The sequence below is a fragment of the Tauraco erythrolophus genome, chromosome 2 (assembly GCF_009769465.1).
Source record: "Tauraco erythrolophus isolate bTauEry1 chromosome 2, bTauEry1.pri, whole genome shotgun sequence".
Taxonomy (NCBI): Eukaryota; Metazoa; Chordata; class Aves; order Musophagiformes; family Musophagidae; genus Tauraco; species Tauraco erythrolophus.
In genome coordinates this window covers 127,062,734-127,134,822 of record NC_141466.1, presented here as the reverse complement: position 1 = coordinate 127,134,822, position 72,089 = coordinate 127,062,734, and the positions used below count along the sequence as shown (strand labels likewise).

At 45.7% G+C, this 72,089-nt stretch overlaps 1 protein-coding gene across 1 annotated transcript; it reads left to right on the top strand.

Moving 5' to 3' along the window:
- Positions 1-58,152: 58,152 nt before the first annotated feature.
- Positions 58,153-71,853, top strand: LOC147529323 (uncharacterized). The gene is made up of 3 exons (XM_086631120.1): positions 58,153-58,549; positions 70,828-70,947; positions 71,750-71,853. The coding sequence occupies exons 1-3, from the start codon at positions 58,153-58,155 to the stop codon at positions 71,851-71,853; spliced, it is 621 nt and encodes a 206-aa protein (XP_086487246.1).
- Positions 71,854-72,089: the final 236 nt, after the last annotated feature.

The following is a 72,089-nucleotide window of genomic DNA, read 5'->3' as shown; positions in this document are numbered from 1 at the left end:
TTCTAACCTAAACAATTCTATAATTATATTTTATACTTAAATATGTCTGAGTGGATATTTATTAACAGTCAGCTCTGAAGCTTCTAGTTAAAGATGGACTGTAATTTTAAACTACTGGTTTAGACAGCCTAGCTTATCTAACCTGCAATTTATACTGCACGTGAGGAAAAGATCTCATACACTTTGTGTGAGATGATTCGAACGAGATATAAGCAGACTCCTGAATTCATAACCAGGAAGGCTGTTCTTAAAAAAAAAAGAAAAAAAAAAAAAAAGGAGGGGAAAAGAATAGTAAAGAAATCCTATTTACAAGCTTTTATTATGGCAAAATACTGCCCAGTGTTTAAAATGGGGCATGTCTTCACCATGTGAAACTTGAACATGAGGGCTTAACAACATTCAGCTCAAGAAACCCATGAGATCTACCTCTCTTACTCAGTTTTAAAAAGTTTAGTCAATATTCCTAATGTAGGTTATACTGGAAAGGGAATACTGTAATTCTTTCTCAAGAGGTTTGAAAAACGGAGACCTACAGTGGCTTAATTAAGGTTAAATAATCAAGTTCAAGTTCTTATAATTAAATTTAATCACCTATCAGAGTTAATAAGCCAAAAATAATAAAACATATGAGAAGGATGAGAAAGCCAGTCCGAAAGGTCCCAGAGTCAAAAATATGCTTATTAAAGTACTGAAGTCTGCCATATGCGCCAGTAGGAAAACAGACTAGTGGAAGGCCCATGTCCATCCAAGCAAAAGGCTACCTGGAAAAGTCCAAGAAAATCAAGGGAGCAGAAGTTCAAGCTTCAAAGATTTTCCAAGCAGAAAAAAGTCTTAACTTCAGAAATTTTTATTTTTTAATTAGTTTCATGCAGATTGAAGAGTAAAGGCTGAAAATAAGATTCATGCAGGAAGGAAGAGAACGTTTAAGAAGCCAAGGATACAACATGATGCACACATAACAAAAGGCAAAAAAAAAAGAGATGATAAAGACTTTGCTGGAGAATCTTTTCAGTAGTCTTCCTCTTAAATGACATTCAGACAAGTCACACACATCTCTGATGACGACTGCAATGACAGGTCATTATAAGGAGGTTGGTCAAAATGTATTAGAGAAGCACATGGAAGGAAGCACTACTCCTAGCTCAAAGATCCCAAAAGATACGAGAGGCTAAAAATAACAGAGGAGATGAAGAAGAATCAAGGCACTTGAGAGTTTCACTTGCTGCTTTTTTTGCTGATGTTATATGCCATTTCTTTTAGGATATTTTAATTCTTCATAAGAAAAGCAGTGATTTAAATTGCCAGAAAATATCGTGTTTACGGTGGGCTCAGAGCTATGCCCTAGAAATTAGGAACAAAAAGTTTTAGTCCCACTTAATAGAGGTTAATTGGCATTCTTTTCTGTACCATCATCACTATTATACACTGATATTAGACAATCTTTGTCATGTCAAACACTGATTTGAAACAGAAGCAGAGCTTATTCCCATCAAAACCACAGGATACGGTTATAAATTTCAGATTAAAACTTCAAAAAGAAAAACAGCTTTTTGAGATTAGTGGATAACCATTTTCAACTCCACCTTCCGGTCTCAAATGCAATCGGTTTTTGAGTAGAAATGGATTTAGCATCCTCAGCAGCCCGCAGCACAGCCTCCTCCAACAAATACCTGGTAATGCCTCAAGTCTCTACGCAGGAGGGCTGGATGCAGCCCGGAGCCCGAATCAAAGCCGGCGCAGCGGGGCGAACCCCCCCGTACCTGCACGCGAGCCAGCAGCGACGGCGGCTGCCGGGACGGCTGTTCCCGATCCCCTTCTTGCCATCACGGATGTAATCTCCCACCCATCTGGTCCCCCCCCTCCCTCCCCACGGGGTTACGGCAGTGGAGCCGCTTTCCTCTCTGCGGGCGGCTGACTGACAGATGCGCAGCGGGGGGAAACTGAGCCTCTTCCTATGATTATCTTTTGCTCCCCAAGAAGGATTTAGTTTACTGCGGATGCTGCTGAGAGATTCCAGTTTACACAAGCCTTTTGCTCATGAGATACAACCCGGCGGGTGTGTTTTTGTTTTACTCAGGTCAGGCGAGACCGCGGGGAGTCGTTCGCATGTCCAGGGAAAAGGCGCAAAGCCTGAACGAGCTCATGGGTTTAGGATCTCAGAAAGGTCTAGTTCAGCTGCCAGGGTACTCCAGACTCACCTGCCTGTCCCCCAGGATGAGACTCCACAGGAGTTTTTTTCCTATCACTGTATTCTCATGCTCAAGAATAAAAATAACAAATCTTCCTCTGCCGTAAGAGTGGCTCGAAATACACAGTATTGCCCAGCCCACGCCACTGTATACAGATATATACGGACATAAACACGTGTGTATGCACATAAGTGCACAGACATGTATGTATACACACACACGCACGACTATACACAGCTTTAATCGGGTTTCTTGTGCCTGAACCTGCGGGCTCAGCTTCATTCAACATTTCCTCTGATGTGCCAGAAGTGTGGGCAAGTTATTGTGAAAACCAGAGTCTGAGCTTCTCCATCACCGCGTTCCAAGACACAGAGTTTTGGGAGGAAAAAATAATAAAAAAAAAAATATCACTGTGACCCTCACGATCTCTCTGTATGCTTCCAACACAAAAATCAAAATGCCAGTTTTGCTCTGTTTCTTCCAAACGTTGCCAATTTCTGTCACACTGCAGACAGCCTGTTTGCTGTCGTGATGTCTCCCCTACTACCTGCAGCTTGCTAATCGCAGCCGTACGGCCTCTCGCATGGCCACGCTCCACGGAAGCAGAACGGGTGAGCACCTTGAGCCCCGAGGCTGCCAAAGCACCTCTGCAGCAGGACCCACGCTGGGGCCAGCCCTGCCAGGGCTCTGCAAAATAAGCAGTTCCCACGGCTGGCGTGTGGTTGGGCGTCTGTAAGCCTCTCCTGCAGACTTTGTGTCTGATCAGCCATGAGCTGACATGGAAGTGCTTTTCTTCACTGTCACTGCTTTATCTAGCTCCAAAAAAAAAAAAAAATCTTGCAGCCTTACTACCATCAACACCTTCAGCTGATAAATTTGGCTGATCTGGGCCCATGGGTTCAAAAGTTCTCGAAGGGAGGGATGAAGATATAAACGGAGCATGAGCACATAAGCCTCCTTAGGAAGCCGGGCTAAAAAGAGATTTGACTTTCTAAAGTGCCATGATACAGTCTACTAAGATGGTTTCAGGACACGAACGCAGGGCAGTAACGGGATCACTGCTTCCACTCCAGCAGCAAGGCATAAACTCTTTGCATTACGTGTCCTGCAGACAGCCTTCACGGGAACACAAATATTGTACAATGTAACCTGTGGGGAAAGGCGTCAGCCTGGGCCGGTGGGGATGTCAACAACTTATCGTCTCCAAATCAAGCAGGTTTAAAGCTGGCCAATGGTGGAAATCGTCTTCTAAAAAAATTTGAAAGGTGACTCTGTAGCCAAGAAGGTCCTACGGGTCAAGAGAAGACTCAAAAAAACTCCCTCAACATGTTTGAGATACTGAGCTCCCAAATATCTCCAGTAAAGAGAAAGGTGCTCTGATACCCTGTCAGCATTTTCCACCCGCGCAGCATTGTAGAGGTATTGATTTAGCAGCACCAGGGAGGTTTCAAAACACAGCATGATGCAGACAAGCTCTGGGACACCCATGTACTGACGTGCATCATTTACCCCAGTCCACGTGGGCCGCGGAGTCCCTTCCACCAGACTCAGTATGAGGCGCACTGCGAGGGCTCGCTATCTCTCCAACAGCTCTGGGTCTTCTCGGCTTCAGCAGGGGACCATGAGAAGGCTCTCCGCTCTCTTCTTCCTCACAGCACGGAGGGAAGGAAACGAGAGCAATGAAATTAAACAAAGGTAAACGGAGGATCCTGCTGGGCGGAAGGCTGCTCCTGCTGGAGATCAAAGCTGCAACCTGGGAGATATATCCCAGAGGCAGCACCTGATGAACCTTGGTGGGTCTTTGCTCAAAGCCTTCAATGATTTTCCAGTCACTTTAAACAGGCAATAACCCCAAATTTCCACTGGGAGGATGGGGACTGCTGCACTATGCTTGGCGATGCCAACACCCAGCCCCCACCTGTACTCAACAACCATCCATGCCAGCCCTGGGATGTAGCAGCGTTGGCATGCCATCTCCATCCCCCTTCTGCTCTTACTTTGACTATAAAACCAAGTTTGCACTCCCTGCTGCTATTTTTATACCGTGTTATGATTCCTTCCCATCCAGTTATTCACGTAATTACAGCCACCCCAAGATTATGTTAATGGTTTAAGTATCACGTTTAAACACAGAGATAACAAACTCACACTGGAAGCCGGGCGCTGAGTGTTGTCTGTTTTCCCTAAATTAAGGAACAATTCTCTACAATTACAATGTCCCTATTCCTGCTGTAATTAACGCAGTGAAGTCAAAACCAATTAATAAGGATGGTGTTAAAAAGGTCTAATTTGTTTAAATAGGACAGTCTATTAGCGAACAAGTTATATATTGCCCCTAGGAAACAAGACAACACAACTGCGTAACAGAGAAAGTTGATATAGAAGCAGTTACGGAAGACTTCAATCCTTACCAGTCCCAGTATCAACTCCCACACAGGGACTGGGGATAGGTCTGTACACTCACAAATAACGTTGCACTCCAGCTTAAAATGGAGTTAAGATTTAATTCTATCCTTAAATCTTGGTTTCTACCCACCTCCCTTGCACTTCCATGGAAAGAGAAACTGTTTCTTGTGAAATATTGACAGAATCAACGCATATTCTGCAAAAAGTTTCTGTTTCGGATATTTCCTCTGGGGAAAAAAACCCAAACCCAAACCGAAAACGTTCAGTTGGGGAAAGCCTGCTAGATGCCAGGGAAAGTGGCTGCTGCTCACGAGCACTACGTGTCTGCGGGCTGCCAAGGAAGAGATGGCTTTGGAAAAAAACATCATTTTCAGAAGTTTCCAGTTTTGGGGAAAACTGGACTCAAAGCAAGTCCTTCTTCCTTGCAGGTTCATATTTAAAACGGAGATAATGCTTCCAGCACCTCCCATTAAGGAAAGCATAAGATCATCCCAATGGAATTGATTTTTTATTAGCCAAGTCAGTGAAGCCGTAATTATTATAGCCCTCCTGGGCTGATAGCTACCAGCCATTTATAGGGCAGCAGGGAGATAAATACAGCATTTACACGTACATATAATCATTTTATTTCTGTATTAAATATTCATTCCAAAGGGCTTCCCAACATGCACAGGATTTACAGAAGCACTGTGCAGCGACCACTGCGCAGCGCCCGCTTCGCCGCTGGCTCGGGCGCTCCCGGTCGCTGCGATGTCTGCAGAGCAGGCTGCTTGCAAACACGTGCGGCATTTGGCTTCATACTCTGCCTGCTCCTTGCTTGGCTCCAAAAATTATTTATTTTTATTATTATAATCCTATTTTTCTTCTTCTATCTGCACAGCATACGCATCGGTGCTACTATTTTGCATTTCTCTATCCTAAATATCTGACGGTTTTAAAGTTATTCTGGCTGTTTCTCAGCTTGTGGCACTCATTTCCATGTTTTTTGGCTGATGCCTTTCCAAGACCTCTCGGGACCCGTGACAGATGCCTAAAGAACTACTGCCACTCACTTTCATGACTGCATTTGTGCTCTTATGGGGAATCCAGGCTATGGCATCACATCCACATCAGCAGGGAACATCCTTTAATTCCTCAAAAGCCAGTGGATGCCACCAGATGTCCTATAATGAGATATTATCTTAGAAATCACATTTCACCCCAAAATTGCTCTGATCTTTTTTTCTTTAGCAGAAGCACAAACTTGAACTTGCAGCTGTACCTTACACAATTACTTTGGCCCAAATTAACTAAACGAGAATTATACAAAACTTCAAGAACAAATACCAATTTGGAGAACACTGCTAAGCCAAAGAGGGGCATTATTATTATAATAACAAGCTTCTCCAAAGCACAGGAGTCCACGCAACTCTCGTCCCAGCATTTTGCAGCAGCTGGTTTTGCAGGGATAAAAATGGCCTCGTGGGCAGTTCCATCTGCTGGCCCACCAGAAATGGGAACATTGGGGAAAAAAAAACACCACACAAACCCTCATAAACTCCCCAAATCTATGTTTTACTCCAGAGATGACACATTCACCCTCCCAGCTAGCTTCTAAGTCACTCAGTCTCCCAGATTTATGTGAAATGGTACTTAAAAATACTTCTTACCATGAGCTGGAGGGGGACAGGGGACAAGACAGCAAGTGAAAAAAAGAGCATCTGCTCTGAGACTACGGAAAAGCTCAAAGTTTACTGCAAAGGGCTGTAAAGAAACATAACCAGGCTATATAGCAGAAAATCCTGACAGCCTGAGAACAGTATTTTACACACAAAGCCTCCTTCTGCGAAGCCCAGCACAGGACGTGCAGCAGGTTAACACAAATGCCCAAGCCCCTGGTTAGGAAGTGGCTTCAGATGAATTCAAGCAACATCCATTACTTCGTTTTGTACCAATGACTGACAAAGCCCATGACAACACCTGTCTCCTACTTTTATGAGACCCATGGGACTGAAGTACCCCACAATCTTCGGGCATGGTGCCCTTTGATGTACAAACGCACAACAAGCACTTTTTTCCCCTGCTGAAAACAGGAAAATAACCACAAATGAGATTTTGAAAGAAAGAAGTGTTGTTTCTGGGATGTAGTGAAATTAAAACGAACGAACAAAAACAACTCCCAAAACCCCACATACGTTTGTCAGCTCCCTGGAAACGGCGCTTTTGCCTTCAATGGTTTTGGGGCAAGGTGCAGCCTGCGCAAACTAAAGTTTCTGCAAACTGGCTAAAAGCAAGTTTCCAGCACTGTTTGGGTGGAAGATGCTGAGCTCTGTCCTCCAGGGTTGCGGCTTGGCTGCGAAGCACAAAAACACGCACGTGTAACTCCTCGTATGTTAAGATAAGCAAATACCTATTTGCAGTTACTGCCAAAACCACTGAAGATGACACGGCACTGAGCGCAAAATCCCTCATCAGATCCTGGAACAGCTCAGGTCGTTGGGTTTTCTATAGCTGCTGCCCTTTTCCAATGAAAGTATAAACTCTTCCTTAATTGAATTTGACAATTGAAAAGTAAAGAGGTTTAAAATAACAAATGGTTCCCCAGCTTTCCCTGCAGCAAGGTTAGAGACACTTAATTGAACTTTAGCTTAGCTGCCAAACCATAAAACCAGCAAATAAGAAAGCGTTGGGAATACCTGCGTTTTTATTAAGTTAGTAACTCATCTTTCTCCAGGAGCAGCACCGCACTGTCAAATTTTTTTCTTCTTTTAATTGCTAAAAATGAAATGAAAAGAGAAAACCATTGGGCATCACAAGGAGGTACCTACAGAACTGGCCACAGCAGCCGATAACAAAACGTCTCTATAAAAATATTCAGGAGACCAGAGCACAACCTCCCTACATTACAGGGAATATTCCACTTAAGTCATGACTATATAAAATAAAAATGCAACACGTGCAAGCTGGGAGGCAATTTCACCCCCCATACATCGCGGTCGATGAGACGGATCCTGGAATAGCTTTGGGGTCAACCTTGGGAAGAGAACGTTGAAAAACTGGAAAGGATAAGGGACAAATCCATAAATACTGGATAGGAGAAAAATGTCTTATAATGAGAAACTTGCAGCTCAATCCGTTCAGCTTGTCTAAAGAAGACTGAGAGGTAACTTGATTATAGCGTAAAACCCCCTTCACAAAGGAAAATACAGTGCAAAGAAAGGGCTTTGTTATCTCTGTGATAAGGAATAAAAGGAATCACTGGCTGGAAGCTGAAGGCAAGGAAGAGCCAACAAGGAAAGTATTTTTATACTATGAATCATTAAACTCTCGAACAGGCTCTCAAATAGAGCAGCAAACGTTTAATTTCTTGGAGATGCCATGTGAAGCCTGGACATCCTCCTGCACAGGAAAATGTAGTCAGACACAGCGCACCCCGTGCCGGGATGAGCAGGTGGAAACAGCGGCTCACGAAATGCCGGAGGAAGGCCAAAGATGATTCAACAGTCCCTTTTGGATTGACTTTGTGAATCCATGTGAAGTGACGAACCCAGCATCTCACGTGGATAGGGAGCAGCACAATAGGTACTGCCTTTAAAAACAGAATAAATCTTCCTTTCAAAAGTCAGTTTCCAAGAAATTTGGGAAAATGGGTAGCATCGTTGTGTTCTGATTTCGTTTGAGGCTTTCAACATAGTTGAAATTGTAACAGATAACAAAGAAATACATGATCTTAATCATCTTAATGTAGCATCAACCACCGCTGGAGAGGTCCAGGGCACTGCTTTCAGTTCGACCGGACTCCCGGCAGCCTTCAACGTCCCTTTGGGCAGGCACGAGGCAGAGCCAGATGCACCCTCCCAAACCTCTTCTTGCTGCTGTTGGGAACCAGCTCACGCCTTGTTGGCTCAGTTGGGATTTTGTCAAGGCAATGTTATGGACATTTGGTCGCAGCAACTTCCCTTCTTTGCTTTCCCACTTGCAAAGTAATTACCGAGGGATATTAAAACACATGAGGTAAAAAGCATTTGCACTACCTTTTTCCTCCTCCAAGAATCAGCCGATGTTTTCCCACACAGCATCAAGAAGAGCAACTCTTATGCTACTTATTAATGTTTAAACATGTTTATTTCAAGCGATAGCAGTGCTCTTTGATAAGTAACGATCCAGGTAAAATAAAAATAGCTAACAAAGGAAAACAAGACTGTTTGGCTGCTCTTCTGTCGAGCTCGTCTCAGAAGTCCAAAAATTAAAGGCGAACTGAGCTGGAAAATCTCAGTGAAGCATGAGAAGTAACAGTTATGAGTTAAGAAGCCCTTGGAGCTAGATCCTCCCCTCCACCTCGGTACACATGTTGCTTGGCAATCTGGCCAGCAGGTTTGCCACCAACGGTTGAACCCTCGGGCACAGATCCGGGAAGCCTTTCTTGAGAACGGCAGGGCTACGCTTCGCACTCGATTTCAGCAGCACAGCACCACGATCTGTGTTTAGAGATTCACTTTAAGAGCTCATCTTGCAAAATACTTGCTCATTATCACTAACTAACCGATGATTAAATAATCACATACTTTAATCTCAGATACTAGACAGTTTCCTTTGCCTGGTCTCTGAATTAAAGGGAGAAATTTTCTCATGGTGGGCAGCAGCTCCACGAGGAACAAGAAATCACATCAGTCTTCTGGTAAGCTCTCACAATGCACTGAAATCTGTTTCTATCCTTCTCCAGTAAATCTCAACTTTAAAAGGTAGGTGGCTATCAGGTAACAGTAAAACAGTTTACCCACTGTAGTTCATCCAAATTTTATGACAGAGATACAGAGCACTTTGCGGAGGTGGCTTAAAGCTATGGAGGCTTGCACTGAACTCCTGCAATGTTTGCAATGATTCAAAATGATTTAATGACACATCTGCTTTGGGTTTATATTTTTCCGAGCAGTGGGATGTTGCAGAAGTGAGTATATCAGCTTCCTCTTCTATTCTGAGCCCTGCTTCGCAATTTCTATGCCGAGGGCACACTCTATCCTACAGAGGCATGGGAGGGATGGATGGATGCTCTCCAACTTGCTCACCGCTCAGTGCGACGGGTTTTGTGGAAACTCTAGCAACACAAACAACATGTACTGCTGATGATAACCAGTAAAGAGGCAAAAAAAAAAAAAATATATAAAGGCGGGGATTTCCAGAAAGCCCTACAGGAATCAGATCAACCTGAACTGAATTTCAATAGGAGCTGAAAAGTCTCAGCCTGAAGATCGTGCTGTGTCTGCCAGCGCCATGCCAGTTTCCTTTGAGCTGTGAAACAGGGGCCTGATCCCTCTCCCAGCAAAGGCAGGGATTCCAGCAGTGGGGCAACAGTTTAGGAACAGGATTACATGAAGATTTTGTCTGCAGCTACTAACTCCGGTACAAGTGACCCAGGAAGGTTTTGTGGAGCACCTGGTCTTCTCCCCTGGCTATACAGGGAACCCACGTCCTAACACAGCCCCTCTGGCACATGTTTAAGCTTGGTGCCCAAAGAAGGCAGCGGTAGCCCAATCGAACTACTGCAGAGGTCTGTGCTCTGCCTAAGGCTCATTTAAGCCCCACTAAAGCCCTCAAACAAGGCTTGAAATACTGTTGCTGCAGTGCATAGGATTAATGCTGGTCCTTCTGCAGAGGGGTGAATGTCATTTGCAGAACTGTGCTAATTCCTGATTTGAATTTAGATGATGTTTTAAAATGAGAAACAAGCTCAGAACATCCACTGGGAATCTGTGACTTGGATAAACCCTAATAAGTCACTAAATACGAGTTACTATTCGAAAAGTGCTCAGACTGCAGTGCTAGCTGTACGATAATAATAATAATAATAACAATAATAATTAAAAAAGGAAGATCACTTCTAGAGAATAATGGCTTCAAACTGCGTATTATGGGCACAGTTGATGTATTCAGAACGGTACGACAGCATTAATGAGTTCGAGATCAGCAAGCTCAATCTACAAAATATTCTCTCCCCAATAAAGAGAGGAGGAACAGGAAAGGAGGAGGCTCTAGCCAGGGCTTTCCCCAAAAAAGGCATTTTTCTCAAAGGAAAGCAGCAAGAATTGGGAGAGGGAAGTCCCTGAGGCGGATCAGATCAGGAAAATAGGGGCAATGAGACAGGAAAATTCTGCGGCTATTCCAGCCAAACTCTCCCAGTGCTGATAGCTGGTGTTGCGTGCCCTGAGCAATTCCTCCTGCAGTCAATGGGTGGTAACAAAGCTCAGGAGACAGGAGACACCCCAGAATTTTGGCATACCTAACTTAGCAGCATCTTCACATCAACCCATTCTGCAGGATGTGCAGCATCTTCACATCAACCCATTCTCCAGCCTCAAATAAGTGGTAGCTGGAGCAGTGACTCCAACAAATAAATATTCATTCATGACGAGCAGCCAACAGGAGCATCCCACCATGGCTCCTGGCTGCCCCATCAACACCACCCCAGGGTGCTCCAGCAGCACCATCAGTGCCATGAGTCTCTTTCACAGGGCCTAGTACGTTATGGCTTATTTTTAAATTTAGATGCTACTAGATATTTATACTGAAAGAGAAAAATAAAAAACACAAGGGAAACCAGCTGATCCCATGCCATCTTACGCTGAAATATTTATCCTAAAATAACATGAAACCTTCATATTCATACTTGATTTCCCCTCCACCAGTAATTCTAAGATGGTGAATCTCTGACAGATCTCCCCAAATCGATGGTATGTTAAAATAAAAGGCAGTCTTACATTTATGTAAAAGGTGGTGGTGGGAAAACTTCCCATAAGTGGAAAGGAAGTTTGGCATCTTAAACCGAATTAGCACACAGCCCACATCTTTACATCGCTCAAAGCATGAGAAAGGCTTTCGAGAGAGAAAGCGGCAGCTGCACCAAAAAATTAAATTTAAAATACATTTACTTTCAAAGTGGGCGAAAAACGTCTAACTCCTAATCCTTCATATTGTGGACTTGAGTAAAATGGATGTTCTTTGCTTTTTAGAAGTCATGCAATTTAATGCGATGCTTCCCAGCAGGCTGCATCTGGTTTAAATGTTCGCATTCAAAATGTGAAACCACTCTCTCCTCCCCCTTAATTTTATCTAGAATTATGAATACTCCATTTGCTTAAACATATCCTGAACAGATGAGCCTCAGAAAACCACAAACTTAATCTGGGACAATCTTCTGCATCCTTCGGGACACAAAACGTTTGGGAAATGCTGCGGAGGGACTCGGTAGCCACGGTCCACCCAGGAATCAGTGGTGTAAGGAGGGAGAGGAGCTTGCAGGTAGAATTTAGGGCTGATGTGCAACTTGGGCTGTTTTCTCTGTTTCTGGCTGAAACATCACAGTAAAGTCTTCTGAAATGCTCAAAACATGGATGAGCAAACAGTTCTGGGAGAGGTTCAGAGCAATGGGGACTCCAGCAGACTCCTGGAGCAGGTCAAGCCTTGCCAAGGAAGGGTAGCGTCCCATAATCAAACCAGGGTCAAGCTTCTGGCTTGGAAAATTCAAATGATTATAAGGAAGTGTTAAGAGCAGGTATGAGAGAAAGCCAAAAAGCACATCTCAGGGTAACACTTCCTCTAGGAGTGAATGCCATAACATTCTCTAATTTCAGAGAAGGTCAGAAATTGGTAACATTTGTAAAAATAGACAAACAGCCCTTAGCAAATCCCACTGAAGGGGGAGAGGGGGAGGTGTATATAAAAAAAACAGTAAAGCAGACAAAGGTCAAATAGATTAATATTTTTAGATGAATGGTAGACCACCCAAAACCCAAATGATGAGCAGGAATGTTAAAAAGTGACTTATTGCTACAACAGGCTATGGATAATCAGTACTGCACAATTTTCCGGGAAAAAAATTAACAACAGAGTGAAGATTATACAGGAATGACAGAGCAAGGACAGTGCTGGATGTCAAAGAGAGCTCCCAGGTACCCAGGTAAGCGAGCTAATGGTATCAGTGTAACCCCAGTGAGTTGCAATGTCACGTCCGATTCCAGGCAGCACGGCAGAGACGCGTCAGCATGGCCGCCTGGGCAGCGGCTGCGATCCGATCCTCCGGCTCTTCCGCAATTCCTTCACAGGCAATAGGAACGGAAAATCCCAATTAATTCCATGTTGACTGGGCAATCATCTTGATGGCCTGTGGCTGTAGAGGCTGAACTTTCTGACATCAGAAGTGACTGCTTCTCGGTCAAAAATACTTTTTAAATGTCGATTTAGATTCAACACTGGGAAACACAAAGCCACTCACAGGGCAGGGACAGCAACCTCCACTTTGCAGGCACAGCAACAGGCTCTCAACTCACTTTAAGATCAGGAAAGAAATCTAGAAAGCCTTATGAATAGTTCCCTATAAACATCAACTTGATTTTCTGCAGTCATTCAGATGCAAATACAAAGTCAAGAACTGTTACAAGATGGAGAGGGGGAACAAAACCAGCAAATAACCTGCTGAGTCAGCACATGTTGAAGAACCAGCTCTGCCAATGGGTCAGGCTCTGGCTGCGCCTGCCTGGGGCTTTGCTGCAGCTCGTTTAGCTTTACCAGCAATTTTTCCATTGACCAGGTGGCTTATCTTTGTACATAACTGCTTGTACAGAGAGTAGTAACAGGCAGGCAGTCTGCAGAGAATGAAATATTGATGATTACAGCGTGATCAGGCGGTACAGAGGAATAGCGGCACGGTATGATACAGCAGGGGACTCCCAAACGGGCACAGGATGCCACACAGAGGGGTGCGGGCGTAGGAAGGCAGGAAAGGGGGCACAGGATGGCACTGGACCCATCCACAGGCAACACAGCATAGGCCCCGTAAACATCTCACTGACAAAGAAGTGCAGATCTCGACAAAATCAGTTTTAGCGGTAGCACAGAGAATAAGGAACAAGTATCTGACGTGTTTAAGATGCTCCACATACAGTAAATATGGATATAACATGCAGTGATGCAGACTCTAAGAAAGAGTATATAAAAGCATGCTGGAAAACATACATATATTTATCCCAGGTGGATCCTAGAGCCCAGTGGAAGATACCATCAACCTCCACCTCCTGCTTCTCCCAGCAAGGAAAAAATAAATGCCACAATCAGCATCATGCTCCTGGAGGCAGTGTGGGACACCCATGACTCACTGCCTTTTTTTGTTTGGCTAGTTTTAATATTAAGAGCAGTCAGGACTAGGAGCAGAAATGCTTTATAGAGAAGAGGCATTTTGAATTCACAGAAGGGTCGGTAAGGCTAAAGGTCCCTACAAGACCGCAATTTCCACCTGCAAAATTGGTTTGGTTGATTTTGAGTTGAACCTCTGCTTCTGCTGGTTGCATTTCGATTTCTGTGCAGGCTTTGACATACAGTACAGAAAGCCAAACACGCCTGCGGGGAAGCCAAGAAAGAAGGAAAAAATAAAAAAACACCAAACCTCCAAACCTTACCCCAGGCCCACTCCACTGTTCCCAGAGGGAAGCAGAAGGGTAAGAAGAGAAAAGCATAGATGTTAGGAAATCAGAGGGCTGGAGCACCTCTCCTATGAAGACATGCTGAGAGAATTCAGTGTGGAGAAGAGAAGGCTCCAGAGAGACCTTCTAGCGGCCTTCCAGTACCTAAAGGGGCTACAAGAAAGCTGGAGAGGGACTTTTGACAAGGGCATGTAGTGATAGGACAAGGGGCAATGGCTTTAAATTGAAAGAGGGAAGATTTAGATTAGATATAAGGAAGAAATTCTTCGCTCTGAGGGTGGTGAAACACTGGCACAGGTTGCCCAGAGAAGCTGTGGATGCCCCATCCCTGGAAGTGTTCAAGGCCATGTTGGATGAAGCTTTGAGCAACCTGGTCTAGTGGAAGGTGTCCCTGCCCATGGCAGAGGGGGTTGGAACTAAATGATCATTAAGGTCTCTTCCAACCCAAACCATTCTATGAGTCTAAGATTCTGTGAAATACGTGTTTAGCAACATTTAACTTATTATCAAGACTTCTTCTGTAGCGGGATTTTTTTATTTTCCTTTTCTTTTTCTGTAACAAGTAGAGTTGGACTAATAATAACCATTTCATTAGAGGGTTAAGATTTCAATTACACTAACAATATATTCTTGGCTTTGCAAATAACACGCATTTCCTTTTGCTCATAAAGGATTTCAAGTGCAACGCCGCACTAGTTACAGTGACTTGCAAAACTTAAAATGAAAATTTAAACTCTGAGAATTGGTTTCAGTGTTGGTTATTTTTGGCAGATTCCCTCCCCTCCTTTCTCAGTTTTTGGATCAGGATACATCAAACACTTCCACGCCAATAAACCAAGATACCTGCAAATGGACCCCCCTCTCTGGTGACAAAGCCCATCGACATTTAGATTCCTCCAGAACCTCACACTTGATGGCCTCAAGGATGATGGCCAGAGCAGAACAACAAGTCAAGAGATTTCCTTATTTTCTAAGCAGGACACAAACTTCATTCCCTGTGCCTCACTTTCACTGGCCACAGAAGAGGCTAAAAACAGCACTGAGTTCAAGAAGAGCTTCAGAGACAAAAGAGAAAATAATTTCTTAATGCCTAAACCATCACTGTGACAACACAGAGAGCCATCAGGGATGAGAAGCAGGCTGCCAGCGTACTGAGAATGAAGTTGTCTTGCAGGAGGATATCTGCAATAGCACTCAAGGACTGGAGCTGGGAGATTAGTTAGCTATTTTATATAAGAAAGACTGCTTGAATAATCAGTTTTTCTGATGTTGCCACGTCTTTTCATTTGTTAGTGTGGAGCATAATTGCTTCTCGTAAAGCTGAATGACTTTAAATTAGATGGAAAGATGGCCATTGCAAAGATAATTTTGAACATTCCCATTCAAAGTTGTAGGTTTATAAATATGAGTTGAAATGAGACGGAATAATTAATCTGGCAGCAGTCATTTAATTTGCCCCCTTCCTTTTGTCTCTTCTTTGCTACACGCTTTTGAACTACACCAGTTTGTACATCCACGGGAATCGAAAAGCAGGAAAATAAATACATTTATCTAGATCAACCCCCTTGCCGCGCCTGGAAGCCTTCGATACAGTCAGCACCCGTGATTAAGCCCAGATTACATCAAAACAAATTTGCCATGTCACTCCTAATACTTCTATTTGGCACTGACCCACATTATTTTTGTTTGGTTTTATCCTCTCTCCAAACACAGACCAACATCAAAGACTCACCCTGGCTGGAGGGGCCGCCGTGCCCCCCGTTCGCAGCAGGATCAGGGCAGGTTGCCTGGGGCTTTGTCCGGCCGTGGTTTGAAAACCTCCAAGAGGAGAGACAGGATCAGTTGATCCCCCAAGTGCCAACTTTCTACGTGCAAGAGCTATTCATAGTAGTCCTGAAAATCATGACTTGATTCCTGCAGCAATTAAAATGACTATTTCTCACCAGCCAATTCAGCTGAGCTTTGCCATCGTGCGTTTTTCCCCTCTCTCTGTTTTACCTATCTTTCCAAAATTCCTCGCTCTCCTATTTCTTTTCTCCCTACCAAAGGGCTTCCCATATTCCTGAAGGCACCTACCACCCTGACTGCAGGAATTTTGCAGTTCGTATTTACACACCGGAGTACTCGGCGGTGCCTTTTATCTGGAATTGCAAAGCCGCTCTCGTTTCAGCTCAGAGCTCCTGCAGAGCCCACGGGGCGAGCCCTGCCAGCCGGGAGCGGGGAGAAAGCGCTGCCAGATAAAGGATGGAGGAAGCAAAGAGCAGAAGAGTCTCCCGCACGCTGCCTTTGATCGGCAAACAACTTCCAGTCACTTGAAGAAAACTTAAGGGGGGTTCGGGGTTGTTTCTTCTTCCTCGAGTGTGCTCTGCTCTGCTTTCAGCCCGCGGATGATGGGAGCGCTGCCGATGAAGATGACGCACTGGCGAGAGGAGATTTTAGTAACTGGGGCGGAGGAGAAGAGGCAGCAAGTGGTGAGAGGAGGAGGAAAAGAAGCCTATATAAAGCAGCAAAATTCAGAAACAGTCAATGCTTTCTTAGAAAAGAGAAACATAAGAGGGAGAGAGCAAAGTTCGGGGAATTTTGGAACTGCCAGATACAATGTAAAAGTGAGCTGAGACCCAGCCATGTCTTGCAACGACACTCATCTCATGGATCAAACTCCAAACCACGGTATGTCCATCCCACCACCATTCTCAAGTGCACGAGATTTTCAGGCCCTGATCCCACATCACTGCAAAAAGCAAGAGTCCAGTGACCTCCTCTGAGGTCTGAAATTCAAGAAAAGCATTTGTATAATTATTGCACCGAAACCAAAGCTTTACTGGGCAGAGGCACTGGTGTCGTAAAACCACGTAACACGAGGTGCCTCCTCCATCCCCAGCAAACGGATAAGCCCCACTACAGCTTCTGCTTTTCAAACTGCACCAAAGGAACTAAAGCCTCTCCAGATCTTCCAGCACAGCCTCCAAAAATGTGAAATTAGGGAAGGATTGAACCATGGGAGCTGATGGACCCGGAAGCCCCCCTGGCTGTGTGTCTCATCCCACAAGACCCCCCCACTGCTCTGCGGGTCTGGGGACTCCTGCCTTGCTCAGCCAAGTGCTGGAAGTTCCCACCAGTGGGTACAGAAAGATAATAACTGAAGAAACAACTGCTGCACCATGCTCAATCTTGTGTATGAAATAGCATACATAATCAGAGCTGCCTGTATATGCAAAGGCTCAAAATTAAGTCAGCAACTTCTACTGTTACTTCTTGATTTTGGCAGGTCTTGCTTTCCCACTTGGCATCCTTACGATGCCTTTGGTAAAGATTAAGATAACAGTCTTGATCATCAAGCAATTGTTTTTTGTAAACACACATGTGCGTGCATCAGATAAATCATCCGGTACCTGCTGTACATTTCATCTCTCCGTGACTGCGCAAAGCATTTCCCCCAGTCTTGCAGAGCTCTCAAGCCCTGCACTTCGACCTCCGTCCCACCCGCCCGTAGAGCCCCCCACACGTTGGCTCATCAGTCGTGCTAGTGGCTTGTTTCCTCATCCATTGACATAATGTGCTTCCAAGGCTGGGTTTTATTGGCACAGATCCCCAGAGTGCCTTCCCGAGCACATACAGTACTGCTAGGAAAGGCATCATGGCAGATAACAGCGCTCTTATGCCAAGTGCAAATCATCTTTAACTTACTTTTTCTTTGAGTTTTTTTCTGCAATTTTGAAATATAACTAACCATAGGTTCCCAACATTTGTCTTTAAGAGGTGGGAGAGCAGAGGGAATCACTAAGGCACTAATGTACACACCTCTGTTACTGCAGAAGTCCAATTTCATTCAATTTGGCTATTTATGCTAAAACAGCTCAAGGAACCAATGACCCAGTTAGTCCTTGGACTGAAATCTGGGACCATACAACTGGAAAACCTGCATGTTCCGCTGCTGACCAAGCCACAGCCCTCGCTTGGCCATTGTTAGCTGTGGGCAGCATCGATCACCACTGGCTGTCCAGGTCAGGGGAGGGCTCTACCCTGTCCTACCATAGCTCATCATCCAAATCATGGCAACAGGGGCCCTGGCAGCAGCCAAACACATAAGCTTTCCTGAAAAGGTTCCTCCTTTGATGGGCTACCTTCTTACTTGTCCCAAAGTCAACTCTTTGGGCTGTCTCAAAGTCAACTCTACATGAGCTTTTTGTTTTAATTGTCAGCATTTTGCAGTAAATTCCCCCCGAAGCTACGCCACCCATCCCAAACTTCAGTCCAACTCTGATATCCTCAGTCCAGGCACAACTGACTTCGCACATAATTTCCTGAGAATCCCCTTCTCAGGAGTAGCACAGTACAAATGGTAATCAATACTCTACAGTTCTTTAAAAAAACAAACAAACAAACAAACAAACAACTTTTAACTGTTAATTAACCCAAAAGACTCAGGGTTCATATCCTCTCCTCCCAGGCTCCCTCACCAAGGGAGCTGCTCCCCATCCGTTCCCCCGCACACACCAAAGACCTGCTGCTCCCTCACAAATCCAGAGCCATCAACTTTTACAGGAACCTGACCTGAACCAAAGCCTTGCCTGAAAAGGAGGCGAAGAGCAATTTTAAAAAACCCATGTGATTAAAAACGCCAGTAACCAGCTAATTCCCATTTCACATAGAACAACAGGAAAAAGAGGCACAGCCTTTCCATGGCCTCGCTACGGACGGCAGCAAAGATTTACCAGCAAAGGGCAGCGGTGAAGTCTCCTACTTCTAAGATTTTATTACTATTACATAATACGCTGTCGCGCATTTACTGGCACGCCGTGAAGCGCTGTCATAAATGTTTAAAGTGCGATGACAAAGCCGGCCAGTTGTCGGTCACTGCTGTGTCTCTGGTTTTTGCTGCTGCTCTCTCGGGCCCTCGGTGAAGAAAGCATCACGGTGCAGAAGAACAACAGTGCTATGAGCAAACAAAACCAACGTGCATACCTGACTTCAAGTAAAGCGAAAGGAACTTCCAACTCGTTATTAAAAGGTCTTTCTAAGCCAGGGCCTCTCATGATCCTTATCATGAAGCTTGTCATCAGCGAGGCTCCCCTCTCTGAACACTTGCCTGGCTGCATTAGTTATTACATTTGATAGCTTTATAGTATTATTTGAAGCTTGCTATTTACCTAGTTACACAAGACCCAGCAGCTTAGAGCCCGCTCTCTGCCTGGGCTGCAAATCTCCGCAACCACCTCCAAAATAGCCCAGATTTTATGACCCGTTAAGCTTAATGATAAACCCTTGGATTTATGTTCCAGGCTAGTGGGCAACGGGAGATCAAGGTTTGATTTATCTGCGGGCCAAGGGAGACGGTTATTTCTATACTCGTATTTTTTCTCATCGTTTGCCATGATGATTGCAATGCTTTGCTATGACATCATGACAATTTTTAGTGTTATTTACGTCAAAATCAATACTGCACTTGGACTTTTCACTGTGCTGGCACTGATATTTCCTCTCTCAGCAGGATGGGAACATTGCTGGAGTGGTTTTTCATACTCTGCCCAGCCTGAGCAGCGGATCCTGCTACAGACATGCTAACTCCAGATCTCCTTGGAGGCACGTAAGGCAATGGTTTTCAACCTGCAAATGCTGTCGGAGGTGGTGGAATGGTCTGGGAAGGCAGGCTGTTCTGCTGCACACCAGTTTTATGCATTTGTGATGCTTTACATGCGATGCCAGTGGTGCCTGTTTCACAGTGCTTTAAATCCAGAACCACAAAAAAAGTTGCCAGTACTGTGGAGAGATGTTACTCAGCATGGCCCAGTGTTTGCTTTTATTTTAAGTCTTGCCAGTTTAGCAGTTTCTTTGAAAAAGCTGTGCCTCTAGAATCAGGAGATTGCAAGAAAGTCTCCAATGTGCTCTCCAAATCTACTTCAAAAGGAAATTAAAAAAAAATTAAATGCCCTATGTTATGGGCAAAAGTCTTGAGAAATGGTCCATAAGGATCACAAATGTTCATGCAACTCAGTTTCACACTGCCTGGCTCTAAAACACTTGTCAAAGCCAGACTCTGCACATTTTAGAGCCTGACTCAAGGCTTGTTACTGGCTTTAGCAAGGGCAGGGCAAAAGATTGGAAAAATGTTAAAGAACGCCATGATATTACAAAGCTAATCACACCTTAAAGTTATTTTCTTCAAAGATTATTACATCTATTTGACTATGCTGTACAGGTATACTAATACTACTGAAGTAATATCAAGAAAGGACAGAAAAAATGAACATTAAAGGGCAAATTTTGAGTAGCTCAAATTCACAGAGAGAAGCAGATGCCTAATATAATAAAGGGAACTTGTCAGGGGAATGGTGCATTATCCTATCTTTGTCTTGATTGACAGCTTGACAGTCTTTCACTCATTTAAAAAAAAAGTCTTTAAAAAGCATTAGTTAGCAATTATCAGCAATTTTCCCATTAACTCTATGAAAAAAAAAATAGTTGCAATTTAATTCCTAGCTAAGTCAGGCCAGTTGACTATTTTTCTTTCTTCTATAGAATTGGAAATTGAAGGGAAATAGCAAGATGCTGTTACATCAGTAAGAGAGAGATATCAAAAAACAAAGTAAACAGGAAAAGAAATGTGTTAGAATAAAAATGGCAGAAGTAATGGAAAGAAGACACCCAGAAACCCTTTAACCCCCAGTTAAAATTATCTCACAAGTAGGAGCATCAGGTTGTCACATAAAAAACCACAACAACAAAATACTGTGGACCAAGTCCTACCAGATGCTGAGGAAAAAGTCAAAACGCTTCTTCAAACAGAAGTTTATAATAAATGTGAGCCACACGGGCATCAGGTTTCTCACATCACACACAATCCCAGGGGTCTTTTGCACTGGGGATGTCCAAACTCACACTGGATTGCCCAAGAAGAAAGAAGCCCTGGCTTTACCTCGAGTTCACTACAGCAAACCCTTCTCTTGGAAGGAAGCAGCCCTGCTGAGTGGTGGCACATTCCACACTCACTCCTCTCCCCAAAAACAGGAAAAAAAAAAAAATCCACTTACTGTTAGCCTGTTAAGAGATTGTAAGTCACTTCTCAGCTGGCGATGCTCTGCATCAGTGTTTAAATAATTTACCTCATCCCTTGTACTTCCTAAGTACTTGAAAAAGCCCTACTTACTTTCCCTGTGAATCCTGACAGTGCTAAGAGCTGGTCCTCAAAGAGACAGGGTAGGGAAAGCACAGATGCAGGATGGATGTTGCATTTTTGGTAATTTTGGTATTGTATCTCTAATATAATGAAAAATGAGGGACATGCTGTGTCCCTAATAAAAGCCTTGCCCTCAGTAAAGCATTTCTCTTGCTTCCCAGGACCAGGACTCGACTCTCACTGCCGTCTAAGAGAAGGTTTCTTCTGTCTCACCCCTAGAACAAATCCTCCGTGGCACACAAGACACGTTGTTTTGCACGTTTCCCCAGAGCAGTCTTCAGGGTATGTATTACACCATCTGCTTTAAGCTGAGCCCTATCATCAATACTCTGTTTTGGCACGAGAGCTATTGGCAATAACCACTTTCATTCATTGCCAACCCCCTCCCTGACTTCAGTAGGACAGGGCTCTTTCCATTGAGCCACACCAATGCAATTACAGACATCCACACACAGGATTTTTCTAATTTGTTTCCATTTCTACTTCTCATCCTTCAGTTATCGTCCTAAAAACGTCAGAAAAGAGAGCAAGAACTTAAAAGGCAATCACCACCTGCAACCATCGTAGCAACACTGAACTATTTTGGCAGCCAGGCCTCTCTCAACACATACTTATGGGGCCTATATTCCTCATGCTGGGGAGATGCAATAATATTCCCCGGCTTCGGGCTGCATCATTTCAAGCTCCTGCATAAAACATGGGAGCACCCAGAGATTTCCTAGAGCAGTCGATGGCTTAGATTACAGCCATTGCCTTGGCACTAGAGCACTTTCCAGTAGCACACTAAACTTTATGTTTTCAACATAAAATCCCTGGTTATGTTGCTTCCCCAAACCCTGACGGCACAACCCCACAGCCCGAATGGTGCCTCCCAACCAGCCACCCCACCAACAGCACTGTGCTCCACAACCAGCTTTTTCATCAACGCTTTGGTCTCAGCTGCAGTTCAGCCACGGGTTTTTCTGCCCTTTGATTATTTTTTCTGTGTGACACAAAGCATAAACAGGAAGAAGCTTTGCTATTTGGAAAAGAGGAGTTCTGCGCGTGTAACAGGGCAACGCATTCATCTATCATTATTCTTTCCTGCATGCTTCAAAATCTGGGATAGAGGCACAGCTCGGGGCGCATTTATTTTGTGCTCACCTTGCTCTCAAGAAAACCTTCCTCAATCTTCAGCCTAGAAAATGACCCTTTTCTATAAAACACAAAACCAAATACCCTTCAAAGCCTATGAGAAATACAGCCAGTCTGTTGCCTTTGAGGTCTTTACACTCAAGACAGAGACAAGTTTAATAGATGTAAACCCAAGTTCTCTTGGAGAAGGCAGGATTTGGTTGAAAAACTAAACTATTTAAGCATTCTGACGTTTTACTTACATTTCACAAAGAGCTCAATAACAAGCCTTTTGAACCATATCTCATTTGTGTGTCCTTCAGTTGTATCCAAGAGCCTTTCTGTGAGTAGTGCGTAGAAGAGTTGTGAAAAATTTTAAACATATTTCTTTATATGGCCTCGACAGCCCAACGAGGCATTAACTGTTGTTTTCACAATCCTGCAAAGTACCAAAAAACCTCCTGGGACAGACCGAGCCTCTTCAGCTCAGGACCGGATAGTTCTGCGCCTTCTAAAAGAATAAAACTAAACACCTGAAAGTGCTTTTCAAAAGCAATTATCATTAATCCCTCCCATGACCCAGCAGGGAAGCAGTGGCACGCAGAGGTTAAGTAACTCCTCGGAGGTGGCTCAGCGACCAGCACAGCCCGGATTAGAGCCACAGTAATTCCTGACTTCCAGCTCCACGCTCAGCCCGGTGCCTTAAATAGCTGCAGTGCAAGTAATTAGCTCTGTCCTCTGTGCGTGCATCTAACTCAGGGAATGGGAAAGCTGGAGTTTAACTTAATAATACGAGAATTTCTATGGAGAATCCCAGGAGAGAAATCTGAAGTTTCAAGAACTATCCCCTAAACAACCTGTACGAAGGCAGAGGGGGAAGCTGCTGTGTAGCTTTTACTGCCACCAGTTTGGGAAGAGTGAATTATTCACACGCAGCAGAGCATGTCACAATAAAAGGTTTATAGCAGCTATCACCAGGATCATTCTTGTGGCATTTATTCATTCCAGTTTCTGTTTGTTGGCATTTCTTTTGTCCCCTCCTTTGTCACCAGGGATTTCCCCATCCTCCCCTTTCTGGGGTACATTAGCTGCTAGGAAAACAAAACTTTTGCTAAGGGAGAGGTTTAGTGAGGTGGCACATTTTTATTTACGTTATTTGCATTATTGTATATTTCTACATGGATATCTGACACATGTGGTTTTCCTCCATCAGAGGTGACCGTGTGTGTCTATTTCCACTATTCCTTTCCCTATAGCTGTGGTATCTCTTTTACTTTTTCAGCTGCCTCCATGCAGGGAACAATAAATCTAAAACAGTTGGAAAAAGGAAAAATCTCTATTGCTATTTTTGGCATCCAACTTATTCGGCTTAACCTATTTTCGGAAGAGCATCTTTGTTCAGCAAAATGAAAACTCCCACCCCTGTGACACCGGAGCAACGCGTCCCACTGCAGGCAGAGCCATTCGCTAGCGGCAAACTCTTAACAGCAGAGCCGGCACGCAGAGCAAAGCTAGGATAGCCCAGAAGGAAAATGATGGGAGCTGGGATTTCACTTCTGCTTTCCATCGTTGTGTGCCCCTGAGCCAGTCACGCCACTCCTCTCCTGCGCACTTTGGCTATCCTCGCCCCGGCACATGGCACATGCACAAACAGGATGGGTGCACCTCATGCCATAAGCTCCCCAGGGTGAAAACATGTCTTGCTACATGTCTTTACAGCCTCCAGCTCAGTGGGAACCCAATTTTGGTGTTTGTGAGATAGAAATGTTAACTGTTATATACAGATCACCTTTTAATAAAAGCTTCGTTTAGGGGGTAAGAAAGGTCAGAAATAAGACTCGACAGCCCAGGCTGGAGAAGGAGAAAAGCTAAACCCGATTCACACGTTTTTGGTTTGTTGGTTTGATTTTAAAAGATAGTCAAGTTCTGTCTGCTCTGAAACGTAATTACCTTTGTACTACCACCAGATCCATCTTCCAAAAGCAGTAGCACTCTCACATGCCCCAGAAAAAGAACTAGTTGGAAAAGACGCAAAACATTTAATTTCATTATGTCGTGGCACAACACGATGGGAGCGTGCGCTTCTCGTGTCGCTGCACTCACAGGCACTACTTGGAAAGGGATAATCCTTGAACCTTTAAGGCACAAGACTTGGCTGGAAGTCAACGTCTTGTGCCAGGGCTGCAAGACGGCCGCTTTCAACAGGCACGGCTCAACCACGCGAGAATCAAACGCTGCGGCAGGTTTTAGCCCCAACGCTCCGACCACAGTCCTGCCCTCTGAGTTTTCCCTCTCCAGAAGGAAAATAAACAAACAAAAGCCCCAAACATTCATTTTGATAGAAAATATTTGGTTTTCTGGGTTGTGAGGACAGCCCTCCAAACGCAATGCCAAGCCTTGCCGGGCTTGGTGACAGGTAGGCTGAAACACCAGCACTAACAGCAAGTCCCTGGTGAATCTCCGTGGTGTAATGGATTAAAGGCTTAATTAGAGTTACCTGAACATTAAATATCACTAGAGTGCACTGAAATTTGCTCTAAATGGAGGAGGAAGTTGCCTTTTAAATGGCCTCATAACTAACCTGGGTTTTGTGCACAGTTGTTAATGTGTTTGAAACTTTCCAGTTTTCAGCTCTTTTCCCTTGATAATGAAGCCAACGCAGTTGTGCTGTGCCCCAGGCAGCGCTCTGACGCACCTCATCACCAGTCAAAGCTGAATTTCATGGGGGAAAGTTGTCTCAAAAATATCAAGTTTTGTACCTAGAGAGAAGGGAGATACCCTGTGAAGCTCCTACCGAGCAAGACACAAACACATATCAGACATCGGAGAAGCTACAAGGGAGGATGCCACAGGAACAGAGGCTCTATTCATCGTGCCATCCATTTTTTGAGCAAATAGTTGTATAGAACACCTTTCATGTTTCAAATTGCCATTGAGAGTAGTAAGATCACATGGAAATGTTTAATAGATTAGAATTAATGGAGAAAAATAACAGAGTATGATTGGAAGATGGTAAAAAGTGTATGTCGTCCGAGTATGAGGGCTATCAACCACACATCGTGGTATTTCTAGTTTTACCTGGCTGCAGTCACCGACCATCCCACCCTGATGGCAGAAGATTTGCTCAGTTTTCACCAAAACCTGGGGAGATCCAGCCAAACCCTGCAGCAGACCCAGCAGACCAACTCCACTCATTTCAGCAAGAAGCAAAGCACAGATGGCCCCAAAATCCCTGCCAGGATGGCCAAAGAGTACCACGAGTCAGAGACGCTAACGCCAGGAGCAGGATATCTCCAGGAGGTATTTAGGAAGAGGTTTTTTTTGTTTGAACTTTATGCATATTTCAGAAATTCTTCAGCTGGTGGTACCCACAAACACCTGTTAGCAGTTTCAACACACGCCACACAACAGATTTCTGTTTGTGGCTTTTGCAAAGAAAACTGGTAAAACCGGAGTGAATTTATATATTTGAACAAGTAGATGCCAAACACTTCAGATTCTTAATTGGAACAACTTCAAAGCAATAATTGGATTTAAGTGTCAAATCTCAGGGTGATCAGAGAGGAGAAGCAGAGATGCAGGTGCTCTTCTGCTCTGTTTATCCTCTTCTTTTTTCCATACAGGCTGTTTTCCTGAAACAGCACAGTACTCGTGACAGATCTGTGCCAGCGTCACCTCCTGGGCTTCAGCCACATGAGCTGCAGTCCTCCTTGAACTCAGCTTTACACCCAAATTACGTGCCCTAACTGATGTCAAAAAGCACAGTTCCCCTCCTCTATTTCAATATCAAATCTGGGGTCAGAGGTGATGCCAATGAGACAAGGCAAACCTCATTAATTGCTGTTAACTAGCACCACGAGAAGTTTATTCTCGGCTGAATGACAGCAGAAATTACACATCTTCATTTCAGAACCAGCCATCGTGATGCTGAGATTTCACTGAAGCCAAATATTCACAGACTGTGAGTATTGATGATTGATGACGATGTCTGGGGAAAAAAAAAAAAAGCCACTGGGAAGCAGATACAGGTACCAAAGTCACAAGGGAATCGAACAGACAATAAGATTTACCACGTCTGGCTCTGCAGGGTGTCGTCAAGGGGATTCGCTGATGCCTTGTAATGGGGTTCTCCACAACAGGACTGCCATGCTCTGCTCTCCGTGCCACCGCTGCTCTGCGCAGAAATGACTACTCTGAGCTCCTCTGTTAAGTACGGTTCAACAGTCGCTACAGCTGAACGACACGCACACACACAGTGACTGGTTAGCTCTTAATTCCTTAGGATTAGGTTAAAAAACTGCAAAAGTGAGTAATGGCACTTGGAGCTTCTGCACAGAGGGGAGGCAGGACTACGGCTGACCAGTTTAAAATCTTCTGATGAAAACCAATCTCTGCTAGAAAGCGCAGTTTCAGCTGGATCAAAATCATTTAGAAAAATGTTTGAAGCAGAAGAAGAAAGTTTAGCTTCAGCACTCTCAACATAACAGCGAGCCTTTCCCTCAATTCAAACCCTGTTTTAACTCAGTTTATCTCCAGCTAATACATTTGATAGCACAAAAACGTAATTTCACACTGAACAAAGACGTGCCATCAACCTGAAACAAGCTACAACCAAAAAACCATGGCCAAACCACAGAAGCAGCCAGTAAGGCAAACCGCAACGAGTAACTCCCAAAGCTTTACCCAGCACAGCAGCAGCTCCGAAACCGGTGCCCTGCCCCGCGCTGCCCAGGCCCCTCCATCCCCACCTGCAAACCGGGAGGGCAGCTGCTCACCATGGGGGGATTGATGTGTTGGTAACCACCATGCAGCACAAACACCAACGCTTCAGCAGGAAGAAACAAACAATGCAAAGGGCTGATCTGTGAACCTCAAATTAAACCAGAAAAGCTTCTACAGATTCCGCTCGACCTTGCTCCCGAGGGTGCAGACAGCAAGGGAGCCCCACAAGAGACACTAAATCCACTCTCCATGTCAGAAAGATTGTCCTCAGCAGACAGCCAGAGCGATTCCCCAACACCTCCAGATGCATCCTCCAGGAAACAAGAGGTCTGTGCCCAACAGCAGCAGCGATGCTCACAGACATCAACAGCGGCTCTCGCGCAGGGCTGGGGAGCACGACTCTCTACTTTAGTCCTAAGCAGCGGTAGTTAAAGTTTCATGGTACAATAAAAGCAATAAATTAGGAGCGCTGATTCCCTAAGTGCTTTCTGGGCAGCAGGGACCACAGAGATCTATCTCAACCCAGGTACCAACCCTCTTCCTTCATTTTGCAAATGATAAAGCATATAAAAAAAAAAATAAATCTAAAGTGAAGGGAAAGGCTACCAGCAGGGTGGTCTCACTGCTGGCCCCTCTCGAGTTGGTGGGACTTTTATCCTTAATGGCAACGACAGCTCTTTTGGTCTAGCATTGAGTATTTGGGAAGAAAAATTTCCATTGTTTCTTTATGTTACCAGAGGGCTGGTGTGTAACAAAGAGGAAGAAAGGCAGCCTGCGTGCCGCTGGCAGGTTGGGAAGAAATTCTCAAGGTCTGATCGATACCAAGAAAAAAGCACCTCTCTTCTGGTCTGAGGCTCAAGCGTTGTTCAAGCGCGGCTGTCACCATGCAGCTCATTTTCTTTAGCTACGATGATCTGAGGCTAACGAACACCGAAGGAAGCACGGAGTCGACTGCAGGCATCTCTAACCCTTTACATGCAAAAAATAAAGAGCGAGCAGAGGTTTACATGTGCATGCGTGAGCATCCCCAGGAGCGGCTGTACACCTCGCTGGGTACCTGCTTTCTGGGTGAAACATAAAAGCCCTTGATATTCACAGAAAGTTAGGAGCAACTTCTTGTGGGGAAAAACCTGACAAAAATCAAAATGCCTTAAAAAAAAAAAAAAAAAAAAAAGGCATTGTTTCCCGTTGTTGTGGGAAACAACCGGCACGGCATTTAAAGCAAGATCCCTACGCCGACCCTCGGGAAGACATCCAGGAGAGGAGCCCGGGAGCGCACGGCTCTCCCTGCGCCAGCCGCCCGCTCCGCACAGGTGGGAAAGGGATGCCCGGGCCGTGCCTTTGTCTCCCGGCCGCTGCCAGCCCGCTCCAGCCCCGCCGAGGCGGGCACCGGCTGCCAGGACGGGCGGGCGGGCGGCACCGCGGCCACCACCGCGCTCCGGGGAACGCCGCGCTCGCCCGCGGCCCCGCAAGGTCGAGCCGCCGCCCGCGTCCCCCGCGTCGCTCCGCCTCGGCGGCAGCCGCCGCCGCGCACGCTGCGCGGATCCCCGCTCCGCCGCCCCTACCTCGGCTGCCGCCGTCACGCCGCCCTTAGCGCCATGTTCCCGTGCCGGCTACATCCGGGCCGCGGCCGCCGCTCCGCGCCGCGCCGCTCCGCTCCTCACGGCCCGGCCCGGCCCGCAGGTGCCGCCGCCGCGCGCCGAGCCAGGGCGGGGCGCGGCACCGGCACCGGCAGCGGCACCGCCCCGCGCCGGGAGGGGCCGGAGCAGCGCCCCGCCCCGCCCCGCCCCGCGCGTGCTGCCGGCGGTACCGGGCGGCAGCGGGCTGCGAGCGGGGCTGCTGCGGAGCCGCAGGCGGCAGCTGCGCCCCTGCCCGGGTCATCTGTCCTGAGGCTTTGGCCGTCTGTCCGTCCGCCCGCCCGTTCACACGTCCGCCAAACCCTTCACCCGCCCGTGCACCCACCCACCCACCCGTTTTTGCACCGGTCGATGCACCTAGACGCCCACTCACCCGTGCACGTGCCAACCAGTGCACTCACGCGCCCATGCCTGCACCAACCAATGCACCCATCCACCCATTCCTGCACCAATGCACCCACATGCCCATGCCTGCACCAAACAATGCACCCATCCATGCATTCCTGCACCAACCAATGCACCCACCCACTTATTCCTGCACCAGTGCACCCACGCACCCATACATGCACCAAACAATGCACCCACACGCCCATTGCTGCACCAACCAATGCACCCACCCACGCATGCACCAACCAATGCACTCACCCACTCATGCATGCACCAACTTTTGCACCCATTCACGCATTCCTGCACCAACCAATGCACCCATCCACCCGTTCCTGCACCAATGCACCCACATGCCCATGCACGCACCAAACAATGCACCTGTCCACCCATTCCTGCACCAACCAATGCACCCACCCACGCATGCACTATCCAATGCACTCACCACCCATACATGCACCAACTTTTGCACCCATTCACGCATTCCTGCACCAACCAACGCAGCCATGCATGCACCAAGCAATGCATCCACCCACACATCCATTTGCCCGTGCATCCACGCATCAACCCCCCCACTTCCTTAATTCCTGTAATTTAGGTGTATTGGCACCAGCAATTTCTACCTGCCTCCTAAAGCTCCTCTAAACAATTTTTCTATAATGTTCCATAAGAAAGATTAAGATGGCCTTTAATAAAGGTACATATCGGTCCTTCCACATGCTAAATCAAGAGGGAGATGATGGTGCGTGCCCACGGATGACCATAAACCATCCCTGCCAGGAAACACCAAGCACAGAGAGCAGAGTGCTTTTCAGAGGTCCCTGCAGCAGAAGATTCCTGGGACAAAAAGACCTGAAGCTGGCTTGATTGATACAGCCCTGCATGGGAGAGGGGCGATCTCCTGCTAAATGATGTCAAATTAAATATCACAGCTAGTTTCTTTGATGCACGTTTGCATTAAAATGCTCTCTATATGGCGGGAGTAGAGAGGATACGACAGGAATGGCTTGAAGATACAGGTCTGCTTTGGAGCTGCGTGGGAAGGCCGTGCTGCAATGGGCAAAGTGGCACACAGCCGCTCACCCGAGGTCTAAGCAGGTGTCTGCATGTATGAAAAAACCGCTACGTTAACAACTGCAACAAAAAAAAACACATTAGAAATGTGCTCTTCCGTTACCCATAATGTTTCCTTCTACCTTATTTTCTTTACTTTTCCCTCAATCGCTGCTTTACCTAATGGTGTGAGATGAAACGATCTCCCTCTGGTCTTGTCAGCACACAATGTTCGCTGTTTGCCAGGATGGCAAAGCTCCTGCTCTGCCTCAAAACCCAGACACGGTGGCGGCGGGCAGCACCAGGATGAGAAGGGGCACTCTGCTGGGAAGAAGACTGGCACAGACAAACTCAGTCAAAAATACAGCATAAAGGCATTCAGAAACCCTGGACCATAATTTCAGCCCCCTAAAGGTGCAATTCAGATGCAGGCAGGTTAGGGCCACCCTAAGTGGGTGCCAGTGCTGAAGTCACTCTGGTGCTCCTGGTTTCCACTGGTTTGCGGTGGGTTTTGTGGCCAGAAGCACCATTTGAAATCAGGAGTCACTGAAGGATGTTCAGGCTTCTGAAAAAACAAACAAACAAAACCACCAAAAAAACCCCAAGAAACCAAACCAGGATAAAACTTTAACTTTAAAAAAAAAAAAAAAATCTTGGGCTTAGACCTCACTGCCAAGCTGTAGCCTTTCTCTGGTGCATCGGACTAGAAAGAACGTGGGCCGAGGCAGAGGAGGTTTCCCTGCTCTGAGTCAGCATGAATGATGCGTGTCTGTGAGGCAAGGTGTTGCGTGTCACATCTTGGCATGCTACATATGGCTTCTGGCAGGGGAAAAAGAGAAATCAAGCCTTTGCTGGTTCGTCTTTAATCTCAAGTGCGATTCAGAGGAAATGGTCTCCATGAATTGGCAGAACAGGCTGACGAATGCCAAACTGCAGCGCTGGGAGAGATGCCCTGCACCCTTGCAAGAGTGTCAAGGGAAGGAGATAGCAATAATCCCACCCCATCCTGCATGGCGCTGGGAGAAGGGGTGGCAGAGAGGTTCAGTAACGTGAACCTGCTGAGACTCACACTGAAGGGAGGTGGACGCATCCATCGGCACCAGAAAATCCCATCCTGTATATCCCCAGAGAGCTCTGGACTCTCTGTCGTGATGGTTGAAGCCAAGAAGAAACCAGATCTCTAACTTGGACGTTAGTTTCTCCACTAAAGTCAACTGAACTACCTGAAGGATGAACTTGACCATTTAATCCCTTCAATCAGAAAAAAAAAGATGTATATATACATGCGTATACCCTAAAGCTTTTCAAAAAAGGTTCATTTTGCTTTCGGCTTGTTCTTACGCATGATGGTACGAATCAGAAATACGGACCCTCAACTCATTGCAAATAAAAGGAGGGTGAAAATGCAAAATGTCCTTTTCCCAGAAAAATCAGAGCATAGGATTATTTTTAATTTATCTGCATTATTTGTTTAAAATTCAATAATGTTAAATTAACACTGAATCGATGGCACTGAACATTATGGCCCAAGTTTCACTATAATATTGTAATAAATAGAAATAAATCCCTACAAATTTTAGATGAAGTCAAGCCACCGCAGTGACTGAAGTATTTCCTGAATCACCTGGACCAGGAGGTTCTTGAGACTCTCAGTCCAGTAGATACAGACCCATTTCTCCTTGGGACGAACAGAAAGATATTTTTCCCTTCAGTTTGCTCAGATTTGAGAAAACCATCGGGGATTGAAACCGGAGAGAGAACAGGCAATTGCACTTTCCCCCGTTCGAGTCTTTGTAAGTCCCTGTACAAAGTCTTTAAATCAGAGCACAGTAACTAACGTACGTTTCTTACTCTGCTCTGCAGTGCACCTGAACACAAATTAACATCAAAATTAGTCATGTAGTAGAGGCGTCAGTCATCAGCTCGGCACATAAAATGAAAAATGTTAAATAACTGTAGACTTAACACGCAGATTCTTAAATAAATATGGTAATAGCGTATCCTGATCATAAGTGAAAAAAGAGTGCCAGGCTCCAGTGAGGAAGTATCAGTTCTTCTTTAGGAAAATAATTAAAAAGCACAAATGAAGAACAAGACTAATTTAAATAATCAGTTTTGTGTTTCCTGCTGGCTGATTTAAATCATGATGAAAATTGTTGATTAAAGCCCCTCATTTAAATCAGTGCCCCTTAATGAGAGTGAAGCCTATGTACATAAGCCTGTAATGGTAATAAAAGACTCCTCGGAGGAGAAATAGTTTTCACAAGAATACTTCCAGGGCTGGGAAAGCATCACCCTTCCTTTGCAAAAAGAAAAATACATCTCCACAGGCTGAACAATTTTTCTACCCTCAGCTCTTAACCCTGTAAAAATAGCAGGAACAGGGCAATAAGTCATAGGATATTCACAGTCACGTTATGTAAGTATGACTGAACTTGTGATCCTTTTCGCTAACCGTTGGAGCGGAAGATGAAGTATTGCTGGAATAATTTAAAAGACGGTTTTGAATTCCTTAAATATTGCAGACGAATGTCCTGTCCAGCTATTCGTCTCGGCGGCCAGCAGCCTCTCGAGGGCTGCGAGCTGCTGCACGGGAGGACAGCCAAAGGATGCTGGGTGGAGCGGGACTGTGCCACCCCAAGCACCATGGCGCTCCCATGCAGCCCCTGAACTCCTTCAAAATGCTGTTTAAGGGCCATGTCTCTGGCACCAGAGCATTTACTCTCATAGTTACACCTCAAACCTCCTCTAAACTTAAGATGTCTTTGTTTTCCTTATCAGTCCAAATCCAAGCATGAAAACATTCATAAAATGAATTCACAGCAAACGTAGAAAACTGCATTTCACTGAGGGTTGTACACGTATCATCAGCCCACACAGGTATTTACGTGTCCATCGTCCACTTAAATGGGCTCTTCCCTGTGGCCCTGTAATAAACATCGCTTCCTAGTCCTCTTGACTTCAGGGAATTTAGGATTGCTCCCTGCAGGGAGTGCATCAGTACAGCCCATGGCCTCTCTATTTGCAAGGGTGGGAGTCACCTCTATTTCCATCCTGCCCGGTGCTCCTCCTGCACTCCCACCTCCTGGGATTTCTGCCCTTTCTGGAAGTGTACCTTGAGATGAAACCTTGAAGGCACAACGTTCACTGCACCAAGATCAGTCACTAGAAGACAGACAAAGAGAACAGATACTAAACCTCATAAAGGCACTTTCCAAGTTACTGTGTATTTTTGAGGTGCGATTTCTGGGCCGCCTGGTATTTGTGCTGCCAATGTCCTCATTGTTCAATGATCAAAAGATCCACAAAGATGTAGGGATGCTTCTTGCAGATTTACACAGTTATCCTCACACACTTACGATTCCTCCCCTTCAACTCGTATTTCTGAGGGCAGCAATGGGCCATAACCCTGCAACGCAGAGCACGAGATGCCCTGCAGCTTGTATCCTCCCAGGACGCTGTTTGCAGGACACCGCTGCTCCGACTCCAGGGATAACCCTGGGATGTGCAGGGGCTTCAGTCCTGCAACGTTCCCTGAGCATGCTCCTGTCCTGACCAAAACGATGGCAGTGGTGGGGCTGTATCAGGCTCTGATCCCTGTTACCACCCACCAGTGCAGAGCCCAGAGGTCCTGACATCTGCACTCAGGAGCCATGCTGTGTCTTATCAGTGGGTGCTGAGCAGATATTGTTTTGGGTCTTCTCGGCCTCTATGATAAAGCTACAGGGATCCAAAACCACATTTATTTGCTCCTTTTCTTCCCCCAGCATTTTGCAAAAGCAGTATTACACCTTTGTGTCATGCTGCCCTGCAAATCTGCTTCCAAAAGGCTGCCTTGTTTCTTCAAAGAGCATTTCCAGTGCTTAGCGAGATCTTTCAGAGCCCTTGACTTTGCAGCTGGCAAAGTTTACAACATGTTTACAATACCCTGCATAATTTGGCTATGAGATAATGTATAGTATAGTCCTTCAGTGGTGCACAGTGGGAGAAGAACAAGTGAAAAAAAAAAAAAAGGTGATGGAAAGCCAAGAAAAACAGATGGTAGCGAGCTCTCCAAGGGGCAAGAATGAATAAATAACTGCAGATTTTTTTTTTTTTCCTGAGGAAAAATATATTGTCAAATCAATAACACAGTTTTTAGGAAATGCAAACTAGATCAAATGTACATTTTTTCAGTATTAAACAATGGCACTTCATCAGGCCCGGTCATCTGTACTGCATGTGTTTGCCTCAATGAAACAGAGAGAAGTAAAAATAACATTGCTCTGAAAAGTTCTTGTTTGACCTCAAGGTTAAATAACACACTTCCTGGGCAGTTCTGCTACAGATAAGGGGCCAAATCTTTCAGGTGTAAATCAGAGTGATCCAGCAGTTACCATGCTGTTTAACGGTGTTGTATCTTTGCCCATGTAAGTCGGGGCTGCAATTCTTAGAGAGCAGAACTTCTCGATTTTTATGGGGACTTTCCTGTGCCTGTTCTTAGGGCCACAGGAGACAATATTTACTTAATACATCTGTGCATGCTTCTAAAATGATTAATCAAGGCTCTTCTTCTTTTTCGACCACATCAGGTCAAGCTAGAGGGGGAGAAAGAGATGCTTAAAAATAGCCAAGTATACAAATACTCTTCCTTTCTTCCAGCAAAAAGACTTTTTTCCCCTCTTTTTAAGTCACCCAGAGGAAACTGAGCAACATATGGGATGCATGAAAGTTGCTCTCTGCGAATCTGTCAATCCGTTTTAGCGCGGCCGTGCATCAAGCCCAGCTCTGGTATTAAGGCAGGCCTCCCTGCGCAGGGGCTGCCAACTGGCCCGCGGTCAGCTATTCGCCGTGAGACAAACCAGCTCCTGCTACATGATCTATGGGCCCAGAGAGCAAAAAGCTGCAAGGCATCAAATCTCACGTGCTCTCGCTCCGTAGCCATGGTGCAAAAACAATCTCTGCGGCATCACCGAAGCTCGCTTGGTCACTTGCTGATGGAGGTGGGTTAGAGAGCAGAAGGCATCACAGGCTGGAAGGAGCTGCAGCCTCTGATAGTGGGCAATAATCTCTTGAGTCAATGGTTGTGGAAGAGGGCTGTGAACTCAAGCCTTCCACATTGGGTCCTCTGGGCTGTGCCTGGGGATGGTGGGTTTGGGGACTAACACGGACCAAACTCTGTGATGGTGGAGATCACCTGGTGAAGCTCCCTGAGGATCTACATGTGCTCCAGCCCTTCAGGTAGAGGCAGCCACAACCTCAAAGTGGGGAATGAGAAGTCCCAAAGCACCATCACACAACAGCTCTTTGAAAATATCAGTCCTTCCTCATGCATGTGAAATGGAGAGGCTCCCTTTCCATCTCTGTTTCAGAAGATGTGGACTCATAGGGTTGGCTGATTGTAAAACTTAACTGCCTTTTCCCAGCACATCAATAAATCAAAGTGCTCGGGGTATTTCTTGGAAGCTAGAATCTAACAGAGGCAATGGGAAGGAGGGGTCACCTCTTCATCTCACTGCTTTTCCGGAGGCAGTGTATGCTCAGTTATCCTGCCCACAACACTGATAATATTTTCATCCAAGCTCCATTTTTATTCTGCCCATACAAATTTGAACTGCAAAGTCACCTCTATTACTTTAGTTGTTAACTCTTTCTGCTGAAAGCGGAACCTGAGCTCCTCCTCAAACTCACATACTCCTACGTTCTGGCACTGATTGCTTTGGCTGTGTAAAGAGAATCCTCTCTCTAAAACTCAAAGTCTTTCTTATGAAGCAATGAGACCGCAGGTGAGCCTCCCAGCTGCCAGGAGCCCTTGCTCCCCACCCAGCAGGCACCAAGTACTCCTCCCTCCAACAGCAACTCCAAAAGAAAACTAGACCCTGGAGATTCCCAGGGAGCTGCCCAGAATTCACAGCGGCGCAGTGGGGCTCGTACATCTGCGCGAGGTGCTGTGAAGTCAGCAGGGTCAGAGGCTGCTCCTTTCGGAACTGGACAGGTTTCAGGGAGACATGAGCTGTCAGAAGAGGCAATCGCTGGGAACGCCTCCAGCACCAGCCCCAAGCTGCAAACTAAAGTACTTCCTTTTGTTAGAGCATATGGCCAAATCCCGAGTCCTACACGTGTTTTAATGCCAAGAGTGACTATTAGTTTGGCATTCTACACGGCAAAGAAGCCAGCAGGAGTTTTGCCCAATGGAGAAGAGGGGTGAAAGCAGGAGGTTTATCCCACTGCCATTTCGGCTTGTTCTGCGTTTCCTGGCCACCATCATGTCCCTGGATTAGTCCGGCTCTTGCCGTTCTTTGCTCTCACCAGCCCCTTCATCTGAGAGAACGTGTTTCTGTACCTGACCCTTATGTCGCAGGCTACAAAAGACTGCGTTCAAAGGGCTTGGTAACCCAAAGCATTTTTCAATTGCAAACAATTCTTTGCAGCAAATTCTAGGTAGGCTGACGTGCTAGAGTAATGTATTTGCAATCACCTGGTAGAATATTTTTCTATAGCTCCTTTACGAGTATCAGTACTGTGCCTATATTCTCTCTCTCACTTAAGCCTCCAAAATTATACTGATCAAAGCAACCTGCATTTATATACTGATGTGCTCCTGCATTCAAGAGATTTGCCAAGTGCTAAATATAAGGTTTCTCTCCATAGTCAAAACCAAATTCAAATTCCAGCTGCCTCTCTGCTAATATGCAGCAAAGGTTTAGCAGTACAAAGCCGTGTTTGTAGAATCAGACACCGAAGATGATTAAATTAAACTGAAAGGGGAACTGGTACAAGCCTGAAATTAGTTTGCTGAAGGTACCAGCGTTCATTGCCTTCCTCTGACAGATGGAGCCGCCTCGTGACCTTTGGCAATCAGAGCAAACAGGATCACGGCTTTGCCGAGACTGCCCTCCTCTCCTTCCCCAACAGCGTGCTGACTTAAAAATCAGCTTCAGCCTGTGCTGACCAGGGTGGAGGGACTGCAGGATGCTCAAACCAGTGAAGCAGGTTCAGAGAAACCCCCCAGGTGAGGTGTGATCCATCTCCTCCCTCGCAGTGGGATGATCTCCAACAGACCAGGTACCCAATGGAACCTGAAGAACAACTCTTGGGCTTATCTTAGTGGTCTATTATCAAAGCAAAGGATTGTGCACTCTGTGGGAAGAGACATTGATTTGATCTAGATGGAAAAAACAGGAAGGTGCCTGCAGTTGGCAGGGTGCATTGATGAGACCTTGAGTGCAGGCAGGAGCAGGAAGACATCCCAAGGACAGGCAGGCGGTGACTTCCTTGGTGTTGCTAATCTGGCTCTTTTAAAGCAGCACTAAAATTTCCAATGTCAAAAAATTCCTCACGCTGACTAAAGCAAGAGAGATAAAGGGATTTAAAGCATATGGCAGTGATAAAAAGTTGTTCATCTCCTCTCTCCCACTCTTCCCCATTAGCTGTTACTCTTGGACATCATCTGCTCTGAGCTGATGGCCACATGCAAGAGATGGAAAACAACCTGCTGCAAACAGGGATCTCTCTTGGCTATTACACACACGTGCAGGTTTGCCAAGACACCTTGTTCTCTCCCTGCAGCCCTTCTGCTGATACCGTTCTGGGTCTCCTCTGAGCACAGATGGAGAATAGCACCAGGTTGTTTGCTGTTCTTGCCTCGCTAACGTCAGCTGACCTGATTTAGAAACCAGACTGAGACCACTGCTCCTAGCTGGTATACAGTTCAAACCGGTGCTGGTCCTCAGAGACTTGCACACAGTCAATTTTCAACAACAGAAAGGATTTTCACCCTTTAAGAGGCTGGGGTTAACACAGCTCCTTGGCAACATTTAAATGGAAAGGATAAATTGTAGGAGCGGGCATACCAGAGCAGTGGCACAGTCTCTAGCAAGAAAGCCACTATCCAAATTCAATTCAATACGACATGGCCCGGTAGGAAGGGAAAAAAATGGCTGACAACCCCACAGTTGTGCAGGTCTGTCAACATGGAGCATGTAACACCTCAGCCCAGTAGCATCCAAGCACGGGACCGGGTGTCCTGCTGATGGAGCATCCTCTGCCAGACGGTACCTGGGGTGTTCCTCTGCCATGCTCCATGGGTAGACGTGCCCACACCGTTTCAGCAGAGCAGAGTCTCCGGAGACAGGGCATTGATGGCACGCTAACAGAAATCACCCTCTGCTTCTGTGTGGCTGAGCAGGCACAACGGAGGGAGAGGAGAAAACACTGACCCTCAATTCAGCAAAGAATGGCAAAGGGAGAGTTCAAGGATCAGATCTTTAGAGATATTTATTTAATTCTTTTTGAAATCAGGCAGCGAATGCCTTAAAGAGGATCTGTGTTGAAACAGTTAGTCCAGTGCAAAGTCACTCTGGAAATTACTAGAAAACAAGGATAATTCCCTACCCTTGTGTAGTCTGTTTCAATGACTTAAGCTAAAGGGCATCGGGCTCTTGGTAGCTCTGATACAACACAGCTTTCCTTTCCACCGCCCTGTTTATATGTACTTCACCAGTGACGTGTCTCTCAGAGAATGGATTCATGCAGAAGTAGGAGGGGTCTTTGAACTGAACCATCCCCAGCCAGGAGAGCATCATGGGGATGACAAAGACTTGGAAGAGGAGGGTCCAGAGCGTCTGAAAACTGACAGCAAAGGCCTATACGAAGGGGACTGATTTGATTGTAGGAGATGGTCATGTTAGACTTGAAAGCCGAGGTGACTGATGAGCCACATCTGCAAGGCTGTGGTAGAGCAGCACCAGCCCCGTCACAGGGCGGCACGCAGAGACGTGATTCAATATTGCCCAAAGGGAACTTTTAACGTGCAACCAAGAAGGCAACGTGCTGCAGGGCTCGAAGCTCCAGTTCCCAAGCCCGAGGCAGGTGGGCCGGCACTTGTACCTCTCTGCTGACCTCACCACCCAGCTCGCTGAGCTCCACCATCGCCACGGAGCACAGGGCACACTGTGGGGAGCATTGAGCATGCCACCGTCTTTCCTCTTGGCTACGAAGGATGCAAAAAAGGATGCAAGGTTTGCTGCCAGGAAATCCTGTCTGAATAAATAATGCTGTTTTAAATTTGAAATGGCGAACCTGTCGGGGAGCTGATCCTCCACCGGTTTGAGGCAACTGCCTCCTGTCAGATAAACGCACACACCACGGAGTTCATGTGCCGCTGTGGCGATACCTGAGGCCAGCTGGAAAAGCCAATATGGTCCATTTCTCCTTTGGGATCTCCCAGGAGGAATATACCTCAGACATGATAAATGCTTCACTTGTATTAAATTTGCAGAGAAATCCTATAGTTTAGGGATTGCATTTCAAAGAGAGAAACAAGAAAGAAGTCGTACCTTGCTGAAAAGGTTGAGTTTGGCATACTCGGGCAAAAGCAGAGCGTGGTCCTGCTCCCTGACAGCACAAGCCACGGTAAGTAGAAAATGAGGGCCACTCTGCCACAAGCTCTGGTTTCACAGAATCACAGAATCACAAAATGTTAGGGATTGGAAGGGACCTCAAAGGATCATCTAGTCCAATCCCCCTGCCTGAGCAGGACCACCTAGATCAGGTCACACAAGAACGCGTCCAGGCAGGTTTTGAACATCTCCAGAGAAGGAGACTCCACAACCTCTCTGGGCAGCCTGTTCCAGTGTTCTGTTACCCTTACTGGGAAGAAGTTCTTCCTCATGTTTAAGCGGAACCTCCTATGTTCCGGCTTATATCCATTTCCCCTTGTCCTATCATTGGATGGCAGTGAGAAGAGCCTGGCTCCATCCTCATGACAGTCACCCTTTACATATTTACAAACATTAATGAGGTCCCCCCTCAGTCTCCTCTTCTCCAAGCTAAAGAGACCCAGCTCCCTCAGCCTTTCCTCATAAGGGAGATGCTCCACTCCCTTTTTTCAAGGCTTCCCACACAACCAAGGCAGTAACTGTGGGTTTCCTCGCATGGCTGAAGGCCAACACGCCTCCGGGCAGCATGGGGATGGCCCCACACCAGCTAGTTTCTGTCAACTGACAAATGTCTCCTCCTTTTCTTCTTCTGGCTAGCGGATGACTCTGTTGTGGCAGGAGCCTTGCAAGAGCAATATTAAAGGCACTTGTAAAAAACAAACAAAAAACCTTCCTCGTCATTTGCCACCTGCCCCAACCATGTTTTACACGTTTCTCACTTGTGAGAAACCATCTATGACTTGAGTAAGGAAATGCTCTTTTTAATGTCTTCCTTTCTGTAGATTTTGTGTTTTCAAGTGCCCGAGTACATCTAAGACACAGGCCTGGGAAAAGGAGCTGCAAAGAAGGGCGAAGACCAACCTCAGGGCTGGCAGTGCCACGCTGCCCTCTCCTGCCGGGCTCCCCAACAGATGCTAATCCAGCTAGCTGTGATTACTCTCTCTAGGATCTTTAAATCCAGGCTTTCGGGATTAAGGAGTCCCCCCTTCCCAAATGAGGGAATCTCCCTTAATCCACTCCTGCTGGCACAACAATGCCAGGGAAAAAACAATAATATTTTCTGGGGAGCGTGGTCCTGGCTCTTTGCATTTCAGTGCCTTTCGGGAACACCGCATCCAACCGTCTGTGGCTTGAGAGTCCTTCAGTATCATGTCAGCCTCTGGTTACAGATCACACCTTACAGCCAAAACCCCTTCCACCCTTCTCTCGGTACTGTCGCAGGGTTATCTTGGGTCTCCCACCCTGAGCACAAGCAGTATAAGCCCTCCTCAGCCTCACTGCCCCAGGTGCTCTGGGGAGCATCCCCTCCAGAAAGGATGGAGCCTTTTGGGCTTATCATGGTTGAAGCAAACAGAAACAAGAACTGAGGAAAAGTGCCAAAACACAGTTAATCTCTAACCAACACAAGAAAGATAAGGTCTTACTTGTTCTTATTCTGCATTCACCTCTCAGAGGTTTTCACTGGTTTTAACCCAGGTTTCAATGGTTGCCAAACCCTGCGCAAAGCAAGCATGTTTGTTTCTGTATTTGTAATCACCAACCCACCAAGTCCTCCAGTGTCCTGCTGCTTTTCCATCCCTGCTTGCAAGAACCTCCTTCTTTCTGGGAATGCTTTTGCTGGGTGACCTGTGGGTGCTGACACCAGCCACTCTCTCAACACAGTAAGGAGCACGTCCGGGCCCCTAGTGCCCACCTTGGTTTGTCCACAGGCCCTTGCTCACTCATCCCAACTTTTCACACTCTTTCTGAGTCAACAGGGCTGGCTGAAGGGGCTGGCTGAAGGGTTCATGAGTCAGTGGATGGAGGAATGGATAATCAACAGCGTAAAGCTGTGTCACCCTCAACCTGGGAATTCATTCCCCCAGCTCTCAGGGTCATGTGGCTCCAAGAAAGTCAGATTCTGTATGTAAAAAGTTAAAAAAAACCAACGACGTTCCACTATATAAGACTGTTTACAACCTACATAAGACCTATTTACACAGAGGGAAAAGACCTAACTCTCTGGAGATCTAAAACCTAAACAGAAACAACCTGTCTTCCAACATCAGCTATTAAAAGCATCCTGAAATACAACCCGCTTTCATCATTTCGGGTCTGACTTGTGAGGGCTGGAGCACGACACAGCACTTTTGCCGTTGCAGGAGCTCCCTCCAGCGTGGCGAGAGGCAGCTCCGGTTCATCCCACACTCCTGGACTCTCATACCCGCAGCAGATTTGGCCGCTGCCCTTCTCGGCCCGTTGGTGCCACAGGTGCAGAGGGCAGAGGAGAGCTCGGCGGATACCCCAGGTCTCCCCAGCCCTATTGATTGAAGCCCCTCGTTAGCAGCGGCGAGCACCAGCCCTGGGGCAGAGCACCCTCAGTCTCGCTGATTTATACCCTCTTCATCCGTTGCCGCAAGGATGATTTTTCTTTATAATCCGTTTTCGCTCTGGCGTGCTCCAGCTTAGCGTGAGCTTTGCTGGGGGAAGGGAGCCTTGATTTGATTTGTGCCAGAGCCGGGAACAAAGAGGCAGAAAGCAATCCCTCTCCCCACTGCTGGAAGCCCGAGCTGGGAAGCGACCACGGCACCAGCCGCCTTTTCCCCCCCTGCCCCTTTATTTTCCCAAGGCTTTGCCCAGCGATGTTTGCACATGGCGCTAATAAGTGTTTGGAGGCAGCAGCATCGCTTTAAGCTTTGAATTGTCATTCACAGAAAAAAAAAAAAAGTTCATCCCGACAGGCTCATTGTCATGGCAACGAGATGTTTCCCCCCCCCACCTTTTATAAGGCACTGTTGCTGGTGAGGTGATGCGCGACGTGGCTCGTCCCGGGGGATTTAGCCCTGCGGAGGGTAGGTATGCCGGCAGCCTGCGGTGGGAAGTGGATGGAGGCAACAGGAGAAGGCAGTTCCCTGGAGAGCATCTCTAGGGCAGGACATGTAGGTCTCCATTGTGCCACAGACCCAAAGAGGTGATGGGGATGGCTGAAGTTTTGCCAGCTCTGACATCAGGTCATAGCAAAGAGGGGATGATGGCAGTTACACCTCTGGAGAATCTTAAATCCTTAAAGTCAGCAGGATTTACTTGGACTGATAATATTTTTCACTGAATTACATTTTCATCTAGCCTCTGCTGCCCAGGCACAGTGACGCTGCATCACTTGCATACTCTGGCGCAGGGTAAACCCTCTGCTAGATCTCAGCAGCTCCAGAAAATTACCATGTTTTCTCTTCCAGTCAACAGTGGAGAACCAGTGCAGGGCTGATTTAGCTCACACAGAAAGTCTCTGGAGCCCTGTAAGTGTTGCAGGCTGCAAAGGCACAATTTTACAAAGGCAAAATTTCAAAGACCTCAAACATTTCTGACTACTAAGACTACGAGACTATTTGTTAGTACTTTTTTCCCCCTGCTGTGACAACAATAAGCAAGCAAACGTGATGATCACGTTCTACAGCAAGCACTTCTGCCCTCTGCCACATGCTGAGGCACTCATCAGACCAACCTGGACCTCAGTAGTCATGAGGTGGGAACATGAAGAACATTACAGAAGAGTTTGAGCACTGCAGTTCTCACCACGAATGCCACCCACTGCCTCCAGGCAATGTCCAAGAGAACCCTGAAGGGCATTTTTTAAGGATGCTGGTGGTATTACTTATTAGTGCTTCAGTACCTGGAGGACTTGTCTCTCCAGGGCACAGTTTTGCTGGTTTACAGTGGCATGAAGGTGTCCTTGAGAAGCTCACGCAGAGGAAAGCCATCGTATTGACAACACACAGACACTAATCCTTGCTCTTGGGAGCCTCCAGCTCAAAATTTGGGTCATTTTCATGAGGAAGCCAGAAAAAGGACCTATATGCAAGTTGGGAGCAAGTGCTACAGCAATGTTCTGCCTGGAAAACACTACTAATACTGGAAAACACACCCCTGGCAGTACCAAACATTACATGGAAATGGTCACAATTTAAAGTCTACCAGCTCTAAATAAGCCCCACAAAGAACAAAAAGCAAGAGCCCCCATCTAGTCTTGGCAACGATCATCAATTTTTCCTGGCCACCAGCTTTCAGCTGGAGCTGGATTTCCCCTTCCCAGCGCTGCTCAAGCCCAGCAGTCAGCAGATAAGAGCCAAGGTGACAAATTCTGGATGAATTAGAGAAAAGCCATCATTTGCCACAGGTGCTGCATTAATTTTGAATGGCAGAAGCTCACCTGATCCAATATAGACCCAAAAAGTCCTTTTCTTTTGGAAAACCACTCAAAATTAACATGTGGACATGTTAATTTCATGTCCTCTTCTTTAGTGGACAGGCTGCTGTTATCTGCTTTTCATTGTGGAGATCCTTGCAATGCCTCTTCTATGCCAATAGTGGGAAAGGAAGAGCGCGTGCTCCGCGCTTGGCTTGTCTTCTATCACAACATATATCATCAAACAAGAGCTGAAATGCTGTCTGTTTCACACAGAATCATTGCTGGTAGGAATATTTCAGTAATTGCAAATGAGAGCAGGGTTTGGCCCACACAGTAGAGGTAATAGATGGCCCCTACAATTAAAAGTTAAGTGCACGTCCATTGGTTTACCCACAGTATTGCAAAAATTTAGGCTGGCACAATATGTCTTAGTCTCTGTGAATTTAATATGCCAGAAACCATTTAAAGTCTTGCTGGTTTTACCTGCTTTGTGAAATGCTGTGTTTCTCCTGCGATTCAGTGCTAATGCAATGGCAATTTAGCAAAATCCAGTGAGGAATGCATTGCATGCCAACATAAATTATTGGTTTTTATTTCCCAGGTGAACATCTTTTAGGTTTAGACTAGTTCCTTTTCCATATGGCTCCCCCGATTTACTTTCCCAAAGAATTGTTATTCATCCTTTGAAAAGTCATTAAGATGCTGTAAGCAAGAAGGGAAGCTTTCAAGAAGACCAAAGATGAAGTTTCCAAGAACACTTAAAGCACCACAGAAAGTCAGCCATGAATTTCCTTGGTCTCCACTCCAAGGCTATTAAATACAGTGCTGCTGTGAATGGTTAACCTTTACTGAATGTATCTGATTTCTGCTTTTATAAAGCCTTTCTGCCTTTAAGAATATCACCTCAATGAGGGAAAAATAAAGGGGCATCTGATAAGCCTCTAGCACTGGAGCTTGCCGAAGTACAAGGAGCTTGCAACAGATACAGTGTGTTCTTACTTTGCTGTTTTACCATTGAATGAACAAATTCATCTGGAGCTGGAAAAACAGGACACTTCTTTCCAGTAAATAAAATGAGAGACAAGGCAGAGAGCTGCTGGTTATAAAATCAGAAGAACACGGAGACCGTAAAACAGTTCAACTCGCTGGCTTCAGGTAACGTTTCCTTTGCTTGATAAACCAGCACGGAATGAAAAACATGCTCCGATAAGCCTATTTTTTGCTTATGTATCCAGCACACTTAATATAATTTCATTCAACTAAATGCCACTTCTTTGCATGTTTAATTGCATTCTTGCTTCTATCCAAGAGCTATTTGACTCAAGTTGCCGGGAAAACGAAACGCAAACGAAACACCCAACCCAAACAAATGTTATCATTAAAGCATCAGACAATGAAAAGTCAAAATGAATAAATACATACTCAGCTTTAATTGCTTACATGTATGTGGTACGTCCTAATATTTAGTGTAGAGGTGACAGTTCATGACAGATAGACGAATTGGAAAGGTTAGCAAATGAAAATCAGCTTTTTCATTACACGAATGGCAAACTCAGCCAAAGGATCTTGGTTTAATTACACCCACAACCAAACAGCCCCCCTGTGAAGATCACTTGCATACAAATCCATTGATGAAACGGAGCCTCTTGCATCTAGGACATTTTGTGAAGCTCGCTGAGGCTGCTGGGTTCAAAAATGAACTAATTCTTACATAGTGGAACATGTCCACTGGTTACGTCCTGGGCAAAGGGCTGGAAAACATGGTGTGACTTTGCCTGGTTTTCTGGCATAAAGATTATCGAGAAATTTTAGATCACACCTGAATGATCTTTAGGGAACATGAGAAGTGCCAGAAGAAGAGCCAAGAGACCCTGGTCACTTCCTTGGCTCTGCTCACGCTTTGTACATGTTACTAAGACCAGCCTTAACAAGCGTCCACTTATTTAATGGCTCCTCTGTGAGCAACCATAATTATCTACTTTCACTGACGTTCAGCTCAATATTGGCTGAGGTAAATAGGAAGGACAAAAGTTAACAGCTCAGTACTTATTAAAACAAGGGCTTTGAGGTGCATCTACAGGAGAGCAACCAGGAATTAACTGGCAATGGAGGCTGAGTTCAATTTGCTTTTCCACACTATGACTAAGGGCAAGGACTGAGATGCATTGGCACGTGGCGAAACTCACCTTGCTGTCACCTTTGTAGTGTTACAAAGCACGTACACAGCCTTGTCTGGACCATACCACCTTGCTAAAGCAGAGCCTTATTGCCGGGTGGGGTAAATAGAAGGATGGGGGAAGGACTCAAGGCTTCTTGGCTCTGTCATGCCAACAGCTCTGGATCTCCCAATGCGCTGATGCCCATCCCTGCCCTGACACAGCTGCTGCAGCTTGTGCTACCATAGCCTCAAGCTTCTTTCTGAAATTGCTGCAATTAAAGCATCCCGTTGCAGGCTGTATGGGCTGCAGCACTTTGGGAGCCTCTGCACTCCAGGTTACGTGCTCCCAGCCCAGCTGAATCAGTCCTCTCTAATATTGCTGGAGCACCAGGCCAACTGGGTTACCTCCAACCCCCTTTGCTGGGGGTGTAAAGTGGCTGGTGCTTTCCCTAAAATCCTTGCTGTATGTCAGGTCTAATATCTTTTGATATCAGTAGGAGCCTATCCACTGACCTCTACATACTTTGAATTAAGTGCTGTGTATATAGATTTTTCAATTAGGGCAACTAAGGGCTTGGGAACTCCGTGCTTATTAACACTGATGAGATTTGGGCATCTAGATTGTTTGAGTAGCTTTGCAAATATCAGCCATAATGCATAATATACTTACGTACAGTGTATGTGTCCTTCTCTTTGCTGAGGTGTAGCAGTAGCTATTTCTGGTTATAAAAAATCTGTTATCGGTGAAAACAGCCTGCACCCCAAAGCAATGATGAGACAGTGGAATTTATTCCATCGCACAGACCTGTTGATTAAAACCATCATTCATATCACTGAAAAATGAACTGCCATGGAGACAAACTACCCTGGAGCTTGCTCTTTCATTCTATAGTAATCATTTCACACAACATAATTATCTTGAAAAGTTGCTGATGACAAGGCTAAAATACAAAAATATTCAAGAGTATCTCCATGAACAGTTTATTGATGCGCTTGCTAAATTTTCAGCACATACAGAGGCTGGAAGAGGTCTTTGTCTGCTTGTCTGTATTAACATTTGCAGTTTCTGTTCACAAGAAAATATGGGCTTGATCATACTAATTGCAGCTCTTTCATCTTTCTGCTTCAAGCTGTATTATCACTGACCTAGCTTAAATATGCAGTGCTAAAGAGATCCAGAAACAGAAGGAGATACATGCCATAATCCTGTCTAGTATCTTACACGATGTTCCACAAGATGCCCTCCAATTTGAGCTGCAAAGCAGCTAAGACACCGATGCCCAAGCTCTGCTATTTAAAGGCAGGGCTGTGTTAACTCTAGTAATCTGGGAAGAAAAGGGACACGGGGACATAATTTAGTACCATTCTCCTGTGAATGGCACACTTTCACATGAAAAGCAAAGCCTGTAATAGATTCTGGGGGCACTGAAAATGCCCACGTACATGGGCATGGTACCACAGCCACATGTTTGCAGCAGTTAAGGTCTGAATGACAAAGCACAGAGACAGCTACTGTGGTTTACAGTTAATGGTATAATATCGTGGCAGAACATCGTGCACCATCTGAATAGGCAGGGAAGGTTTGCTTTGAAGGAAAGTCAGGTAACAGAGGGAAGTCAAGCTACTCATTTTGGCTGCAGTATAATGAAAGACATTCTGGGAACTACCCAAGTCAGTCTCCTTTGGGCATTAAGGTGCAAAAGTCCAAAACTAAAACACTGCAACTCAAAGTGCTGCAAAGCCTCGCAGCCCAGATGGAAGGAATCCTCTGTCCCTGTCTCCCGTTCCTACTGTTACCAATGCGACGTGTGCTGGCAGCCCAGAAAGCCAACTGTATCCTGGGCTGCATCCAAAAAAGCATGGCCAACAGGTGCAGGGAGGTGATTCTGCCCCCGTGAGACCCTACCTGCAGTACTTCATTCAGCTCTGGGGCCCCCAACATCAAAAGGACATGGAGCTGCTGGAGCAAGTCCAGAGGAGGGCCACGAAGATGATCCGAGGGCTGGAGCACCTCTCCTATGAAGACAGGCTGAGAGAGTTGGGGCTGTTCAGCCTGGAGAAGAGAAGGCTCCGGGAAAATCTTATAGCAGCCTTCCAGTATCTAAAGGGGGCCTACGAGAAAGCTGGAGAGGGACATTTACAAGGGCATGTAGTGATAGGACAAGGGGCAATAGCTTTAAATTGAAAGAGGGGAGATTTTGATTAGATATAAGGAAGACATTTTTTACAATGAGTGTGGTGAAACACTGGAACAGGTTGCCCAGAGAAGTTGTGGATGCCCCATTCCCGAAGGTATTCAAGGACGGGTTGGATGAGGCTTTGAGCAACCTCATCTAGTGGAAGGTGTCCAAGGTGGGGTTGGAACTAGATGATCTTTAAGGTCCTTTCCAAACCTAAATCATTCTGTGATTCTATTTCTTGAAAATGCTAACAGCCTCCACAGATAGTGCGCTACAGAGGTTAATAAAGTGAAGTAGCACGGGTGATAACCAGGCAGGACAGCTGGATGGATTTGCTTGGGGCGCTGCAGAGCTGGAGGAGTAGCAGTCCCTGACGGTCCCAGCCTGGAACCAGCTACAGCATCCACCAGGCGTGGGTTGAGCAAAGCCCGTTGGCTGTACACCGTGGGGAGCAGATTCGCCTCTGAGAGCGCCCTGAAAGCTCCTTGCACCTTCCCAGGCAGCAACGTGAACTCTGAAAACATGTCAAGAGGAGGAATGGAGCAGATAAAAGGCTGATGAGAGCTGCATCCTTATGAAAACATGAAGGGACGGCTAGAGACGGCTTCAGCAGCACGGAGCAGCCTCAGAGGAGCGAGGGATGGTGGCACTGGCGCGATTAAAGGCTTCTTGGCATCTTCTGCATTATGCTTCACCCCTTCTCTCAAACGGATACCGGCAACAGAGGAAGGCAGATAAAGAGGCCTTACTTCTGACAATGGCTCCTGAAATCCTGGCTTTGCGGCAGCTTAGGAGATGCGTGCCAGGTGGGAGTGGGATTTGTGCTCCCTGAAGAAGGAGGCAACGGAGCAATATGTTTTTCGACTGAAAGTATAAAAACAAAATGAAAATACAGAAGGGTTTGTAACTTATCTGAGGCTACGAGCTGTATCTTGCAGATTCAGGAAGGCAGCTTGGCTGGTCCCTCTGGAGGAACCAAACCCTGACTGGGAGCTGGGCCAGAAAGCTCAGCACTCAGGAAAACACTGCTGGAAGATCACAATTCATCCATACAAGAGCAATTAGAATTTTCCAAGTGAAATAATTAAATCCAGGCAAGTATATATGGAAAACACACAGTGCTCTGATGCCTTCTGGAAGAGGACGGTGTTGACAGGCTGGAGCAAGGCCAGCGGAGGGCAACCAGGATGGTTGGGGTCACTGACTTGCTACACTGGGGCAGGAGCCCACAGAAATGGTGAAATCTCCATCCTTGGGATTCTCAGGAAGAGGATTTAAACTACAACCAAGCCTCCACACAAACATCATCTTCACCAGACTCTGACTGGTCTCTGCCAGACTTGGTCACCAAAAATGACACCTTTGGTGCCGTTCAGTAACTCGCCTGGAACACTTCAGGAGGAGAGACAAGAAGTGAAATTAATTCAGGTAAAATGCTGGATAATCACAGGTGAAAAGTAACACACACTTGACTTTTATAATGAAAAGGTGATTTTGTATGGAAGAATCCTTCGCAACAGCTTATCCAAAGCAGAGCATTTCTTTACCTGCTCAGTTCACTGCAGGGAGCTTCCTTTGTTTTCCTGCACAGACAAGCTTCTGTAATGGAGACCACTAAATATTTCTGATATATGCTGGTATATATAACTAGAGAATGCACTGACAGGCAGAAGCAATTTCATTTCAGTCAGGTTTCATTTTCAAATCCTCAGCACCTGACCTTCAAGAAAAGCTTGGCTATGGTGAGCACAGAAATCACATCTGTCATCATGCTGGGGAAAAAAAATGGGAAGCCAAAAACCAGAGCGTGTCCATTTTGAAAATCAGCTCTTTGTAATTTTTGCTCTGCATTTAATAAGCTTAGATTAGAGATTTTCAGGGTTTCTCAAATATGGTTTCTTCTCCAGCTTAAGTCAATTTGGTATCTGTATGCTTAAGAAAAGCCCATGTGTTTAAGTGAGAAAATCTGCATTAATATTAATGTTGAACAGGAAAGAAATTTGGGAGTTGGACTATTTGGCAGTTTTAAGAAATTATTTAAAGGTATGCTTAACCCAAGGGTTAACTCATTGTTGACATCATCCAGCAGTTTCAAATGACAAAAAGTAGTGATGCTACTGGCTTTTTCCAGCGTGGGAAGGATGCAGCAAATGTCAGGACCTGACTGATTTTCCCAGGGCTCCTCCACCCTAATTGTCACTTGGACTCAAGAGTTCCCTGGTGGCCTCCATCAAGTCATTTCTCCTGTCTGACCTAATTTTCTCAGCTGTGGAAGCAGGATAATACTGACTCATGTAGGATTTATGATGGGAAAAGGATTTATTTTATCTTCTAAAGCATGACTTAGAGATGCTAGTTGTAGTTAAAGGCCCAGCATGTGTGGCAGCAGAGAAACCCAGGATCTCTTGCATTAGGAGCTTGCTGTTCAATCAACTGGGGCTGACCAAGTGAGGGAAAACAGCACCTGCATTTCAAAACAGTGAATAGTTGTTCTGATTGTTAATTACTCCATACTTTTATTTATACTTTATCTATATGTTTAATTTTGTTTTTCCATTCATCCAACTTGAAGCCCATTGAATAATTCGTGAATCTATTAAATGAACAGTTCATATGGTGAATTTTGTACTTTTTTTCCTTATAAATAGACCCATTTTGTTCCACTCTGTAAACTGGCAATTGTTGGCAGGGTTACTCAAAACTTCGAAAATGTTTATGGCAGGGATTTATCCTACTGCTCAGCTTTCCCAAACAGGACAGATATGCCAGGTACATAAAGTCTCCTTAAAAATGTGGAAGAACTTCTGCCGGTAGCATTCCTGCTGCTCTCTAGACCTGTGCTGAGTCTTCTGGTTTTCTAGAGAGAATCATTAATGTTTTCATGTCAAGTGAAACTTGATAAATCTCCACTGGGGGTCTCTGTTCTTCAGAGTTTTCAGTTTTTAATGACAACTCAAAGCCCTGAGACTGACTCCAGGTTCTTCAACAGGAAGGAGCCCTGGTAGCCTCCCTGAAGGCAGGAGGGCTGTAGATAAAACCTGTACTGACTATCTGAAGGGAGGTCCTGACCGACCATCCAAGTCAAGCAGTTTACAGAGAGCACCAGAAAGCATATTTCCAGCACTATTTAATTTTCCCAAATAATCCCCCATTGGATCACCTTCAGTAATGAAAAGGAGCTCTTTCACTCACATACAGAGAATACTTGATAGCCATGAACATGATCCTTAAAGAATCACAGAACGGTTGAAGTTGGAAAGAACCTCTTGAGATCATCTAGTCCAACTCACCTGGTCAAGCACAGCCAGCCAGAGCAGACTGCGCAGGTCTGTGTCTAGTTGGGTTTTGAATCTCTCTGCTGATGGAGAGCTTCTGAGACCTATGGTATTGCCAAATACCAAAGGTTTCTTCCAATCCAAATTATTTTACAAGACCATGACAGCTGGGATCATAATTCTGGCAAGATGTCTTCTGTATTATAAGAGCTTTCACAGCTGTAAGGGAACAATCTGATCCGCAATCTGATCTAGGGGAAGGTGTCCCTGCCCACAGCAGGGTGGTTGGAACTAGACAATCTTTAAGGTCCCTTCCAACCCAAACCATTCTATGAAACACTCAAAACACTGGGTCCTTGGTCCATAGATTAACCTAGAGCTGGAGTTCAGAGAAAAGGAAAAATGTAGATCCTGCAAGTCATTAGGGGGCTGCAGGAGATGCTCCAGAGGAAGCTAGGGGTGGATGCGAGTACATCTGAGGCACATTGAGTCTCTGAATGGAGGGAGTCCTTTGGATTATGGGTCAGCCTGCAGCCCTGTCCTGAAGAGTTCCCCATCTAGAGGGCCCTGGAGGTCAGGGTAAACCTAGGCTGGGCGTTCATGTCAGGGTACGGCTCAGGGCTGAGACAATAAAAAAGGCCAGAGCTACAGCCGGGTTGTGAGAATGCTGGGAATCAATAGAGACTGTTTCTGTGAGCAACAGTTTTTCAGGAACAGCTGACCTTTTAAAGGATTTGAGATCCAGTTCAGAGAAGCATTTAAGGAAAGGCATCAACGCACAAGATCTACCATTAGAACATCTCTACACGTCCTCCATGACTAGGAAACCCACTGCCAAAATCTGAGAGAAGACAAAAGCTTTCTATTGTTGACAATCTATTAGTCAAAATAATTAACACAGGACTTTGTTTTAACTTCAGGATCCCAAACTGGCTGATAATGTTTGTGAAGATTTCAAGAATTTCTATAGATAGCATACTTTTTTTAACTTAAGAAATTATATGTATTTCAGACATAAAAGAATATTTTAACTTGATAAAAGAATATTTTAACTTTAATTGAAAAGGTCAATGCTTACAAGTTAACAAATTAATAATTCAATGTTGTCTGTGGAATATGCTTGACCCTGTGATGCATGCACCCTGTAATTTTGTGCTCACGCATTGGTTTTCAGACATTGAGGGCTATGTGTCCTTAAAATTCTCTTAGTGCAGCTGTGTGTGTCACAAACAGACTGTCCATACGTTATAGCTTGCTACTGCACCACTCATTATTAGTTGCCTTTTTCATTTTCTGCTCTCTGCTCCCGCTCAACTCAATTAGCAGGCTACGACTGAACAATATGTAACAGTGAGCAATAAGCCTCAAGTAAAAGAAAGGAAATTTCCCTTTAGAAAAAAAAAAATAATGGGAAGAGGACCAGAGCATCTAATGAGATATATAAATAAATAGGTCAGTATTTTATTGAATCGCAACGGAACATCTAGGGCATTAATATCTGCCCAAGCTGATAGTTTTCTTCTTTAGATTCATGACCAGAATAACAAAGTGGTGTCAAACATCACAGGACGTTTGGATGCTTCCATTAATAAGCAAGTGGAACCTCTTTCAGGAGTCAGGCAAGACTGAGCTGCCAAATAAGAAGTGAAGGAACTATTTTATTACCGTTAACTATTGCTACTGGTAGCAAATTGAAAGAGAAAATGCAGTAACTAGTCACTGTTCTTACTTCACTTGAGGAAGTCTGAAGGATGGCGTAAAAATCACAGCAGAGCACTGCAAGAGATACAGATATTTGTGTAAAGGTCCATTACTTAATGTGTAAGTTCTCCAGACTAACTGAACTGGGATCAAAACAGCATCTCCACTTTTCCAGCAGTAAAAATTTTCAAGAAAGGAGACGAAAGAAATAGCAACTTGTATTCTCCTCCCCTTCTAATTCTTTCCATCTTTTTAAGTCTAATTTTTCCTCTTTTCATGTTGCTACCAGAAAAGAGAGAAAGAAGGAAAAGCAAACGTGAAGGAAATACAGCAAAAATTAAACTCCATTCCTGCACGTGGGAACAAAATAAAGCTTTGTCACTTTGAACAACAACTGTTGTTCAGTGAGGAACTGAATTTAATTTTAATCTGGTGAAAACTGAATTTCCTGGTTATTTTTCTTGCAGTTTTGCAGTAAGGATTTCAATCAAACAGGAGGAAAAAATAAAAAACAGCTTCAATACGAGTTGTTCCTGACAGCTGCCAAAGGCCACTGGAGTGCCTGGAAAAAGCTGCTGGCCACCAAAGGGGCTCTGATGGCTCTCACTGCACTTGCCTTTTAGCTCTCATCTCCCTGAAACTCTCCTGAGTGCAGTCCAAATCACAAAAACTAAATTTGTACCTCCACTTCCTCAGCAGAATAAACCCAAAACGTAGAGAAGCCACTGTAAAGCTAACATAAAATTCAACGTTATTGAACTGATTTAATTTATAAAATTAAAATGCATACTTTCTACTTGAGTATTCCCTTTTCAAACAAAGAAAAATCGGCCAAGCCCAGCATGGGGCATGGCTCAACCAACACCTACGGCTAGGAGCAGAACAAACCTGCTGAGATACGAGGGTGATTAGCCTCTCAGCTCGTGTTTCCCAGCTCCGTTTTCTCTCACCTTGAGGTGCCCATCGTTCTGTCCACAGTAACGTGGGCAGCAAAAGGAAGACCAAAAGAAGACTTCACTAGCCTGAAACCTTGGTCCGCAGCAAGTGTCTCAAAGCCCTGTGGTGCCCCTGTAAAGCTTTCAAGTCTCCTGGAGATCTGACTTCAGGATACAGTTTTTAGGAAAAACATCACTTTTTATTGCTTGGCCAGTAGCCTCAGGAACACAATGGTGGTATCGATCAGAAAATAAGCAGAGCTTTAGGATCTGCTTAAAAGAGGTTTAAGATAAATTCTGTATAACTAAAGAGACTTACCTGTATTCTCAAGATTTTAAAAAATACAAAGCTCCCTATAACAAGCGTTGTGAATCACATGGCTAAATCCAGCCACAGTTGACCAACACTGAACCTCCACAAAGGTGTTGTCCCCTTTTTTGGTGGCCAGCAACTTTGGCAAGCCACAAATAAAGGCTAATCTAACCTTTCTGAAAGATCAGTGTTTATATTCTCAAAGAAGGATCAAGGCCAGCAGCAAAAGCAGATGCCTGTTCTCTCACGACAACAATTTCCAATCATCCTGCAAGAAGAGCGAGCAGAAGTCAGTTTTCATGTTGAGACCTTTTGCAAAGCAAAGGGCCTACACCTTGCACCAGAGCCTGTGTCTCCCTGCAGCTCTCCTGGTGCTGTGGCTGCCATGACACTGGCAAGGACTCCTTGCGCAACACCAGCAGAAAGGTGGAGTCCTACAACACCAATGTTGCCCAAAATCACTGCTTCTCTGCATGGGTCTCCCTTTCCCTCTCAAGCAGTTGCCATTGAATTCACCCTATCCAAAGATAGATCTTTTGGTTGACTTTCCTTCTGCTTCTTCTAAATGCGCCGATTTGTGGAGGAAGCTGTAATCAGATGGTCTCCAGCCCATCCGCAAGATCTCCAGCACACAACCTCCTCTGCCCTGGTGAAAATCCCAAATCACACTGCTGAAAGCAACCAGATGCCTTCTCTGAGAGGAACAACAAACCTGAGGGAATAACTCAACAGCTTAGCTCACAGTGCAGATGTATTCATTTAATCCTCTTGCTTTACACGAGAAATAGCACACTGCGAAGAAACAGTGTTAATCAGTAACTTCTTGGACAGGCCTGAAAACAACAACCTGCTGAGTAAAATGATGTAGCACCCCAACGGTTAATTATATTTGGGAAAGGATACAGCAGAAATCCTTGGAGGAGTTAGCTTAGTAATTACAGTGCAAAACCCAAGTTGGGCAACAGCCAGCAGTGGAGCTAGCGGACATGTCACTGCTGCCCCATGGGTCACCTACTGGCAAAATATCTTTATGCTTATGAACATGGTGAGATAAAACCCAGGGCAGGCCTGAAGTCGTGACTGTTCCCAGATATCACAGTGGTGGGGGGAAAAAAAAAAAAAAAAAAAATCACTGCTTTTGAAGTGCTTTCTTGACCCACATTGCAGCCTCTCATTTTAATCTTTATTCATTGACTAAGAAGAACCACTGAACAGAGAAATCGTTCCTTGGGAGAAAAAAAACAAAACAAAAAAAAAAAAAGGAGAAAGAAGTAGGTTTTTTCTGGATGGCTGGTAGTTTGCCTCTTTTAAAGCGAGAGAACTGAATTCCTGGGGAAGATGAGGAGGGTTAACGCAGAAAAGGATGGAAATAGGGTCGTCCCGTCTCGGCAGGGGCGGCCGGCAGGTGGCGCCGTTGCGCCGCGGGGGCTCGGCCGGGGGCGGCGGGAAGGGCCGGAGCGCGGCGGGGTTTGGAGCTCGTTTTTCCACGTCGGGGCTGGGAGAAGCTCTCCAAAAGAATATTTACCGGGGAATCCTCGCGGTCTGTGGCGGTTCCGCCGCCCCGATGCAGAACTGCGCTTCCCCAAATTCATCAGTCTTGAAGCGCAGCAAGGAAATCCCCAAACCTGCATCGCTGGCAGGTGAATGTTAAAATAATTTGGGGATAGAGAAGGACCGTTAAAGCCCATCTCCCCAGCAGCACAGAGCTCCCCCGTCCTGCGTTTTAGGCTGACCTTAAGGCTCCAGTATTTGGAGCAGCACAGAGGCGTGCTCAGTCTAGCAAGGATGGAGGTGCAAACTCATCCCCAGCAAAGGCAACATCTCGTGGTTTTTTTTTTTTCTTTTTTGGCAGTGAAAAGCACCACAAGCTCTCTGGCCAAGACCATGAGGATAGAGGAGGTTCAGGTTGCTGACTCAAAGCCTGGCAGATATCCTGCTGAGCTGCAGACAGAAGCTTGCCCAGTCCACACCTTGAGCTGGTGAGACATGTGCCAGTCTGGCCATGGCCACCCACTGCTGCTAAACCCCTAGTGTGGTGAGGGCCAATACCCACCCTCTGGCACAGCACCCATGCGTGCCCACAGCTCCCAAGCAGTCAGCTGCCCCCAACTTCACCGCACTCTCTCCTGGCCAAGCCCCGCAGCAGGGCCAGGGCTGTGCCACCCTCACTGATGAGGACGGACCTCATGTACTTTCCCAGCTCCAAGCACGGGTGTCTGCAGTCCTGTGCCAGCAACAGCGATGGCAATTGTGCTAAATAAGCTGTGCAAGTAGTCCTTTTCTGCCACAGACTGCTTGCAGGCCATGTCCTGGCCTGGTCTTCTGGCATGAAGGGCTTGAAGATCTTTAAAACCTCTGAGTAAGACAAGCCCTCAATGCACACAGCCCCCTGTCTCTCACTACTTATAAGCCACTTGAAGTCAAACTAGATGCTCGCAGCCCTTTGTCCACTTCAGATAAAGCTTTGCATGTTTATGCACATGCTGGGTGGGGTGCACAGAATGGCTTTGGGGTGCAGCTAGCAGCCACTCCATCCCAAAAGTGCCCAGAGCTGGATTGCTGTGCTGGCACAGTGCTACCGATCTGTGAGCTGGAACCTGCACGCTCGCACGGAGGACAAACAAGAAGGACCAGAAAAACACGTGTGGGTCCTGCTGACATCCTGTCCCACACCCCCAGTATCTTTCCAGTTAGACTGGGGAATAAACACAACACCCATCTGCAACACAACACAGGCAGCAGTGCACACCTTCTTGGGGGACCCTTTGCATCAATCCACATTAAAAATAAGGAGGAAAAAGAAAGGAAGATACTATTTAAAGAGCAGGTTCTGACATTGAGGTTTTAGTGGTGATCAGCAGCATCTCCACCCTGACCAAGAAAGGAAGGACCTTGCCTCCAACCTCAGTGGCTGCTTCAGAGAAAGCAGTAAGAGCGCTGGCAGCTGGGAAGCTGTGACCTTAAGTGGGAATTTCCCTCCTGACCCGCTGCTAGAGGTTGGCTGAGCCTTGACGCCACAGGATTTACCTTCGCTGGTCTCATTCCTAAGTCTGCCCAGGTCTTTCTGATTCTGCAGAGGCCCTTCTGTGCCCCACGTGCAAGAGGCATGGCTCCAGTCAGGGATAAACGCACCTCTTGCCATGGCACTACTCTGCCTGCCTGAGAAAGAGCAGGATTCTCCCTAAAATCTCTGTCCTCAATCAAAAAAGCTCTCTCTCCAGCACCCGGCTCATTTCTCTCATCTCCGACGTGAACCAACTCCTCCCAGGCTGATGCAGGCCCTGCAGCCAGGCAGCACGATGCTCCTGGCATGTTTTACAGCAGAACAAGAGCTGGCTTCACGGGGCAGGGCTCCCAGTTCTGTGTCTGCCAGGGACCTTTCCCAGACTCGCTGAAGCTGCCTGCTTTACAGCAGTAGCGAGAGTGGTAAATTTAAGAGTCGTAGCATGTCAAGCAGATATGGGAATTACTTCTACTCCGTGGCTTCCCAATGCCATGCACACGCTACTTTAAGAAATCCCTTAAAAATGGCTGCTTCAAAATAACCTATATACATCACTGGCCCTAAAGACAGCACATGATGAAACGTCCTTACAAAATGAATCCTTAAATTCCAGTCTAGCAGAGCATCCAAGCACACAGCAAAGCCAAGACAAATACAGCGCTGCTCCGGCCTGAAAACACAGGTGGTTTGAAAGTCTCCGTTGTTGCTCTACCTCGGATAATGATTCATCCTCCCCACGGGGTTCTGACTTGCCTCCGCACATTTCGCAAGGCTGCCTGGCTTTATAAGAGCCTGGTTGCACGCGGTGACTCCTAGCAGATTTCTCGGCTCGCTTGCAAGCGAGGAGGAAGCGGCTGATCCATCTAACGATGATTTTCCTCTTGCAGCATTTCTTCTTGCTGGCCATAGACTTCTTACTCGCCATGACCCTGTGCTGCCTCTTTTATGCTTTTGTATGCATTTCCACCGCGTTTTTGGCCTGCTTCATTATCATCTTCTCTTTCGGCGTTGTGGAGAAGAACATTCACGTGAAAGGGAGAGCAATTGTAATTCTTGTGTCCAACAGCTCCATTGGGAGGATGTTTGCAAGGAACCTGGATAAAGCAGGCTTCAAGGTGTCCGCTGCACACTGGCCTCCTCAAGAGGAGGGGACAGCTACGGAAGAAGAGTGCTCTTCAAGCACAGAGGTAGCCCAGCTCCACATGACTGAAGATGAGTATCAGAAGACAATGAAAACCTTCATAGAAAACCACTTATCCCTGAAAGGTAATATTTAGGGCAAACTTGTGGATTGTGCTTACAGTAGAAGTGAAAATGCACAAGATTATGAGATCATTGTAGCTCACCAGCAAATGAGGGAGGCAAGAACACTTTAGGAAATGGGTTATAACATTCTGACTGCATCGTATTTTGTTGTGCAAAACAGAAATTTTGGTTTTTCCAGGGGAGAGCGCCTGCTCTGGTGGCTGTGAAAGGCCCCAGTAGACTCATCCCTGGAGGAAGGCAAGGCAGGCCAAGGAACATGGGGAAGAAGGTCCAACCAAGGCACAGAGGGCTGGACACACCCTGGGGAGAAAACATAGGGATGAAGGAGGAGGAGCAGAGACTCAAAGTGACCTGAGATAAGGAATGTGTCTGATTTTTGACTTCTGAATTAAAAAACCTGAGGTCCCTCTTGGCTTCTTGCCTGCTGTTGGATTTGTAACAATCTGCTGGGTCAGAGCTTGGCTGACAGGTTGGGACAGTCTTTCTGAACCATGCTGCCATCGTTTCTGTGGGGACTGAAAGTGACCTGCAGAGCTCAGCCGAGACAGCACAAGGCAGGTGTCCTACTGAGGGATGGCTGTAATCTCTTCTACTGGGAAATCTCCCTGGTTCTTTCTAGGTGCCAGATTAAGGATGCTGATGGGCAGGCTGGCTTACACCCTAGCTCAATTAGCTCTGCTATCCAGGAGCCTCTGTCCTTGCAGCCACAATTTTAGACCTCATGGGATTGACAGAAAATTCAGCTTCAGCTGCCAGGGCTGTAATCTCACTGCCCACAGGGCCATGGGGTTACAAGAGAAGAGGCCAACCCTCTCCTTCACTGCGAACCTACCTAAGGCACACCTGAGCAGTGAAGCGCTCTCACTGCTTCCCTACGCTATATCCTTCCTTCTCCAGCTTCTCCCTCTCTCTCCAGCTCCCCTTTGAGGTCTCCCCAGGGCAGCCTCTCTGCTTGCTCACACTGAGCCAAGATCTCTCGGAATACCCACATCTCACTGTGACAGATAACAAGACTCTTCATGTTGCTGCCCAGCACTGAAAGTTTTCTTTGTGCTCCCAGACTCTGCAGAAGAAGGACATTTTGGAAGTCAGAGCACACACCACAAAGCCTCGCCTACCACAGGCACCCTTCAGAGAGGTGGTAGGGAACCCCAGCCATACCTGCTGTTAGCTGCAGCTATTCAGGACCCAACGGCACAGGTTCTCTCACATTGCTTTTCTCCTCTGAAGCATCCAGCAGATCAGAAGTGCCTGTGGTCAGATTCTGTGCGACTCCATATGGCCTGGGATACCTCCCCCTGTTCACTGGCAGCCTGCAGGCTCCAGGACTGGGGGCCCTGCACATCCACAGAGGGTTTCAGGCATGAGCATTTAGGCTAATTGGTGCTAATAACATTATTCTGGTAAAACTTGCCTATGTGAACAAGGCCTCAAAGCTCACAAAGCTGAGTACGAGCATACTCCTGCTCAGGAAACCAATAACAAAGACTTTCTTAACCAGTAATGCTCCATGGGATCCGTCTTTTTTGCTTTTGATTACTTTGATCACTGTGCTAGTGAAGGGCTTTTGCAAGTTTTGTGTGTGTTGGTTTGTCATGGGGTTTTTTTGACAGGGTACTTTATTGTAGGATCCATGAGGTCTTACATTGAGGATCTCCTGCATAGTATTCACATCACTGATGGGGATGTTAAAATGTGTTTCCCAAGCGCTGACCCAATTGCATGGCAGATCAAAGCACTGTGTCAGCAGTGGGGAGAAAAGAAGAAAAAAAGAAACCTTGCAGTTTTCTTGGATTTAACAGTTTTGAGTGAGTGCTGGTATTTGTTCTGCAAGATTTACTGTAGTATTTTTGGCATGGGTTGGGTGAGCATGAGAACCCACCACGAGCTGACTGATAGTAAAACAATTTAAACCAAATCAAGAGACCACATTGGTAGGTCCCCACATGCGACATGCAGTTTGGTCAGCAGGATCCAGACAAGGAGAGGAGAAAGCTTGTGCTGAAGGGACAAAACACAGCAGAATCATTATACCACTTTTTCTCCATTAAAAATTTCTTACAGACTTTGTGTATGCAATTTTTGTTTTCTAAAGAAAGGGACACCGGTGCTAGTTATTATGATTATTTTTTTAATTAACTTGTCCGCATAGGAATTTTTACCATTATGTCTTTGCTAGTGTGACACTTGTTTGATATAAACACAGCTTTCAAAATGCATCCTAAATGCCTAGAATCCCCTAGTCACAGTTTCTTCTAGAATTAAAAAAAACAACTTATGACAGCTAAAACAATCTATTTTTTTATTCTAGTACAGTCCCAGAGACCCAAATTTTCAGGTAGGCTAACGCATTTATTTTGTGGAGACAGTACAAACGAATAAGATGCTATTAGGTCTGAAGAGATTATAACAAAGATATAGAGAAATGCAAGTCAGCCCTCTTCCAAATTCATAGTAGGTTTTGTGATAGTTTAACTTGACTCATAAAAAGTCTTGGATTCTACTGGCTTTTTAGCAAAGGTCCTTTAGATCAGATGTTTAAATTTGCTCTATCACAAGGTCAAAGAGAAAGGGAGGAAAAAGGGGAGAGAAAGACTCTTAATTGCTCACCTCCAGCAGCTAAGCTTGTACTACCAAATATTGCAAGAGCTCTTGGCATCACGTCCAAGTGCTCTGGGATCGAGCTGCTTGAGAAATCGTTGCGCCGTGTTGCTCTTTGGGCACGTTGCCTGGAAATGCTGGCGATTGCCTCATGACTTTCAGGATTGACTGCAGGGAGGGTGGGGCAGGGCAAAGAGGGGAAAAAAAGCCAAGATGGGCAAGACCCAACAGACAGCAACCTGACCCAACTCAAGAAGAGTTCAGACAACCAGTATGCCAGTCTGATTAGTTGCTGAGGCCTCCGCTGCCGCAGTACCTTGGGGTTTGCCTAATCACACACACGAGCACGACGGAGACAGGGCTAAGTGAAAGCATATTTACTGCACCGTGCCCAAAGACTGGCTGCCTCAGGCTTTGCCAAGAACAGCAAGCCCCAAGGAGCTGTCAAGTGACCCTGCCTTGCCAGCCTACCCAGAGTTCAGCTCCAGACAGAACAGAGAAACCACTGTTTCACATCTAATCTCAGCCTTTCTCATGGTTTAGAGATTATTCAAATAGTGTTTTCTTTTCTTTAGCTGGACCCAAAACATTTCCAGTGTCTTGAGAGATCCTGTCTTCTCCTTTTGGTGTCTTTAATGTCCCTCAGGTCTTTCTGCACTCCAGGCTGAGCTCTGCCAAACTTTATAGCATCTATGGGCCTGGAGATCACCACTGACATGCATAGAGCAGCTATGATGGCAGAGCATCCGGGGGACCTGCCAGCCTTCCTTCCTACCCTTACCCCAGGGACCAAAGTTGGTTTCCCAATAGCATATCACTTTTCTCCACTCTTTCTCTCCCACTCCTCACAGTATTTCATACTGTGCTACCATCCATCCCTCGTCCCAGTTGTTTCCACCTGCTTTCTCTTTCCTTGTTTTTCCTCCATTCCTCTGTAATGCCTCAGGTTTCTGCAGAGGAGATGTGAGCAATGCTGCTGGCTGCACAGCCCAGCCTCCCTCTGTTCATTCACATCTCTGCTGTGCTGAAGTGGCTTGCAAGAGCCCTGCTGACTTTCACAGGGTCAGGATTTCATTTCTTGTACCTGAATCCCAGCTAAGACATGATCACTGCTGGATTCTTCGGTATTTTTATCAGCTTCCCTCTGTTCCTATCTGTTAGGTAGGAAGAACAATACCTTTTCCACAAGTAGAGAAAAGGTGAGCTGGCCTTCGGTGTCTGAGTGCAGGGAGGGAGAGCAGATTGAAGCTCCTGTGATCCAAGAGGAACGGGTCAAGGATCTGCTCCTTCGGCTGGATGCCCACAAGTCTATGGGGCCTGATGGTATCCACCCGAGAGTCCTGAGAGAGCTGGCGGATGTCATTGCCAAACCCGTCCATTATCTTTGGGCAGTCTTGGCTCACTGGGGAAGTTCCGCTGGACTGGAGGCTGGCGGATGTTACCCCCATTTACAAAAAAGGGCGGAAGGAGGATCCGGGGAACTACAGGCCTGTCAGTCTGACCTCGGTGACGGGCAAAGTCATGGAACAGGTTATCTTGAGTGCTATTAATGAGCACATACAGGTTAACCGGGTGATCAGGCCCAGTCAACATGGGTTTATGAAAGGCAGGTCTTGCCAATCAAACCTGATCACCTTCTATGACAGGGTGACCCGCCTGGTTGACGAGGGAAGGGCTGTGGATGTAGTTTTCCTGGACCTCAGTAAAGCCTTTGATACAGTTTCTCATAGTGTTCTGGTGGAGAAACTGGTAACTGCTGGCCTGGATAGGCACACCCTCCTTTGGGTTAAAAACTGGCTGGATGGCCGGGCCCAAAGAGTGGTGGTAAATGGGGCTAAATCCGGCTGGAGGCCGGTCACCAGTGGGGTTCCCCAGGGCTCAGTGCTGGGTCCAGTTCTGTTTAACATCTTTATCAATGACCTGGATGAGGGGATTGAATGTACCCTCAGTAAATTTGCGGACGACACCAAGCTGGGAGGCTGTGTCGATCTGCTCGAGGGTAGGGAGGCCCTTCAGAGGGATTTGAACAGACTGGATCGTTGGGCTGAGGCCAATGGCATGAGCTTTAATAAGGCCAAGTGCAGAGTCCTTCACTTGGGGTATAAAAACCCCAAGCATCGCTATAGGCTCGGGGAGGAGTGGCTGGAGAGCTGCCTGGCGGAAAAGGACCTGGGGGTGTTGGTTGACTACCGGCTTGATATGAGCCAGCAGTGTGCCCAGGTGGCCAAAAAGGCCAATGGGATACTGGCATGCATCAAGAATAGTGTGACCAGCAGGAGCAGGGAAGTGATCCTGCCCCTGTACTCGGCACTGGTGAGGCCGCACCTGGAATATTGTGTCCAGTTTTGGGCCCCTCGCTTTAAGAGAGATATTGAGCTCCTGGAGCGAGTCCAAAGAAGGGCAACTAAACTGGTCAAGGGGCTGGAAAATAAAACTTATGAGGAGCGGCTGAGGGAGTTGGGGCTGTTTAGCCTGGAGAAGAGGAGGCTGAGGGGAGACCTGATTACGGCCTATAAATACTTGAGAAAAGATGGTGGGGAGGTAGGGGAAGGGCTCTTTACATTAGTGATGGGAGATAGAACAAGAGGAAATGGGCATAAGCTTAGTCAGGGGAGATTCAGGTTGGATGTTAGGAAGTATTTCTTCTCTGAAAGGGTTGTCAGCCACTGGAATAAGCTGCCCAGGGAGGTGGTTGAGTCCCCATCCCTGGATGTGTTTAAGAATAGGGTGGATGAGCTACTTGAGGATATGGTTTAATGGGGATTAGGGATGGTTGGACTCGATGATCTCTAAGGTCTTTTCCAACCTAGAAATCTATGAAATCTATGAAATCTATGAAACTGATGCTAATTAATAACACTAATTCCTAAATAATCTTAGATCCTATGTTTGAAAGGCTCTTCCTCACTCTGCACTTCACCATGGTGTTTCAGACCAGTGAGAAGTGCTTGTTTCTGAACCTTGCTCTGAGGACTCCAAAGGGCCTGGAGAAAGCTCCTCATGCAGCTAGACCAGTGGGAGATAATCAACTGTCATCCTTGGCCATCTGTTCTCATCCCCATGATGCTGCTGGCAGAGTGGCTCTTATGACCTCTTTCTAAGTGAGTCGAGGCAAGATCACCTAGATCATTTTATCAATTTAAACAGGTGGATTTAATTAATCCAGCTGATTACTTTCTTCTATACATCAGGGGACACTCATGCAATCTCTTCTTTGGGCAGAGCTGTGAGGGCTGTAACACCAGCAGTGGCAAGTATAGCTAATCCTGGGTAAGGGTGGGCACACACAGCTGCAGTCATGTGCTCCAGGCTGTGTGCCAAGATGCTGGCAGAACTGTAGAGAGCCCTGGAGCATCAAGGCTTTTAGCAGCCCCATGGCCTCTTGAACAGTCTCCATCTCTTCTAAAGGTCAAGCTGTTTTTGCAGTTCTGTTCTGCAGTGGGTAGCAGTGGTAGATGCTCTCCCGGTGTTTTCATTTGCCTTGCACCTCTCCCTCAGCATCCATCTACTTTGGTTAATCATACAGTTCAGTCCACGGAGGCACTTGTGACAGAGATCCAGAAAGTGAGACCCTATGGTGGGACTGAACAGAAGACAGACGTTTGACCTGCTCCCTTGTGTGGTGGACGCATTGTAGAAATTATTTTGCTTCCTAAGGACGCCAGTGTGGTCAATCAAGTGATTTTATTAGAAGGTAACCCTTCCTCACTCACTTTTCCATGCTACTGGCACCTCCAGATAAAAGGTTAGGCCATACGGTCATTCCTAAACTCACAAAAGGAGGGAAAGTCAAGCTTTCTTTCTCAACAGTAGAGCTTAGTGCATGGCACGAGCAAGGAAGAGTCACAACAACCTGCCATTCCCAGTCACTTCAGAGAGGGGTCGGACAGATGCGATAATCATTGACTGCTACAAACTACAAGGGAGTAGGAATTATGAATGACTACAGCAAACGAAATCATATGCTCATGCAATTTTAAAGAGTACTGCATTATTTAACTTCACTCAGCTACAACTGCAGGCCACCTTGGATAAAACAGGCCATTTTCCAGGCTGCGAATGACTACGCTTGGAATTATGAGTCAAATGATTAGTTTTTGTAGCTATGCTTTTGTGCCTTTACCATGGGTTATCCAGAAGTCTTTGAAAAAAATGGCTTGCAACTATATTGCCTTCCTATCTCTTAGGGATTTATCAAAACTAGAGAAGGACTTTGATACAGCAGCCATCAGGGCTACGTAACGACTCAGAGAAAACAGATCTCATTCCGAAACTGTAGGTCGGGAGGAGCTATTTATTTTAGGATGAAGGGGAGCTTCCCTTTCAAAATTTCTTTTTTGAAAATGAGAATCTATGCATCATCTATAGTCAATGTGCTTTTCTTTTTCCAAAAGCAGCTATGCATCAATGCTTCCCAACATTTCATGGGAGGCCAGTTTTCACTTCGCTGAAGTGCTTTTTGTAATTCTCTTGTTTCAACAGACAACTTCCCTGCCAAGAGCCAGGCACCCTGAACGTACGCATAAAACCATATGATTAAAGAGTTCCACAATCCAGAACCCATCCCCATCCCTTGCTCATCGCCAGTGGGCAGATCCCACTCTGGTTCAAAACCTCCGTCCCCCACATCACACTGCTGCTGGTGCCGGACGTAGGGAGAAGGCCGTGTGCGGGAAGGGGCCGGCACTTCAGATCCTGTGCAGAGTCCTCAGGACTCCACACGATCCTGGTTTTTAATCCCGGCAGGGATCAGTCCGGTCAGCTAGCCTGACCTGTATTTTATAGGCCAGAGAACTTCATCAAGGTTTCGAAAGAACAAACCAGGCAGCCAGCCGTGCGGAAACACGTGGGCAGGGAAAGCGGGAGCTGAGCTGGGAACGGCGAGCTCGGCCGGCTGTAAAACACAGCAGGTACCTGCGAGCAGCACTGTGCACATCGGCGCTTGGGTCGTCCGTTCATCGCTGGCTGGAAGATTTCGGTTCGCAAACCAAGATCTTTAAGCAATAACTAAAACTGCATATGGGTCTGCCGTATAGTAAAAGGGGGTTATTTTATTTGTGTGCGTTCAGAACACGTTGCTATGCCCACCGCTAGTGCTGGCCATGTGTATAATATTATGGAAAGAGAAGGAGGTGAAAGACCCATAAGCTGCCACGACATTTTTTAGCTTTCTTAGAATCATAGAATGGTTTGGGTTGGAAGGGACCTCAAAGATCATCTAGTTCAAACTCCCCTGCCATGGGCAGGGACACCCTCCACCACACCAGGTTGCCCAAAGCCTCATCCAACCTGGCCTTGAACACTTCCAGGGATGGGGCATCTACAACTTCTCAGGGCAACCTGTTCCACTGCCTCACCACCCTCTGAGCGAAAAATTTCTTCTGTATATCCAATCTAAGTCTCCCCTCTTTCAGTTTAAATCCATTGCCATAAAGATTCTTCCAAATCTTATGTTTCCAGATGACAGAAAAAAATAGATCATTTCTTCAGGAAAAAACCACAAAGCCCAGGTAGCTAGATACTTACATTATACTGGTCCTAAATACTGACAGAAGCTGCCTTCAGCATCCTAAAGCAACACCCTCCTCAGACTGCCCCCTCTTAGCACCTATGAATTTTACTCCCATGGTGGAAGCTTATCTTACAACAAGCCCCAGACAAGAGTTTCATTTCCAAGCTCCATCAATCGTTAAACCACACAAGACTGAACAGTATTTTTAGAGATCACCAGAAAGATATCTATATTTATGACATGTCGTTCTCGAAACAAACAATCAGCACATTTTCATGCAATTGCAGTGGTAGGATTAGAGATGCAAGGTAAAATAAAAACAAAATTATCTGGGAAAATATGCATCGCTCATGCATGATGCTAACTAATCTTCGATTCTGTAAGTCATTGGAAATATTCACAGATGCAACATAACCTTTATGCTAATTTAAAAATGTCCCAAACAGGAGCTTGACTTTGCATAGATTTAGAAATATTGTCTTTCATTAACCAGAGTTGGACAACCTCTGACCAGAGAAATATTTTGGAAAAGTACCAGGATTAGAGCTTGAAGAGTTCTACTGATCTATTTCTCCCTTTGGAATAACACAGTTTGTCAGAAAGACTATTTAGAGCATGTGTAAACCTGTATTTGTTTTACTACACCCCTTACCTCAAGCCTTCAGGAAAGTTTTCCAGAGGATAGTTTTGACAACGAAAGAGAACCAAGTGAAAGAAAAGTTTTCTGCAACTCTGGCTCCCCATGTTACAGTGCTTGGAGACAGAAACCTGAGCAGTACTAAGACACATGTTTAGAGACTTCATTTAAATCATGTGGTAAGACTGAACAATTGAATATTTCTGTATATAATTACGTACTTCCTTGATACATATAAATAAATTATCTATTTTACTACAAAATTTGAGTAGATTATTTATTTTAAATCTACTCTCTTGAAATTCTCCATCCAACTGACAAACTGTTTTCCCAACACTTGTGCTGTAAATTCCCAGGTAACAGAAGAATTGCTGTGGCATTTTCAGTAGGAAAAGGTGGGCAGGAACAAGCTTCTACAGAGTTCTCCTTGCCGCAGTGCAGAGGACTTGACCAGGCCCATAGTCAGCTCAGCCCCAAGAGCTTTGCTGTTGGCATTGGATTGTTCCTGTGGTTCCTGGGGGAGGCTCTGGGAGGAAGTGTCCGGCAGGTACAACCTGTGGTACTAAAGCTCTTGAAAATCCCAGTACAAAGCCAAATTTCACCCCAGGGAGGCTGACTTAGGTTGTCTTAAAAAATTGCATCAGTTTAGATGAGGCAACAGCCTGCCACCAGAGCTTTTAAAAAATAATAGAAATCAGCCTATTTTCAGGTCTATTGAATTATAAATGCATATGGTGAAAACCTCTTACAGTTGATGCTTTGTTATAGTTAGTCAAATGATTTGTTATGAAGAAATTGTCCAAAAAACAGAGCCTTCCTTCTGTTCTTGGGTGGTTTTCCCTAGTTTCTGGGACTACATTTATTATTCTTAAATACCCACTGCTCTGGTTTGGTCAAATAGTTTGAAACCTATGAGCTCTCTGATATGAAATTACCTTGCCAAATAGCTACACCAGGTAGCATTCATCCCTAACCCCAGACTAGATGGAGATCACTTTTTAAAACAAACTGATGAATATTTTCATCAATTTGTTATTTTCAATAATGAATAATAATTGCATTTCCTCCTGTAAAAAAAAAATTGTCATCAGAGAACCATTCCCAGTGCTTAAAACAGACATTTATGCCTGTATGTCTGACTGGTGCCGCTCCTAACTGCTTTCCCTATTTCCCCATAGGCTTTTCCCTATAGGTCTCAGCATTGTTGTTTAAGCTCCATTTTGCCTTGTCCTAAAGGTGGAAACAACACACACACTGCACAAGCAGATTTAAGCCTTGGAGCTGTGCCAAAATATAATAGCCCCAAAAGTTTTGATTTTTCTAGCACCTCCAAATCCATTTTGTATCTGAACTGCCCTTTTACTGTAAAAGCCCGAGTGCCTGTCCTCCATTAGAGCTTTGTTTTCCCCACTCCCAGTTTAAGTGCTCATCATTAAATTAATTAATATGTCATCAGGATAAACTCCTTTCCTCTGGCCACCTTTATGGCTTTATATTTAAAAAAGCATTTTCTCTCTTTTCTTGATACCCAAGACTCACACAGAATCTGGAAAGCTTTTAGTCCTCAGAGATTTGAGTTTCCATCCTGCTTTTTGAGACCACATTTTCCAATAAGTAGATAGACTGATGGAAAATTCCCAAACAGCTCCAATAACCATACACAGAGTGTTGACTAATTTATCAGGTAGCAAACCTTAGAAGGAGGGACCATTCCCTTCTCCATTCAAGAACTGCAGACTTCAGTGTTACTTATATAAGGTCCAGAAAACAAAAACACAGTCAGAAATAGAAGAATAAATCACAGCCCTTAAAAAGAAAGGTCTATAATACAACACAAGTGAAGTCCCCAAATGTTTGGATGCCGGAAAGAGAGATGACAAGAGGAATGCTACTGTCATCTATTTGCTCTCTGCATTTCTCTCTAGACCTCTCTAGCAGATTTTTTTATTCATGCCACCAGCTCCAGGGCACGGGTCGTGTCTCTCTGTGTCAATCATGTGGACTCTCACTATCCGATGCAAAACAAGCCTCTGCAACCAAAACATGGGAGCAGGTAGAAGACAACTTTAAGTCTCATAGCTGTTTTCTGAGAAGCGGAGAGGCAAAGCACTGAAGTAGAAAAGACTGGGGACAAGGCAAGGTTTGTTTTTTTTTTCCCCCTGCTCCCTGAGGGATGTGCCAAGGACCGTGGTTAGCCCAAGCATAGTTGCCATACATCTGACGCCACACTGAGATATGTGATAAATATCTGATATACGAGAATGATATAATGAGTTTAACTACAGCTGGGTCCAGGACAGATGTGAATCAGAGGTTCAGTCCAAGTCACTTTTCTCTGGGCCAGCATTACAGGTACAAACAGACAAATAGCAGGAGCCAAGCACCACTCATGGCACCTTTTGTTACAGCTTTCAGGTATCTTTACAGCTTTCAGCAAACGTGGCACAGAGAAGGACAATTCTTGGCCAGAAAAACTCACCCAGAGCTTTCCTTAGGCACTCACTATGACACAAAGGAGACTTTCCTCAATACCTTATTCCAGCTCTCCTTCCCCAAAGCAAGGCTGGTCTCTTCTGTTCTTGAGCAGAAAGTCACCATCTCCTCAACCAGCAGCCAGCCTTCCTCCTTTCCCTCACATGCACTGTCTGGAGGCAAATTGGAACAGCCACTAGGTTTAAAGGAATGATCCCTTAAGTAGACACTATGTTTTCATGGGTCAGAGCCCTTTGGCACTCTGCTTTGAAGCTAGGTAAGCAAACAGATAAAAATCCCCTCTCAAAGAGCATTCACTGCGCCACAGACAAACAGGCCCCAGTTCCAATTCTTTCACCCTACAGAATAGAAAACTTTCAAGCCTGAATTTGTCCCTGTACAATATTCAGGTGCAATGGCTTCCCATTATGAGGGGACTAAGTGCCTTAAAGAGAGCAAGCCCCAACGAGTGATGGTTTCTAACAAATGCCATTTGATTTTCTCTCAAGAGTATTTCTTGGAAAATACTTTGCTTGCTTTGCTTCTAAGAAAAGTAATCTGCTAATGTTTGCCTGATCATAAAATTGATTTGACCTTCTACAAATAACCTGACATCGTGGTGTGTTGCTGAGCCTTTCGAAGTGTATTAGGTTGTTCATACAGCAGGGCTTTCTCCTGTTTATCCCGTATGGCCTCTTCCTATAACTGACAGAAATGTTTCTAAAGCTTTCGTAAAAATAACTTCAAGCAACTGATTAGAAAAAAAAATCTGAAATTCCAATGGAATTTGTAATAACAAATGTCAATGGGTGCAGGGAGGAATAAGTCGTTCTACCAGCTCTACTTCAAATGCTGTAAAGTCTTGAAAACTATGGCCTTTCTCCTCCCCAGTGTGGATGGCTGTTACAGAGCTGATTACACTCAGGTTTTTAATTAGAATTAGATGCAAGTGGCAACATTTCATCTGTACTTGTTACATCTTTGGAGAAACATGATGATGTAATTCAAGAACGAGCTGCATGAGTTAACTTAGCTCATACTCTGTCAATTTGGCAGGCATGTATGGGCTGATGAAGAAGCCATCAATCCTGATATGGGAAGAAGAGGAACCAGACACGTGCAGGTTACCTGAGAGAAAAACGTCTTCTAAATGGAAGAAGGTTTTCAAGGCTCCAGGTAGGAACCACTTGTAGCAGTCAAGTACAATTGACTATGTAGCCTTTCTCTGACAATGTCTAGATGAGGGGGAAAAATGTCTTTAAAACGCTTAGCCAATGAGCTTTTTTCTTTAACATGGCTTTCAAAACTTCAAAAGCAAAGTCCCTGCTCATGGCCACTCCTCACCAGGGTTGGTCATGGACACCTTAAAACATGTGTACAAAGGTGTTAGCTAATATTCTAGCCATTTATAGAAGGAAGGCTTCCTGATTAGAAATAACCTGCTAATTAAAGCGTGACTTTATTTACATCATGTTGATTTATAGTTACTTATTTACATTATAAATTTGTTTGCCTCACAAACAGTATTATTTAGTTGCATGCTAAGTCTTCTCTGCAAGACTTGTCACCATTAGAAGGTGTTCCTCAGGCTTGTAAAGAGCCTTGACACAGGAAGCAGGCTCTGGCCTCAGGGAGGTGATGACTCTGGCTGCAGTCCCAGGGCACTTTCCTTTCTTAGTAAAGAGAAGAATGACAAAAAAGAAAAAGCTGTAAGAGCAGGCAGCTAGGCTCTCCTTCATGAAAGAGCAGAAAAAAGTAGGTATCTTCTCCCTTTCCCTGATGATATGTATTAGACATGGAGTATATCACACAAAAGTAGATGGGTAAATAAGCAAGAAATCTGCCACCTAACTCCCTGAATCACCAGTGCTGCCATTACTCTTCACAAGACCCTGCTCCAAGAGGAGCATTTTGGACACATTAACGTTCTTTTGCCATCATGTTAGTGGTTGAAACAGCAGCAATTTTCTGTTTGCAGCCCTCTGTGTTGCAGTCCTCTTTTGCCCACTGACCTGTGCCCTGGCTTTCCTGAAGAAGAGAAGCCTGCAGCTCCTTATGCCTCTGCTGAAGTCCAAAAACTGAGAGGTAAGACAGCATGTTCACAGCTCAGTAACCTGCATCTGACAGAGACAACCAGCATCTCCTGCAACAGCAGCTCTTACCTCTGCTGGGACAAGGAAGGGTGACCCAGCCAGTAAGGAGAGGGCTGGAAAAGCAGCCCGGGAGACCAGGCTGGGGCACAGCCACACATAACCAACCTGGTAAATGCTGTCCCATAATATCCTGACCAGCTGTAAAGCCCCAGCTGTCAAGAGTGG

What these genes read in the sequence shown, in the direction of transcription:
- LOC147529323 (XM_086631120.1), top strand. Translation starts at nt 58,153, where the DNA reads ATGATTTTCCTCTTGCAGCATTTCTTCTTGCTGGCCATAGACTTCTTA. An exon ending in AAACCACTTATCCCTGAAAG is followed by an intron (nt 58,550 to 70,827) that starts GTAATATTTAGG and finishes TCAATTTGGCAG; the next exon opens with GCATGTATGGGCTGATGAAG. An exon ending in GAAGGTTTTCAAGGCTCCAG is followed by an intron (nt 70,948 to 71,749) that starts GTAGGAACCACT and finishes TTCTGTTTGCAG; the next exon opens with CCCTCTGTGTTGCAGTCCTC.